The following is a 72089-nucleotide window of genomic DNA, read 5'->3' on the forward strand; positions in this document are numbered from 1 at the left end:
TGAATGTACAGACAATGTCAAGCAATGAAAGGTGGTCATGAATCAGTCACTTCAGGTGACTAAAACACCACATGCCACATCTCGGAGATAGTAAAATGAAGGAGTATATCTCTTGACCAGGCTTTCTGTTGCTGATATTTTCAGACAATCTGTCCGAAAATCAACCAAACTATCCCAGAGGTCCAATAGAACTTTAAATATAACTTATGATCCATGCAAACTGAATTTCGGTAACATTTTGTAATTACTGTTACAATAAACACCATGTTTGAAGTTGGCCCAAAACTGACTGTGCCACTGATTGAATTGACGATAATGCCAGGTGCTTGCTTACATGGTCATCCATAGCCTGAGGATGGGCTTAATGGTGAGCTTTGTTTTTCAAAGCAAAAATGTAAATTGATACATCAGGTACATTTTAAATAATAACTTCTGCCCACCAATTTATGAAGAAACAAACTGCATTCAAACAATGTAAATATTACAAAGCCTGCTCTGTCAAAACAAAAATCAGTTTCAGTGATCTATAGATAATGGGAACTGCAGATGCTGGAGATTCCAAGATAATAAAATGTGAGGCTGGATGAACACAGCAGGCCAAACAGCATCTCAGGAGCACAAAAGCTGACGTTTCGGGCCTAGACCCTTCATCGGAGAGGGGGATGGGGGGAGGGAACTGGAATAAATAGGGAGAGAGGGGGAGGCGGACCGAAGATGGAGAGTAAAGAAGATAGGTGGAGAGGGTGTAGGTGGGGAGGTAGGGAGGGGATAGGTCAGTCCAGGGAAGACGGACAGGTCAAGGAGGTGGGATGAGGTTAGTAGGTAGCTGGGGTTGCGGCTTGGGGTGGGAGGAAGGGATGGGTGAGAGGAAGAACCGGTTAGGGAGGCAGAGACAGGTTGGACTGGTTTTGGGATGCAGTGGGTGGGGGGGAAGAGCTGGGCTGGTTGTGTGGTGCAGTGGGGGGAGGGGATGCACTGGGCTGGTTTAGGGATGCAGTAGGGGAAGGGGAGATTTTGAAACTGGTGAAGTCCACATTGATACCATATGGCTGCAGGGTTCCCAGGCGGAATATGAGTTGCTGTTCCTGCAACCTTCGGGTGGCATCATTGTGGCAGTGCAGGAGGCCCATGATGGACATGTCATCAAGAGAATGGGAGGGGGAGTGGAAATGGTTTGCGACTGGGAGGTGCAGTTGTTTGTTGCGAACTGAGCGGAGGTGTTCTGCAAAGCGGTCCCCAAGCCTCCGCTTGGTTTCCCCAATGTAGAGGAAGCCGCACCGGGTACCCACACAACCAGCCCAGCTCTTCCCCCCCACCCACTGCATCCCAAAACCAGTCCAACCTGTCTCTGCCTCCCTAACCGGTTCTTCCTCTCACCCATCCCTTCCTCCCACCCCAAGCTGCACCCCCAGCTACCTACTAACCTCATCCCACCTCCTTGACCTGTCCGTCTTCCCTGGACTGACCTATCCCCTCCCTACCTCCCCACCTACACCCTCTCCACCTATCTTCTTTACTCTCCATCTTCGGTCCGCCTCCCCCTCTCTCCCTATTTATTCCAGTTCCCTCCCCCCATCCCCCTCTCTGATGAAGGGTCTAGGCCCGAAACGTCAGCTTTTGTGCTCCTGAGATGCTGCTTGGCCTGCTGTGTTCATCCAGCCTCACATTTTATTATTCAGTGATCTATAATCTGGTTCCTTCATCAACTCTGGTCCAGCAATGGCAAAGTGATTTTTTTTTAGTTGGAGATTATTTTTGGTTGCATTATTAAAAATATACTGTGGCTATTTCGAGATGAGGCAATGATGTTTTTAGGCAACCATTGAAAGATACTTTAAAATGCTGACCAATTGTGTAGGGTTATTGTTACCTTTATGTTAGTAATAGGATTATGTATTTGAAAAGAAATTGGAAGGAAAGGAAACATTTCTCAAAACTGGTACAATTTACATCTGGATTTGTAGGTGCACCCACAATAGGAGCTCTTGGACATGTTGCTGAAATTGGTCACTCATCAAGTTTTTTGCATTTTCCTGCAATCATTGGCTTAGTGGTAGTATACTCTGCACTATTATATACCAATAAAACACATTTTGATGCAACACGACAGAATTGATTCATTGAGCAACTGGCTTTATCCTCACAGGTCAGAATTCATAGTCAAAAATTTGAAACCAAGGAAAAGGAAGACAGTAAGTAAACTGGCAGCTCACTAGCATCAAACAGCAATTACAACTAGAGAAGATTTCACACACAACCCTTAACTGTTTTACCTGCACATTCCTACAATACCAGTTACGTACTCGCTATCCTCACTTAAGTATTGTTGCATAAAGAACAAGTCTAGAAAATTCTTGTTTGGATGAAGGGTGTAAGATGAGCAAGCAAACTGCAGGGATTTGATACCCAAAATTATTTCATATTCCTGAAAGAACACAAATAAATAATGAGCTGTTAAACCAAGTTTAAACTGCTATAATTGCTCCTGCTAAATCCAAGTCCGTGGTATTTTGAACAGCATCGATAACTTTATTCAAAGTGCACAGTACATCATGTCACAAAAATATTTCTGCTTTGGAAATAAATGACACAAATGTGACTTTTCAAGGATAAATTTCTGTACAGATTATCCAGGATGGTTTCAGGACACTAATTCCCAAAACAGTGCTTCAAAGATGGATTATTTTTAAAAAATGATTCACTTAAGAACCATAAGCTGATTTAGGGTGAAGACAAGAAATGTTATGAAAGAACATTCATCCAAGCAAAAGGAAGTCTGCCAAGTACAAAATAAGTGGCTGATCTATAATAACTGATACCAAGACAGACGGTGAAAATGTTGAGTTAATTTTTCAAAGTTGCACCACCATGAAATTGAATGGACCATGAGCAGCTCGAAGTTACTGGACTACTTTCTTTCAACCACAGTAGCTTCTTGGTTGAATCTTGTCACAATTTGACATGTAAAAAGGGGCAAACCTTTCTAAGTCAAACTCTGACAACATGTTACTGCCAAGTTGTAAAGTGCGTGCCAGTTGTCAACAGGTCAGTGAAAAGAAGCACTTCACTACATCCACATCAGCGACTACAAATGGTGGGCCATTTGACAGATTACATTCCGAGCTGGTTAACTGGAGTCACACAGTGTTGGATGCCTATTTTACCACCCAGCTGATTTTACATCACATGGCCCAGTTTGGCAAATTCAGCATCAGCTGCTTCTGATCGGAACCTATTCTATTCGTAGGGACCTCAAGTTACAGTTCTGTAAGCAAAAATTCATTGTTTGCCATAAGGTCAAATTCGTCTCAAATTAATATTCCCAGGTTGCCTGCTGAATGTTGAAGTACAAGATGAAAATACAATCTGTGTGTGTTTCCTCTGGGTGCTCTGGTTTCCTCCCAAGGTCCAAAGATGTGCAAGATAGGTGGGTTGCCCATGCTAAATTGCCCGTCATGCCCAGGGATATTTAGGTTCAGTGAGTTAGACATGGGGAATGGGTCTGGGTGGGACGCTCTTCAGAGTGGCCCTATGAACTTGTTGGGCCGCATGGCCTGTTTCCACACTATAGGGATTTGGTGATACCCTCAACAGTAGCCATGACAACAGGGATGTTTGAGAATTTGGTATTACCAAATTCAGAAATATGGAGTAAAAAATACTGCCCAGTCAGTGAGAATCCAAACAGTTGCACTCCCTCAATTTCTGACATCCCATGACGAAATGATGCCTCTCATATAAAGGAAAATACTAATATGGAGAGATTGTTTACCCAGTGTCTTCAATAATAGCTTCCATGACACTGAGATTAATTTAACAACATCCTCATTCACATAACGCCTGGTATATCCTGTACGTGGCTGTGACTGCTCAAAGGTAAATTGCAGCACATTAGCAGCGCAAAAGCAGGCCATTTGGCTGAACTGCTCCATGCTGATCTTTACACCTCTCCCACCTTGCTTCAAACTCTTAATATGCCATTGTGTCCTTTCTGACATCTAACTTTCTCTCAAATACATCTGTGCTCATCCTGTCAACGAGTCCTGGTAGCAGCAGCTTCTGCAATCTGGCTGCTCTGAGCCACAAAGCATCTCCTTAATTCTTTATTGGATTTATTAGTGACCGTATACATTTAGGATGCAGTTGTAGACTCCCCCTACACCCCCATCAAGCAAATAAAGCAGCACAAGATTGAAAAGTATGCTTTTCCCCTTTCATACAATTCCAAACATTTTGCACAGTGCAATTTTCAGTACTAACTTTTTGTCTCCTTTCAAAGTTGATCAAGCCATTCTGTAAGAGATAGACAAGGACAAAGAAAATTAATTCAAATGTACAAAGGTCAAATAGTACTACAAGATCATGAAATTTAAAAGATCAGAAGTGAAATACAAGCTCTGTAAACTTGGTTCCATTTTAGTATATCATCAAAGGCCAAGCACAAATGATCTATCATACCACCAGGTCATATTTTAAACACTACATAGAGCCCTTTGCTCCAGTCAAGTAGATCAGTACCAAGCTGAAGACATTCTCAGCTGTTCAACTGCTCAATAGGCAGTGACATCCAGGTAACCAATTTACCTGTACAGAATAAAAATGATGTGCAATTTATCCAACCTTTTGTAAAACTCAGCCCATATTCAATTAACTGCAAAGTGATTTGCATGTTCCTTTGTTTACAAATTGTTTGATTCACAGTACAAAGCATCAAATTATTCTGATCTGGATTATTAATCAAACTCATTCGTTTTTTTATTGCTTTGATTCTCATCTACAAGCAGCTTGCAATGAAACCATAATAATAGCGCTCAACAGCAAATAAGGAATCCAAATCTTGTAAAAGAGACTTACTGAATGGTAATTCGGGAAAGCCGAATCCAGCGCTGAAAATTCTATTAAGAAAGTTCCCAGGTACGGCACAATTCCCTGAACTATATCCTAGAAAAAGAGAGGTGAATTTGTTTAATCCATTGTGAACTCATTGTCCTATTTCTCAAAATTACTACTCCATGTCTTATTTATTCCCTTGATCATACAACTAAATCTATTTAGAATCAAAATTTAGGACTCAAAATTTTAGCCAGTTATACAGTGGAATGCAAAGTTAGATCTATAAAGGCCAGGCAAGTTCAGCGTTTGATCCCTGATCTGTGAACTGGAAACCAAACTCAATATTTGTGTAACCTCATCATTTGGAGATTGGAAATTTTCTACGTAATGTGCAATTTCGCTTCAAGATAAAAACAATTTACCACACCAGATCTCCAAAACTTTGCCTCAATAAGGTTAAATGTCATTTTTCTAAACCCAAGAATATAATTCTTCTCAATATCTTTTCATAGGACACCTATCTTACTCGAAGAAATAATTTAATAGCCTCAGATGGTGGGTTGGTCACAAAACACAATAAACAAAATGTGACAGAAGGACAGTGGAAATCCTGGAGCAAACATCTGGAGAGCAATGTAAAAAGTTAGTCAACTGCAACTAGAACATTGAGCAGTTTGAAAAATGGAGTTTCTGTAAAACTAGCAACATCCTAGCATGATCACTGTATTTTGCCCTCTTCAAATAGCAGCTTAAAAATGTTTCAATTCCACCTAAGAATGATTAAACAGAAAACTTTGACTATTTTCTCATCTGGACAACTAGTTTGGTAAAGTGGCACCAAAATATTTATGTCTAACCAATTATTTTGTTATTTTGTTAAATTCAGGAGCAAAATGAGTGGACAAAGAGCATGATAAAAGGAGTGAGGAGGAATGGCTAGAACTTGTCAGTTTTGGTCCAAGCTAGTTGAAAATGGATAGTTGATGTCTGAAACACTCAACAAACAAAGCAATATGAACATCTCACCATTCCTATGCAACAAATATTTCTTACTACAGAGAACAATAAAAGGAAGATATGATAATTGAACAAAAAGACTTATGAGAACCAGTTAAAACTCTTAATGTTTTGCCTCAGTTTCTATTACTTACAAGGACCTCAAAGTGTACAAAGCAAAAGAAAAAGAAATTGGCACATATCACACTATATACATTGCCTGAGTTCAAATTTCCAAGATAATGAACACTGAGAAAGATAATCTACGAAGGCTGCATCACTGCAGCATAACCACATTAGATGTTGATTAAAATATTAACTGCAATTTCCTCAGCAATTATAAGAATCATGACAAAACAATCTTGGAAGATTTGAGCCAAGCTAGACGTCCTGGACTGCAATACATATATTCCTGTTGCATTGTTGATTGACAGAATCTGTACGCATTCAGTCACTGATTTAGTTCATTATCGATATTTTACTAGAAAATATTGATCATGCCCTGAATACAGTCACACTGGGCCGAGTGCAACACCTTACCTCCATTAGCAGCTCTCTACTTGCCATAAAGTTATCTTCTTCGTTGTTTGAAAGGTCTTCAAATGTTATCTTACTGCTCCTAGTCAAGAGAATGAGACACAATACTCTTGACAGAATAGAGTCAAGACAACAAACAGCTGATATGGAATCTGACGAATAAGCAAGTAATACAGACAGTGAATGGCAGTGAAGCATTTTTACAATAAGTATAGTTATTTTAACCAAATTGTTTAGATATGTTTTGGCAATCTCTGGGGCAGGTAGAACTTGAACCCTGATTGTTGAAACCCAGGGATGGGGATACTGCCATTGTGCCACAAAAGCTCTTGAGTGCAGTCGTTTTGGTAAATCTCATTGCAGCAAGAGAGATTTCATTCCCAAGCCGCCTACAAAAAAACAAACATGATCAAATTGTCTGAGGCACAGGAACATAAAGTACAGGTGTGCACTTCAAAGAGGTATAGAATGCTTTCTTGGGAGATTAAAATAATTGTTGTCTTTGTATTTTAGTATCCCACACAAATCTCCAGCTTATATCACCCCATCACAGCGTATCCACAGGAAACTGTGTTACGTTCCATCCAACAGCAGATCAGTTTTGGAACACAACAGTTAAATATTTGAAGTTGCCAAACAGTTTTCTTTTTTCAATTAAGCAAATTAACTCTTCACTCCTTAGTGAAAGAATGACAGATTCTGCCAATTCGCCAATTGTTAGGATTGCACTGTCGTGCCTCTGGTAATCCTGTTAATGCATCGAGCATGTGAAGATCACTTGTGCAAGTAAACCTGGAGGTCAAATCTGCAATTTCCTACCTCATATTTATTAAATAAAAATTACATGGCTCTTCCTGAACAATGACTTACTTTGACATGGCTGCCCAAGTCTTCTTCAAAATGGAAACACTATTCGATTGCAATGCAGTGGTAATTGCATGCACCGAAGAGAAATTCTGCAAAATCCTACATTCCTGTTAGAAAAAAAAGCCATGAGTTCTGTGGAAAAAGCAGTGACTCCCCATTACCCAACACCTCAGATTTTTTAAAAATGTTCTATCAGAAAAATGTTAGCTGTGAAAATAACTGCATTGACAAACAGACTTTGTGAGGGAAAGAATTCCACAATTCTTGGCAACTCAAAACCTGGTATTAACTTTGTATCCCTCTGAGACAACCTTTTCAGTTCACTTGCTGCCAGCCTGTGACTGGTTAGATATGATTACTGACACCAAAGGAAAGCTTAAAATGAGTAGGATTGAGACATGGACATCTGAGTGGTAGAAGTGGCGAAGGTAGTGGGGTGGAGGCGGGGTAATCATCTTTGTAATACCCATCACATTTAGCTCATAAATGAATGATAGGTTGTATTATCTGACAGAATAGGACAGCAGGACCAGTCGCGTGAGATACTCATTTGAGGGAAAGCATACAAATCAGGAAATTGGGTCTACTTTTATGAATCACTAAGTTATTGATACTGAGTTAACTAATCTTACCCAGGTTAGCAGCTGAATGTCCCTCATCTGCTTGCGCTCTCCCCCCCACCACCACGCACCATCACCACCACCCCCACCCCGCCCCGGTGGAGGCAGGGAGAAAACTGGAACAAATCAAACCTCCCAAATGTGTACTTTGGGGTGTGGTGGAGACGAGGAGGAAGCCTGCGAGTGTTTGTTATCAGTCTCAAAGCCACTTCTGCTTGGGGAGGAAGGCTAGGGAGGGGCAGGGTGATTGGACCATTTGGGATTTATTTAGAGGTGCGTCAATTGACATAATCATAAGTGCCTTGTCTGATTAAGGCCAGCAGGTAGGTTCTCAAGCCCAGAGTCTTCTGGCTTCAGGGAAATAAGGCTGCTGCAGTAAAATGGAAGTAATGGAGGGCACTTCAACATGGAAGCCACTCCTTGTCAACTATTGTAAAAAAAAAAATCAGAACTAGAAAAGTCAGCCAAGTGATCACTGTAAGGTGGCGATTCCTCTTCAGAATGGCCTTTGATAGCGCCAGTGTATATGTTAGGAACTCTTTCATCCATGTCTACTACTGGGAGTCAGCCTACATTCGGCTGAACGGCTCCATATTGTGAAACTGGAGACTGACTTTCAAATCCCCATCAAGGTCCCATTAATGCCTCAAGACTCTTAATGAGTCAAAACTGATGCAGGCAGTATTGCCAAGACCCAAACCAGACTTCTCTAAAATAGCTGGCAACAGTATTATTGTGAACCTGCATTCCCAACTTTACTAATGTATGAATATTTTGTTGTCATGTGTATATGAGAAGCTACATTGAAAGTACAGTTTTGTTGCACAATCCAGTGCAATTTTGGATTATAAAATCAGTAAGAATAAATTACTTCCTTTACTTAATTAGTTAATTACTTGGTTCCTGTCCTGATCCTTTCCAAATGTACTAGTGGAAATGCCACATGTTGGCGACAAGTACAAGCCTGGCATCAGATCTGACAGCCCTTCCTCACTCTTTTCCAGATTGCTGACTAACATGCTGAGACAAATTCCTTTGGCAAACACATAAGAAACAGACAACCAGGCAAGTTCCTGAAGGGCTGTCATGTAGGCACACAGAATGCAGAATATTGGGAATAAAATGCACACTGTTTCATAAACTGACTGCAGCTTGGAAGGGAGGCCAGTAACACTATGTATTGTCCAATAACTAACTTCATTTTTGAAGGGCCATTAAAAATCTGAAATCAGTTTGCCTTTTATCTTTTTTTCCAAATACTTTTGATTAGAAATAAACATTAATACTTCAATGCAACTGTAAACTGAGGCATGAACTATCAGCAGCCAGCACTACGGAAATTACGAATGCTGGGATTTGTCATGAAGCATTCAACTCTTCTTCAGAAAAGTATTCTGCTCGCCAATTCAAGAGGCTTTCAAACCTTGGACATATCAACACATATCAACTGCTTGCTCTCTTCCACCATGGTTGTTTCATGCACTGTGAACTTGAACCTGTTACAAAGGCTAAAAATCAATAAAGAATAGTGTACCTGGGCAACATCAATCCATTTCTCTATGATTTTAGCTCTCTGCCTTGGTTTCTGCTGTTGAGGTTTTAATATGGTGCTGGTGACAAATTTTCTAACATTATTGAACTGTGTAATGGTGGCCTGGACAGTTGATAGCAGATGCTGTTTTTCTTTCTTCCCTTGTTGAGACCAGATGGACCCCAAACATTGGCTGGGCACAAGTTTTACAAAAAGATCCTGATCAAAAATAAAAAGGAAACAATGATTAAAGGCGTCAGTCGTGTCATGTTTTAAGCAATGAATGACAAACAAGATTTGTCCATCCATGGGTACATTTGTCCTGCTAGTTTGCAATTGTACATTAAAACTGCATGCTATATTGTCAACGACTGGGTACATAATGCTCACATTGACGCACAAGGGCACATAGGCTGTTTAGACAGATCAAAATCCTGAATTCTCAGTCATCTGCTTCCTATTGTAGGTTAGATTTAAAATCACTGGTTGTCTCCACCCAACTCCTACTGTTGGCTCCACGCACACCATCAATGCACGGCTCTGTTGGCAATAGTCACTGCTACTGATGCTCAGCCCTGGTGGCCCACAAGCTAGACAGGCTGGACACCAGTATAGCGGCCCTGCACCATGTCCACTTCTCGCACCAAGGCAGGTTGACAGAACACAATGGCAGCCTGGCCCTCTGTTGGTTCAACAGACCTCAATGTCAACACTTCCCCACTGTTGGTTTCATGCTGATTATGAGTATTGCCAAACGTCCAAGCTTGTCAACTGGCCATTCAGATTGCATTGTGTCCTTCTGTGTCCCTCTTCAAGATGAGCAACTCCCATCGACAATTATGCCCCGACAGTGAAAGTTAACACAACCGGCAAATAGCTTCATCAGATCCCCGTAAACTCATTCAGAATGGAGAAATTTGTCAGTCTCGTCACTTTCAAAGACAGAGTTGGCTGTGACAGGCTGCAGTAGAAGGGAGTGCTCAGAAACCACTGAGTGGGAAACTGTTGCATGTTTATGCAAGCATGGTGGGCTCTCACTTTTAACAGTCTGATCACGTCACAATGATGTCATCGATCATTTCCGGCAAGGAACAGCTTAGGCTAACCCTGCTGCCTCTACAGTAAATTACATAATAAAACTCCTGCTGTTTAACGCTTCAGCCCCCTGGACTTGCGCGGTAAAGGAAAAAAAAGAACTGGCAATGAGGATCAAAAAAACCGCTTTGAGATTCACCAGGTCAAACCACTGATTTGAAAAAGACTGACAGCCCTCACTGCAGATCTCTATGATTCAACAAAAAAGCAGCTACATTCCTCGACAGGCACCCAACGAGGTTGCTTCCCACCAAAAATGGCTGTTGTCATCATTATGTCACACGATTAGACTCTAAGTGCCAGTCGGTATATACATACACATATGCAACAGAGACTGCAGTGAAAACAGACAGTTACCTTTGGAACTCTGTGCAGAAAAGCAGCTATCCCTTAACAAACTGAGATAACAAAGTGTGGAGCTGGATGAACACAGCAGGCCAAGCAGCATCTTAGGAGCAACTGTGCTGCTTGGCCCGCTGTGTTCATCCAGCTCTGCACTTTGTTATCTCTGATTCTTTTGCATCTGCAGTTCCCATTACCTCTTATCCCATAACCAACACCTACTTTTGACAAAGTGGTCACTTCCAGATGAGATCGCTGCACCCCAGTTCTGAACATTAATATATGCTTGGGATTTTTGAGACCTAGAGGACTACTTACATTCTAGAGTCACACCCAATGCTGTCATACAGACCACTGAACTTCCACTTCAAGCCTAAGCCTATGACCAGACTTTGACATAACTCAAATTTTGATTCAGCAACTACGAGTCTCATTTTGTAGAGGTAGACATCAAGCCACCTTGGAGACTAGACTGGAGTACCCCGTGGCTGATTCCACTCGAGAAGATTCTGGGAAAACAACAAAACTGCCATACTGGATACTTCAAAAAAAATCAGTGGACTCATGAAGAAACAATGACTGTTATGGTGAAACAATTAAACTTTTACCATGAAATACTATTCATTTTGTAAAGTTTCAAAAATAAGTTACAAAGGATTTTCAGTGCGCTCTCGGGTCATTTATTTCACATGACGTTCAGTCAAAACAAATGACAAGTGCTGAAGTTTTAGTTGGCAGGTATTTCAAGCGAGATACTGAAGTTACACATCAAACAACACATTTTAACATCTTGGAAGACTGCATTTTGAAGGGAATTCAGTTATAACAACTGGTGGAACAGTAATAGCAGTAAACAATACAGAGAGATTCAGACGCATACTGCTGACTGAAATATCTTATTTCGAATGACTGGGCCCCAGATTCCTGTTTACTCACAGTATCCATAAAAGTCAGCTGCTCTGCAATGAAGCGTGATGGGTAGGACAGGAGCTTTTCGTCAACTTGTTCGATGGTTTGGTCGTGTTCTTCTCCCACATAGAATCTAACTCTTCTACGGTAGCCTTCTGTGCAAGTGAAGATAGACATTTATTTTGTGCCCAAAGTTCACATTGCTCTAAAATATCTCACAAACTTGTGACTAGAAATCATGCATTGGTTTACAATAATTATCTAATATTCTACTTCTAAATCTAGATTTGGTGAAATTAATATGATATTGCACTGAAATCCTCTTGTTGGGAGCATCTCAATTGCAAAAGAAATTGTATTTAATGACAGATTCCCATCCCAATTTCTGGCTTTAGGAAATCTTCCGAATCACAATCTATTGTTTCACAATAACTTGCAAAATTATTACATCAGATTATAAAATAAAATGTCATTGACGGCAACAGTTCAAAAGGAAATTGTCCAGAAAGTCACATTACATGCTGCTGGGTCTTATCGGACCATATTAGAGTATCAATTCTATGCAGAATTTGGTCTTGTACATCATGCAATTAGTACAGGGGTAATCACTCAGCAATAATTTTAATTAACTTCATTTACCCAAAAATTTGGAAGTAATTTTGAAGCTTGTCAAAGGCAACCAAAATGAACTAAATCCTGAGACAGAGGGGCAAGCCGCACACAAACTTGTAGGGAGGCACCCTGAATTAAAACCACATTTTTGCAACATAATTATAAATCTTACTGAACATCTCTTTCTCCGCTGTTTCCTCCACCAAAAACTGACTCAGGAGCTTCTGGGCCTGTTGTTCAGCATCTGACCCCGGCACTGTCTGGTTCAAATAGGAAAGTACCTTCCGGAGACAAGAGTAAGTGGGAACTTGACGAAAGTCTTCGGCAGACTCCTCCAGCCAGATTTCGAGAATTTCAGGTATAGCACTGGAAATAAAGTCAGTGTTAATAACTGTTCATCGGGGAAGCAAAATGTGTGGGAAAAAAAACTTCTAATTCTACAAATGTAAATGCAATAGATTAAAGTTGGAAGATGGGGTCATCGTGCTCACACAGGAGATGAGCTGCCATCTCTGCCATCTTGAACTGCTGCAGTGCACATGACAATGGTAATCCTGCGATGCCATCAGAGGGGGGCTGTGTGTCACTTTGACCCAATGATGAAGAAATGACTGTCCAAGTTAGAATTATGCTGGCCATGGATGGAAACTGCAAGTTGGCCATGTTTCCAAGTTTTCTTCTTTGTAGATTGCACAGGTAAGCCTAAGGCTCACGTATAAAGTGATTTCACATGTGTCTGAGGTTACTTATTACACCAGCAGGACCTCTTGGTGTTTAGAGTTTGCTAGTAAAGAGAAAGTGAGCTTTAACAAAAAATCTTCTTTAAAAAAGTCAAATGGGACAAATCAGATGAACAAAGAAAAACACAAGGATAATGATGATTTGTTTGTCTTTGTTCTGGGAGTTGCATTGCCAGTAGTTGGATACCTCGGTAACATGGATAAATTGGGTCTAGTTGTGGATGAATAATGAAATACTCCAACAGAGTCAGCTTTCAATTCACTTACTTTAACTGCCTGGCTAATACTGAGAGGCCACGTAGCATTATTTCACAGGTAAATCAATGGTTACTTTTTTGCAACAAGACATCAGCTGCACAGAGAAGTCATCACACCACTGAAATCGAACCCTTTGCACAGGAAAACTCCCCAGGGCACCTCACAGCAGATTAACCATACAAAAACCGACAAAGGAGGCGATATTCAAACAGGTGACCAAACATTTGGTCATAGTGACTTTTCATGAGTTTCATAAAGACGGGAAATGGTGATGTCCAGAGGAAGGAACTATACATCTGCAGGAAGTAGCACTAACGGTGGTGGGCTGATGAAAAAAAAAGAAGTACACAGCACACTGGACTTGGCAGAACAGAAAAGTACGAGGCAAAGTTCGGGACCTAAAATAATTCCAGGCAAAAGCAAAATAAGAACATGAAAGGATGTGAACACAAGAATTGAAAGTTTTTTCGAAAAAAAATTTAAAGTTCAGACATTGGTCGACCGAGAGACAACGTGGGCCAGCAAACATCAGAATGATGAGTTTTGTTGTGAATTAGGAGATGGACTGAGTTGCAGCTATGGTCTATGATGCAATAGGCAGGAGAAACCTTTGACTTTCCAAATGCTCGAAAAAGTAAACATTTGTTTGATTAGCATCCCCAATTTACATGGAATATTTTATGCTGAAAGTGCTGTTCTAGTTTTTAATTTGGAATTTCCTTATCTGCAGCCCTACACTGAAACAGATGATCACTTATTTGAGCCCGTTCATAATAGATCATTACAGCACAGAAATTATATGATGTGAAACATTACACACAGACATTGGGGCTTGACTCAGACTTTACCAGCTCCATTCCTGTCAAACAGTGGTTGGTGTAGGAAGTGCTAGGCAGCCACAGTGCCATATGCAGCAATAGCCTCTTGTTGTTTGAGAAAGTTATACGACTTAGAAATAGTTTACACTGGAGGGACTATTTTGACTTCATCTGCTTTCAGATCAGTTGGCATAGGTCGTACTCTTTCGCAATGACTCAAAAACACAGTTGTCCCACACTGGTAAGGTGCTGAATGATATTAACTAGTGAACATGGCAAATTATGAAATTACGTGACTCATTTTTGGAAATGTCAAGAGATTGTTTTTCAGTGAGGTCAGCAGGATTATGAAAAGCTTGATAAAAGGTGAAGTTTTTAATCAGCTTTTTAAAAAATGGAGAAAAGCATACTGTGCATTTCAGATTTTAGAGTCTAAACAGCTGAAGCCATGGCTGGTAACAACAGGACAAACATAATCTGGGAAAGTGAAACTGGACAGGAAAAAAGAGAAACGTCTAAAGTGGACACAAGGACATCGCAGAGATGGAGGGACAAGGCTGTGGAAATGTTATTTGTTATGTTACCTCTAGGAAACAGTGACTAACTGAAACACACTGGAAACATGACCTAAGGAAGTTGCCTGGGCTCATTTGGTCCTGAATCATTCAGAAATGCTTAGATCACATTACAAACACTCGAACAGTGACCCTCCAAAAATATATATAAAGAAAAATCAATTCAAAAGATCACAAAACCAAAAAATTCCATATCCTACTGAAAGCCTTCGTGGCTGGGAAATAAGTTGCTGAGCTAAAAAGCCTCTACCCTGCTGACAGTACGGTAGGACTTAATTAGTACCGTGCAGAGTCCAAAATTTGACCCAAAACACTTTTCTGTCGTCCCATTAGAATTAAAGTCTCTGTTTCCAATAGATTCATTAACAAGTTACTACATCCCTACCAAGTAATCTGAAACCTCTAATCAGCTGCAGTGTACAACATCATTTCATTTAATTACTCATTCTCATCCTTCCACCATCTAAAAGGATCATTTCCTAAAGCGAGCACAAAATAATCTTAGATTGCAATGGCACTGGAGAGAAGTGTATTCTTAAAGTATTAGAGCATTCCAGAATTGAAATAATTATGTACGGGTGCACTTTTGTCTTTCTTTTCAATTCTGGCCACTTGAGCATCTGAGATTAATTGTTTCATCGATGACAACTTCACTGGATATATTTCTGCCTCTTCTGCCCTCACTCAAGATGTTCCTTTAAACCCATGTTTTGACCATGCTTTTACTCAACCCCTAAATATCTGTGTTTTCTTCAATGTCAAACTGACAGGTTGTAAGCTACTATTCCGTAGAAAACAAAAATGATAATTTTCTACTTTACTCAAACCAAAAAACTTGAATTCAAAAGGAGATTAACATACCAAAAAACATACCAAGCCAGCACATTACTTTCATGAGGATTACACTGTCCTCCATCGAGGATCAGGATAATTTAGGTTCCTTTATAGACTTCATCCCTATATGTCTCTTGAGACATTAGTACAGGAATATTGTGAAATTAATCAGGACTAATTTGGTATCCACAATTAGCTGTGTTCATCCAAACATGAATAGCTAGGTATTGGAGAAAAATGTCCAGATAACAACTAATCCCTGTGGCTTAGATTTCTAAAACTTTGTTTCATTTACCCAAAAAGACAACTGGGTGGGTTAGAGTGAATAGCAATGCACAAGGCATCCCAACTGTGTTCTGAGTTAGTAGGTACTGCTGATGCTGGGGTCTGAGATAGCAAGGTGTGGAGCTGGATGAACACAGCAGGCTAGCAGACTAGGGGCTCAGGAAAGCTGGCATTTCAGGTCTGGACCGTTCTTCAGAAAATTTCTGGAGGAGGGCCCAGACCCGAAACATCAATTTTCCTAGATAATAAAATGTGAGGCTGGATGAACACAGCAGGCCAAGCAGCATCTCAGGAGCACAAAAGCTGACGTTTCGGGCCTAGACCCTTCATCAGAGAGGGGGATGGGGAGAGGGAACTGGAATAAATAGGGAGAGAGGGGGAGGCGGACCGAAGATGGGGAGTAAAGAAGATAGGTGGAGAGAGTATAGGTGGGGAGGTACGGAGGGGATAGGTCAGTCCAGGGAAGACGGACAGGTCAAGGAGGTGGGATGAGGTTAGTAGGTAGATGGGGGTGCGGCTTGGGGTGGGAGGAAGGGATGGGTGAGAGGAAGAACCGGTTAGGGAGGCAGAGACAGGTTGGACTGGTTTTGGGATGCAGTGGGTGGGGGGAAAGAGCTGGGCTGGTTGTGTGGTGCAGTGGGGGGAGGGAACGAACTGGACTGGGTTAGGGATGCAGTTGGGGAAGGGGAGATTTTGAAACTGGTGAAATCCACATTGATACCATTAGGCTGCAGGGTTCCCAGGCGGAATATGAGTTGCTGTTCCTGCAACCTTCGGGTGGCATCATTGTGGCACTGCAGGAGGCCCATGATGGACATGTCATCTAAAGAATGGGACGGGGAGTGGAAATGGTTTGCGACTGGGAGGTGCAGTTGTTTGTTGCGAACTGAGCGGAGGTGTTCTGCAAAGCGGCCTCCAAGCCTCCGCTTGGTATCCCCAATGTAGAGGGAGCCACACCGGGTACAGTGGATGCAGTATACCACATTGGCAGATGTGCAGGTGAACCTGTGCTTAATGTGGAATGTCATCTTGGGGCCTGGGATAGGGGTGAGGGAGGAGGTATGGGGGCAAGTGTGGCATTTCCTGCGGTTGCAGAGGAAGGGCCAGGTGTGGTGGGGTTGGAGGCAGTGTGGAGCGAACAAGGGAGTCACGGAGAGAGTGGTCTCTCCGGAAAGCAGACAGGGGTGGGGATGGAAAAATGTCTTGGGTGGTGGGGTCGGATTGTAAATGGTGGAAGTGTCGGAGGATGATGCGTTGTAACCGGAGGTTGGTAGGGTGGTGTGTGAGAATGAGGGGGGTCCTCTTTGGGCGGTTGTGGCGGGGACGGGATGTGAGGGATGTGTTGCGGGAAATACGGGAGACGCGGTCAAGGGCGTTCTCGATCACTGTGGGGGGAAAGTTGCGGTCCTTGAAGAACTTGGACATCTGGGATGTGCGGGAGTGGAATGTCTTATCGTGGGAGCAGATGCGGCGGAGGCGGAGGAATTGGGAATAGGGGATGGAATTTTTGCAGGAGGGTAGGTGGGAGGAGGTGTATTCTAGGTAGCTGTGGGAGTCGGTGGGCTTGAAATGGACATCAGTTACAAGCTGGTTGCCTGAGATGGAGACTGAGAGGTCCAGGAAGGTGAGGGATGTGCTGGAGATGGCCCAGGTGAACTGAAGGTTGGGGTGGAAGGTGTTGTTGAAGTAGATGAACTGTTCGAGCTCCTCTGGGGAGCAAGAGGCGGCGCCGATACAGTCATCAATGTACCGGAGGAAGATGTGGGGTTTGGGGCCTGTGTAGGTGCGGAAGAGGGACTGTTCCACGTAACCTACAAAGAGGCAGGCAGAGCTTGGGCCCATGCGGGTGCCCATGGCCACCCCCTTAGTCTGTAGGAAGTGGGAGGAGTCAAAAGAGAAGTTGTTGAGGGTGAGGACGAGTTCAGCTAGGCGGATGATGGTGTCGGTGCACCATCAAACCCGCAGACAAGGGTGGCGCAGTGGTAGTATGGCGCACTGACCTCTACATCGCCGAGGCCAGACGCCAACTCTCCGACACCACCTCCTACCGCCCCCTTGATCATGGCCCCACACCCGAGCACCAAACCATCATCTCCAACACCATCCATGACCTCATCACCTCAGGGGACCTCCCACCCACAGCCTCCAACCTCATTGTTCCCCAACCCCGCACGACCCGTTTCTATCTCCTTCCCAAAACCCACAAACCTGCCTGCCCTGGTCGACCCATCGTCTCAGCCTGCTTCTGCCCCTCCGAACTCATCTCCACCTATCTGGACTCCATTTTCTCCCCTTTGGTCCAGGAACTCCCCACCTACGTCCGTGACACCACCCACGCCCTCCACCTCCTCCAGGGCTTCCAATTCCCTGGCCCCCAACACCTCATATTCACCATGGACGTCCAGTCCCTATACACCTGCATTCCGCATGTAGATGGCCTCAAGGCCCTCCGCTTCTTCCTGTCCCGCAGGACCGAACAGTCCCCCTCCACCAACACCCTCATCCGCCGAGCTGAACTCGTCCTCACCCTCAACAACTTCTCTTTTGACTCCTCCCACTACCTACAGACTAAGGGGGTGGCCATGGGCACCCGCATGGGCCCCAGCTATGCCTGCCTCTTTGTAGGTTACGTGGAACAGTCCCTCTTCCGCACCTACACAGGCCCCAAACCCCACCTCTTCCTCCGGTACATTGATGACTGTATCGGCGCCGCCTCTTGCTCCCCAGAGGAGCTCGAACAGTTCATCCACTTCACCAACACCTTCCACCCCAACCTTCAGTTCACCTGGGCCATCTCCAGCACATCCCTCACCTTCCTGGACCTCTCAGTCTCCATCTCAGGCAACCAGCTTGTAACTGATGTCCATTTCAAGCCCACCGACTCCCACAGCTACCTAGAATACACCTCCTCCTACCCACCCTCCTGCAAAAATTCCATCCCCTATTCCCAATATCTCCGCCTCCGCCGCATCTGCTCCCACGATAAGACATTCCACTCACGCACATCCCAGATGTCCAAGTTCTTCAAGGACCGCAACTTTCCCCCCCACAGTGATCGAGAACGCCCTTGACCGCGTCTCCCATATTTCCCGCAACACATCCCTCACACCCCGCCCCCGCCACAACCGCCCTAAGAGGATCCCCCTCGTTCTCACACACCACCCTACCAACCTCCGGATACAACGCATCATCCTCCGACACTTCCGCCATTTACAATCCGGCCCCACCACCCAAGACATTTTTCCATCCCCACCCCTGTCCGCTTTCCGTAGAGACCACTCTCTCCATGACTCCCTTGTTCGCTTCACACTGCCCTCCAACCCCACCACACCCGGCACCTTCCCCTGCAACCGCAGGAAATGCCACACTTGCCCCCATACCTCCTCCCTCACCCCTATCCCAGGCCCCAAGATGACATTCCACATTAAGCAGAGGTTCACCTGCACATCTGCCAATGTGGTATACTGCATCCACTGTACCCGGTGCGGCTTCCTCTACATTGGGGAAACCAAGCGGAGGCTTGTAGACCGCTTTGCAGAACACCTCCGCTCAGTTCGCAACAAACAACTGCACCTCCCAGTCGCAAACCATTTCCACTCCCCCTCCCATTCTTTAGATGACATGTCCATCATGGGCCTCCTGCACTGTCACAATGATGCCACCCGAAGGTTGCAGGAACAGCAACTCATATTCTGCCTGGGAACCCTGCAGCCTAATGGTACCAATGTGGACTTCACCAGTTTCAAAATCTCCCCTTCCCCAACTGCATCCCTAAACCAGTCCAGTTCGTCCCCTCCCACCACTGCACCACACAACCAGCCCAGCTCTTCCCCCCCACCCACTGCATCCCAAAACCAGTCCAACCTGTCTCTGCCTCCCTAACCGGTTCTTCCTCTCACCCATCCCTTTCTCCCACCCCAAGCCGCACCCCCATCTACCTACTAACCTCATCCCACCTCCTTGACCTGTCCGTCTTCCCTGGACTGACCTATCCCCTCCCTACCTCCCCACCTATACTCTCTCCACCTATCTTCTTTACTCCCCATCTTCGGTCCGCCTCCCCCTCTCTCCCTATTTATTCCAGTTCCCTCTCCCCATCCCCCTCTCTGATGAAGGGTCTAGGCCCGAAACGTCAGCTTTTGTGCTCCTGAGATGCTGCTTGGCCTGCTGTGTTCATCCAGCCTCACATTTTATTATCTTGGAATTCTCCAGCATCTGCAGTTCCCATTATCTCTGATACTATTTTAACATCAGTTTTCCCGCTCCTCTGCTGCTGCCTGGCCAACTGTGTCCTATTTGTTTGATTAACGAGATGTATTTTTCTTTTGCTGCATTTTTCATAAATTGTTTGAGCTTTCTTTCAAACTTCAGTGCAGCCCAGTTGTGAACGCTTGCTATTGCATCTGAAGTAAAAATATTCCCTGAAAATCCTCACTCCCTCAAATTGACCATTTTTCTCAATGCAATACTGCAAAAATGTGCCTTTGTATTTGCTCACAAGTAATTTATCTGTGCTTGGCCCTTCAGGCATTGGCTTTCTTGATTATAAAAACGACAAACAATATCAACTCAAGAAAACAAAATAAATGAGTAAGCAAACCATGTACAAAAGAAAATAAATCACTGATATAAAGGTAAGAACCTCAAACTTTGAAGTCCCCAAGTCCAGTCCAGCACTCAAATCTATTGGATAAATGTTCTTTCGTCTTAATCAAAAAGCACAGAGTTTAATCGAACAGCCAGACAAACCAGAATAATCCCATCTTTAACCCCATGCTGCCAAAGTGTCATGCAGGGCAGCATGGTGGCTCAGTGGTTAGCACTGCCACCTCAGAGCTCCAGGGTCCTGGGTTTGATGCCAGCCTTGGGCGACTGTCTGTGGGGAGTTTGCACATTCTCCCCATGTCTGAGTGAGTCTCCTCCAGGTGATCCAGTTTCCTCCCACAGTCCAAAGATGTGCAGGCTGGGTGGATCAGCCATGTGCTAAATTGCCCTTCATGTTCGGGGAATAGGTCTGAGTGGGATGCTTCAAGGGACAGTGTGGACTTGTTGGGCCGAAGGGCCTGTTTACACACTGTAGGTAATCTAATCTTATTCAGAGCAGTGAAACAACCTCTGCAATCTGGTACAACTCAAAAATAACTAGAATTCCTGCGAGAGATGCATTTGTGCGATGCTTTCTACAGTCAAATATCTTTGAAAGCACTTAGTTAACAAACTTCAAACATGAAAAATCATTTCACAAGATCATTTGGATTTCATAGATTCAGGAAGTATTAATTCAAGATCGATTATGTGCAAAATGAACAACAGCAGAACGGGGTGGGAGGGCTACCAAAGTCAGGACACCACAACCAAACCACTTGCCAAGTATATGACTGCTCTAGATAGCGGTATCATTCAGTTTCAACTATTCACAGGAAGTTTGCAGAATAACTTCTAATAAAGTGGTGTGAAGAGGAAAACCATTCCTGCAATAATGCATCATTATCACAAACTAGACTAATGACAATCTGAGATAAACAACCCCAAAAGCGTGATAATGTCGGACAAACAATTCAAAAAACAAAGAATTTTGGATGATTTACACTGAAAAATATTAACAAACCAATCTCTAGGAATAATGCAATCATTGGACATGCAAGACAAGCAGCTTCTTTAATGCAAAAACAGAGTTAACATTTTGGGTCCAGCGACCCTCCCTCAGAACTGGAAGGGTCACCCAGACCTGAAACATTAACTCCGTTCTTACCTTCACAGATGTTGCCAGAAATGCTGAGCTTTTCCAAAAACTCTGTTTTTGTCCCTGAGTTGCAGTGTCCGCGATTCTTTCAGTTATTATTTAGCTTCTTGAATGTGATTGTTATGGGTTGGAGTGCTGTTTGCTATCCTGTTCTGGGTGCCTTATATCTTCATGACAAAGGCTCTACATTATTTTACAGGTCTTTCTGGCTCTCCAGCAATTCTTCTCACATTCTTAAATTTCACATTAAAAATACAATTTCACTACATGTCAAATCAAACTTACATTTTCATTAGTGTTTCCTTTTCAGCAGGACTGAAATTATATTCTTCTAGAAAGCTTGATCTGTTGAAGACTATGCTTGTGCAATTGATCATAAACCACAAAAGAAAAAGCAAATTAAAATGGTGTTTGGGTCCACAATTGTTTGCCAGCCGTAAAATAAAAAATGAAGTCTCAAAATTCAGCATCCCAAGCCGTGATCTGCTAACATTATCAAACAAGGCACACTCTAAATGTAAAACTGCATAAAATAGTGAATACGTTCTTTAAATTTCCTCAGGAAATTTACCAGAAATGACCATGAGGGCCAAAGCAGCTCGCCAGCAGTGGTGGCGGCTGCTGGTAACAGGGGAAAGGAGCAGGTGCAAGGAGTGAAGCCACTTCTTCAATAGCTTACATCTGCTATTAGTCCAGAAACTTCAGTCTGAGATAAACTCAACACCTTCACATGCAACTGCTGCTTGTGCTTTGTATTGCTTGTTCCTCAGAATTAGGGAGAGAATAGGCAAAGAACTCAGAAGCTGTTTCTTCATCAATGTGCCATGATCTGGAATGATATCCGTGTTTTTGTTTCTGTGGTATGTCTTACAGAGTCATACAGCATGGAAACATCTCTGCCTTCATGAAGAGATTTCTGATGATCCAACCTATGGCCACCAGCTCTCCAGACATTCCCTTTACACACTACTGTCTTGCAAATGAAGCATAACATGGTCACATTTTGGATCAAAACTTCTTGACTGTCGCTCCCTTTTCTGGTGAACTTAAATTCTGAATTTCATCAGCCCATGGGATTACAGTTCCTGTGATGCTCTCCCACCAATGAGATGAATCTAGTTGCTGGATTTATCCATCCACTTTTGAACATAAACGTAGTACATGTTGTAATCCTCCAGTCCTCTGATACCACCCCTGTATTCAAACAGCATTAGGCTGTTGTGCAAAGTGCCACTGCAGCCTCAAGCTATTTTTTTCTTTCTCAATATCCTCAGTTGTCGACAATTCACTTCCTTCTGAGTTACCAACACCAAGGACAACCAGCCATTCTGATCAAAGTAGAAATTGCTGTAAAAGCTCAGTGGTTCAAATTACTCAAAAACGTTAACTCTGCTTTCTGGCCACAGATGCTGCCAGGCCTGCTTAGCTTTTCCAGCAATTTCCATTTTCGTTTCAGTTTTCCAGCATCTGCAGTTGTTTTATTTTCACATTTCTAAAATGCTGTCTAACTTCAGCTCATCCTTGTCTCAACTATTTACGTTTCATCGTGAGTTGGACATCAACTTCTTCTGAATAGTTACTCAGCCAGGCCCTTACCTCTGTGAAGATTAAACAGTGGATATATGACCATTAGCCCCACCTTCACTACCCTTTCACTGCTCACAATGGAGGGTGACATTCGGATTCCCTTTTAACATTAGCTGTCAGTATCATTTAGTTCAACACTTCCCTTCTGAACTACTTATAATTAACTCGGTACACCTTGGGGTCATCAATAATCCTCATCATTGGTATCATTTGCCACTATTTCCTGCTTGTGGACACATTCTGACACTGTCGCTAAACAACCTCCTTCTGTAAGACAGACTGCTGTTTCATTGCAGTTTTGCCTGAACTTGTGTTCAAACTTACTTGCTGCAAACGCCTTCTTGCTCCTTTTGAAGTTGGACCTCCTCCAAATCAAAATTATTCTGGATTATTCCATCCTCTTTTCTGTAGCCAAACTAAATATCTTATGATATGGTGCTTCCTGAAATGATCCATGCCTGATATTTGATCGATAGTGTGTGTGTATGTGTGTGCACAATAATTATAGAAGTGGTAGTGCAGGTTGAAGATATCATCAGGATTCTGAACTTTAAAAATTGGAGCATTGTATGAAAAACAAATATGTTCTGACAAATCGTGATAAAAAAACTCCTGATTTGCCCTCAACTCTGGTATTTACCAACCACACATCAGGAAGGGATTTGAGAGGGTGCATAAAACATTCACAAAAATAGCATCAGAGATGACAAACTAGACAACTCCGTGGAGAGTCTGAAGAAGCTCGGGTTGATCTTGGAGAAGACTAAGAAGTGATTTTAAAAGTGTTCAAAATCATGAGGGATTTGGTTAGAAAGGATAAGAACAATCGGTTCCTTGTGACAGAGGGCTGAAGAAGAAAAGGACACTGATTTAAGATGATCAGCAAAAAGAAGCAATGGTGACAAGGAATTTTTTTTAAAATAGCATCATTAGAAACTGGAAAGCTCTGCCTAATAGTGTGGTGGATGCAGCTTCAATTCAGGTCTTCAAAAGGGAACTACAATTTTCTAATGGAGAGGTTTCGCAGTATTACACAGTAAAAGGACTTAGGAGTGAACGTAGCCATGTCCCTCTTTGAGAGCTGGTACAAACATCAAATTATTGTCTCTGGGCTATTACCATTTGATGGCTGTATAACATTGCACAAACTGCTAGCTCCCCAGCTATTTCCTACTGCTTTGTCATATTCTGAATAATGATTCACTTTGTCATGCATGCAATTAAACTTACTGAGCAATTATTTCGCTTGATTCTGAAGAACCACAACTTCCATTTTCCTCACCATTTGCACTGTCAACATTTCCAGAACTGCAATTGATCAAAGAGGACAAATTAAGTCATTTAGAACAGGCAAACTCGTCCAGAATTAAATCCAACCCAATTCAACAACAAAAAATCACAGTCTTGAGAGAGGGGTTCTTTTGACTTCACAGGATGCCCACAGGCCTTCATACTGAGGCAGTGCTGGGGTGTGGGTTGGAAGAGACAGAGCAGGGCAATAAGGAGGGAAAGCCATTTCTTCAGTATTTCACCCTTGTTGAAAGCCGTTTCTGCGCTGTGCAAGAACTTGATACTTAAAGACAAGCAAAATTCAGTTTACCATCGAAAAGCTTTGAATGCTTTCTGCCAATTCAACATTATCTCACCTCTCAAAATAAGCCAAACGTTGCAGAAGCAGTCAAGCAGTTGCTTCATGTGATTGCTATTGTCTGGACTGGTGCTCACTGCACTGCCATTGGGGTATCTTCCTGAGGCAACCCTGACATAATCTTAAAGCAAATCCCAACAGTTTCCTTTCACAGTATTAGATCCCAAATACTGTACAACAGGTTTAATCTGACGTCACATCAAATTTACTTGTCAATTACTCCTTCAGTTTCTGACAAACTTAGGTTTCCACCCACTACACAGTGTGACATGTCAACATTTTCACAGCTGCAACTGGTCACAAAACACCAAATAAATCATTTTACTTGTGCATATGATCACATTTTTAATTACTGGCACTCTTATCAACATTGGGATTTTTGTCTGTGAGGGGGAGCCAGTGGGTAGATGAGGAGTAAAGATGTCAAATAAAGAACCTCTGCACTGGGACAGACAATAAACATCCCAAAAGAAAGGATTTAAGTTTAACTTCCTCATCTCTGACAAAGAAACTCAAGCTCTTTACACACTATTCACAATTCAACCCTCACAAGTACAGCTTGTAACTCATAGTTTGATTCGGAGCACTGATGTAAGAACGTGTCATTGCTCAAATTCACTAAAGCTTAAGGTCAGATTAGTCACCATTGGCTGTTTTGCTTAAAAAAAAATCATTTTTCTTTCTTGCTCCTTTAACAGTTCTGAGTTTCATTAAAGATCTGGACAGAATAAACTCAGGATTAATTCCAGGTCTCTGCCTGACCCCATGGATACAAATGGCAGATGGTCAACTTAGATAATTCAAAATGCAAATTATTCAATGGCAATATTGTGTGGGAGAAATACCAAGGCTCGGACACGGGGAGCAGGTCACATTCTTAATTGAAGACATATTTCTTCAAATGTCACAGCAGTTTGGAGGACACTTCAATGAACTTGGAGGACGTTTGTGGGGAGGGTGCAGCTGAAGCAGGAAAGAGGAAAACAGAGAAGTGCTGAGGTGGGGTAGAGGAGATTAACCCATTTCTTTAGCATTTTTACCATAGCCACATTGTCCAGAAATATAACCTCAATATTGATCTGAAAACAATTTCCCATCTCAGTGTTTTGGATGCTTCAACGGTGATGCTATCATCTAAGGCAACTGTCTCTGTTATAAATTTTCCAGGGAGGCAGCCCAGCAGACACTATAATGTGAGTGCTATAGTCTGGAGTGGCACTCATCACATTGCACAAAAAATTTTGAAGAAATCAATGATTCTCCATCATTCCCTTTTCACACTGCTGCATTCCAAATGCAGCATAATTAAAACATATCAAAATTATTTCCGATCAACCTTGCTTCCTCATGGTTACACAAATGCCTGGCAAACTTTGATTCCCACCCACCCGACAATCTATACGGCCAAAATATCTGCAGCTGCAAGTGCTCATGAAGCACAAATTAAGAAAAGGATCTGCATCTACAACTGACTTGTAAACATTGAAAATAAATTTTGAATCCCAAAATGCTCAGTATTTCAAGTCCTCATTCGATCAAAGTGCAGATGAATGACTACACTAGAGGTTTGCTTTCCAAATTTTCAGAGAAAATATGTAGGTCACTCCAGTTACAGAGGCTGGTACATTTGAGGGGAGGTGGGAGGTTTCGCAGTTTAGCAGTGTTGCAAGTTAGACCACCAAGGTCTGGATGTTGAGGGCCAATCAAATTTTCACTGAACATTTTTGAATGTTTTCTATGGATCAAAGGCTGAAATGTGTCATTGACTTAATTACTGGCAATGACCTCAGAGGGAATAAAGCTGTTTCTTTCAAGTGATTTTTATCATCTTGAATAGCGACATAATCTTTCAAGAGCTACTATATTCACAGAAATTTCTTTTCATGTTATGTATTATGAATGAAGCACAGAAGGGTGAAACTTACTTTGAAATTTCTGCAGTCGCTTTTGGTGAACCTGGTTCTTCAACTTTATCAGAGTTTGGGCTGTCAAAGGTTTTGGACCTACAATTAGTTAAGACCATAAGACATTGGAGCAGAAATTAGGCCATTCGGCTCATTGAGTCTGCTCTGCCTTTCAGTCATGGGTGATAAGTTCCTCAACACCATTCTCCTGCTTTCTCCCCATAACCCTTAATCCCCTTGATAATCTGTCTCAGTTTTAAATGTACTCAATGACCTGGCCCCCACAGCCTTCTGTGGCAGTGAATTTCACAGATTCAACACTCTCTGGCTGAAGAAGTTTCTCCAAATCTCCAATTGAAAAGATCTCCTCTTTATTCTAAATGTGGGCCCTTGGGTCCTAGTCTCTCCTACCAATGAAAGCATCTTCCCAACATCCACTCTGTCCAGGCCATTCAGTATTCTGAAAGTTTCAATTAGATACCCCTTATCCATCTAATCTCCAATGAGTGTAATCTCAGAGTCCTCAAACGTTCCTCATATTTTAAGCTTTCCATTCCCTGGACCATTCTCATGAACCTCCTCTGAACCCGTTCCAGGGACAGTGCATACTTCCTGAGATATGGGGCCCAAGTCTGTACGCAGTACTCCAAGTATGGCCTGACCAGAGCCTTATAAAGCCTCAGAGGTACACCCCTGCTGTTACATTCAAGTCCTTTCAAAATAAATGCCAACATTGCATTTGCCTTCCTGACTATATAAGGCAAAAATTAAAGACATTGTAAACAAGCACTTGCACCCAGAAATGGCTTCCTTACAAAACGAGCATTGAAAAATTTCATGTGGAATTCATATGGCCATAAGATATGGGGGCAGAAATAGCTCATTCGGCCTACTCAGTCTGTTTTGCCGTTCGATTCTGGCTGAGATCTTTCTCAAGCCCAATTTCCAGCCTTCTTCTCGAAATCTTGATCCTCTAATTAATCAAGAACCCTTCTCTCTCTCTATCTTAAATAGACCTAATGACTTGGCCTCGACGGCTTTCTGCAATGTTTTCCTCAGATTAGCTACTCCTTGACTGAAGAAATTCTTTCTGACCTGAGTTCTAATGGTTGGTCTCTTCACTCCACAACTGTGCCCACATGTCCTAATCTCTCCTACTCGTGGAAACATCTTCTCCGTTCCACATGCAATCCTTCCAGGCCTCTCAGTATTCTGTAAGTTTCAATGAAATTCCCTCCCATCCTTCTAAACTCCATCCTGTACAGAACCAAACCCTCAACCACTCTTCAAATGACAAGCCCTGCCAAGTTTTCAAGTCCTTATCAACTGGGTTTGTTAAACAGGCAACATTTCTGATGTATACAACTACAATAGATCATGATTTGGTTTTCCCCCTCCAAGCTTTAACTGGTGGTATACAACTGATTGTGATTGAGTCTGGAAGAGTAGCTGGGGGGAAGCTGCAAGGAAGAAGGAATTCCACCTTTCACACAAGTTTTCAGAACATCAAGGTCTGTTTATTTTTGGGCAATGGGGCGAGGTGGGGCATGTAATAACACTGGAAAGCAGAGAGTTAGAGAGTCAACTTTTTCAATATGTTTACCTGCATTGCATAGTCCAATGTTTGGAAAAGAAACATTCCATTGAAGACTGTGTGTAATGCATGCCCAATTATTCACTGGCAATTAAATTGGAGGTGAGAGGATTAGGAAAATGGCAGGGAGGGAGTTTACCACCAACACATTGCAAAGCTATGTTGACTTGGGCCAGTTCTCTTTGACACCTGGACTCTCCTTGACTTCTAAGAACTGCCTCCCTCATTTCCCTGATGGCGCCCACCTACACAACCTCAGTGACAATCAGCATTAACAGTTGGGCTGAGAAAGATGCTGATCTGCCATCCCTTTCTCTGGACCAGCAGCTGTCAAAACTGAGCCAAACCGTCAACTGGTGAGTAACGCCAGCAGCAATCTCTGTAATGGTTACCACTGGAATCGGCCAAGGCCTCCACATTTCAGATCCAGCAGGAGGCCTGCAGCATGAACCACAAGCTTCCATCTAAAATTTCTTTTTACAACACTAAGAACAGAGCAAATATTAGAACAACGGCCAACTGTTTCTTTAATGTAAAAAAAAACAAACTAAGGACACCGACAATCGGAAAGAAAAGGTGTTTCTGGAGAAACTCTACAGGTTTTGCAGCATCTGCAGACAGAAAACAGTGTTCAAGTGAAGCCAGGTGACACTTCTTCAGAGGTGTGAAGTTCTGAACAGGGGAACCTTAACTCAAAGCGCCCACTCTGCTTTCTCTCCACAGATGCTGCTAAGTTTCGGGAGATAGCCTCTACGTAATGCACCTGAAAATGCCAGACCTCCAGCAGTTGCCCTTCACCTAGTTGCATTCTGATTAAAGCATCATTTCCTCATACATTGGATCAATACTTACTTTCTGATCTCAGCAATCGTCTCTGGAGGAATTGGATTTTCAAGCTCCTCACAGCTCGGAATGTTAGCATTGTTCCCGCTGCTGAAATTAGTTGTGAAGAATGTCATTTTAAACAAACACAAAGCACCCAGTAATTCTTAGCTCATCGGCAGTTTCCTTTGTATTCCTTGTACTCTGAATAAAGCAAAACCTTAACCACATATTGTATTCAAATGTACTCTTTCATGACAGATTTTAGAGTGCATGGTTTCCCATCTACCTTGTAGTTTGCACTTTCAGGTGATCGGCAAATGGTCCTAAAAGTGTTATCAAGTAAATTTGAGCAAACATCCACATCCACAACAAAGTTATCTTCATACACCTGAAAGACATTGAGTTGGCATTTTGTGCCATTGACAGCTAATTTTCTAACAACGGGTCAAGACGCAACTACAGAATATGATGATTAGTCTCCCCAAAACCCTCAACGCTCGCTTGCAAGATAAGACCGTGAGACTGGAATGTGCAAGTAAAGATCACCCTCCAGATGTAGTGGGAGTAGGTTTTTCTTCAAAACCTTCACAGGAGATTTGAAAGACACCCAGACAGACTGAGGGGAGGGGAGGAGGTAGGAACCTCAATTCTCCGACATGTTGTATCCTTAATTCAGAGTTCAGCTATCTAAATGTTTGGCGACAAATGGAGATCTGAATAGTGAATGGATGAGTATTTTTTCACTGAACACTTTTGGATCTTTTCTGTTGATACAACTTTTCTTTTCAAACAAACAAAATCTGTATAGATTTTGGATACAATCAAGCAACTTTGTTAATGTGACTGCTGCTGTCTAGTGTTTGCTGCATTGCTGTGGGAGGAAGGCCGTCCACAGAACTTACAGGAAGTGCCAGCAGGTTTTTTAATATTGTTGTATTTTGGATGAACCTTAATTAAGTCACACATTAGACTAAAGCTTACTTTGTGCTCACTGGATCGATTACTGGAATCTCTTCTGCCTCTGAGGTGTCAAAGCTTCCATATCTGCAATTGGTCAGACAGCACAAACTAAGTGATTTTAAACAAGCTTGAATCTACAATTTGCATTCAGCCGCTGAAAAAACATCTGAAGGGTCAGGATTTCGGCATGTGAAGCCTTGATTACCGAGTTTGTTAATACTTTGCACTGAAACTCCAATTTGGCATTTTACAGCAAACCTGCCACTTCCCATACAAACAGGGAAGAGTAAAGCATTCAATGTGGTTCTGTCTCATCTGATCGTTAACTTCAAATCTACATTCCTGCCTCTCCTAATGACCTTTCACCCCTTCTCTCTCAACAAGAATCTATTTATCATTGCATTTATAATATTCCAGAGTTCCGCTTTTACCATCTTTTCTGGAAGAAAACTCCAAAGAATACCTACATTTTGAGAGATTTAAAAACATCACTGTTTTAAATTGACAACCACTGCCCTTTAGACACTCACCCTTTATTCTAGTCTCTTCTATAAGAGGAAACATTGTCTCCAAGTCTACCCTGTCCAAACAGTCAGTTTATTTTGTTTCAATCACGTTGCCTCTTCCTTCCCTAAACATCAACTGATGCAAGCCTTGCCTGTGCAAATTTTCCTTGTAAGACAAGTCACTTAGTCTCGGTGTTATTTCGGTAAACCTGCTCTGAACTGCGTCTCATATATTTACTTCCATCCTTGAAATACACTGACAAATACAAAGAAAATCATTCAAGGCATGGGCTCACCGTTGATCCCTAATTTTGTGCTTAAATTCCCTCATGATAAAATGAAAACATTTAATTGCTTTCCAAATTACTTAATGTGTCTGTACGTGATCGTTTTGGGATTCATGCACAAGGATACCCAGAATCCACTATATCTCAGAGCAATGCAATCTCCTTCAATAAAAACAAAACTGCTACTCTTTCTGCCAAAATGGACTTCAAATTTACCCATATACAACTTTATTTGTCAGATCTTTGACAACTTGCTAAACCTATATTTCTCTGCAGTATTCCGAAGTCCTCTAAGGTTAATTTTTTTAGCGCATCTTTGTCACGTCACCAAATCTGTCAGTGATAAATTCATTCCTTCAGAAGTATTGGACTGGTCGTCAACACTTGGAAAACTTGGGCAGGAACAGATTTTTTAAATTATACTCATACTTTACAATCCTAACCATTTTGGACTCAAGTTAATTCTCAGTCTCAAATAAAAACCTCAGTAAATGAGAACACTCACGTAAAAAGGGATGAATTCCTTGGATCACATAACAGAACACTAAAATAAGTATAGTATCTAGTCAGACTGTTTCTCCCTTTCACCACGTATAAAGGAAAATCTTGAAATGTAGGGTGCCTGTAAGGTGAACGGATACTATAAACATCCGTTGAATTATGATGATCTTTTAGCCGAATTAAAATGGTTTACTCAAACACTAATCTTAAACACAACATCTGTCCAACTGGTAAAATGGATTTGAACTTTTGAATGGCATGGAAGCCATTTTGTTGTCAACTTTTTAAAAACTCCAAGAATCTCTCTGCAGATGAAGACTTTCACCAAAAGACAATGGACAAGTTAGAGATCTGAGCAGCCAAAGTAATAAACAGCTACATTGTGAAAGGAGGAGACAGTAAATATAACAGATGATTGCCTTAACCAGAGCGACCTTAGAGTTTAATGAGAACCAAACTCCTCAAATTTCAACAAACCACAGTTTGCTGTGATTCCTTGGTTTTACAAAATTTTCGCTTGACCTTTAAAAGAATACCATCATCTAAGATGACCACCGGCCTAACATAAAAGCAAATAAGAAAGTAATAACCTGCAAAGAATCGTTCTCCACTATCTCACCTCTGAGAGATAATGTGAGACACATGAGTGAGCTGTGATGTTTCAAATTCTACGGCAAGTATGGGTCATCTTTTTTAAAAAAACTCAGAAGCTTATTGCTGGAATTATTCTGCTGAAACATTTATTTACTTCGGCAAAGAAAGACAATATTTTGGCCACAGGCAAAAAGAAAAACCCTAATTCCCTTTTGAAAGGTCCAGCTGGATCGATTTCTGCAATCCAGTGCGTTCATGCAAGCCAGCTCATTAGCTTACTGCTTTGAAGAAAAATCTAATCACCTCTGGTTATTTGCTGATCTTCTCAAATTTTATAACCATGGCACATTTGGGAAACTTTTCCTCCCCAGGGATATCCCTCTAATGTCAGAGGTACATCAATTGAAGGTCAGCAGTGGTAAGAATCGCTTTGTCCCCGAACTGAGTTTTGATAAGTTACCCCAAAACACCATTTGTGAAGTACATAAACTGTTCAATCCTCACCCAACATTTAAAAAACTAATGTATAAAAACTGAGGTGACAAGAGAAACCATCACTGATGTCATTTGAAAAACATTTCACCCATTATTACAGAATTGCGGCATTCCTGCATATTTCAGTTGGAAACAGACATTCATTTGACCAACATTTCAGTTTTGCAAGAAAGGTTCCTCACCCTGAACTCAGCTTCCAAACTTCGATTGTTATGCCCAACACACGCTTACAGACAATTGATCAGAGATAATGGGAACTGCAGATGCTGGAGAATCCGAGATAACAAAGTGTGGAGCTGGATGAACACAGCAGGCCAAGCTGCATCTCAGGAACACAAAAGCTGGATCTAGGCCCGAAACGTCAGCTTTTGTGCTCCTAAGATGCTGCTGGGCCTGCTGTGTTCATCCAGCTCCACACTTTGTTATTACAGACAATTGATAGACTTTTTTCAATTAAAATAACATTTTCCATTCACTACATGCAGAAACTTAGACATCCCAAACATTGTTTCAGGAAACTCCAAACTACACAACAAGTATTGAAGGAAGTCAACATCACTGTTTATCTTTAATCCCAAGGTCTAGTCATTGTCCTAACACATTCACCGCATTTATTAAACTTTGTGTTGTACTGGGTCTCGATCGCTTCATTATTGCGAAAAATTAATCAAAAATACATTGCCACCTGTCTCAGCATTATGTTTTGTGAGTATGTTTTATTCACTTCTGTCCCAAACCACGAGCGGGGAGCTTAAACATGATTTGTGCCATCAGGGATATTGGAAGGGGATGGGGGCACAAAACAGGAGAACTGAAGGACTGCTTTGCTTTGTTGTAAACAAACAAGCTCATCACTTCCACTGCACAGTCTCTCTTTATGAAGGACTTCAAGTCTAACTACTTTTAATCAAGTTATTCAGACATATTGTGACACATGACATCAGCAGACAGAATTTGAATCTGGACCTTTTAGGCAGAAGGTAGGGACATTATCACTCCATCTGTGTGGAGGATAAAATCTTCCAGAATACTTTAAAAAAATGTCCTGATGAAATTGGATGAAAGTTAAAGCCCAAATTTGCAGAGCTTAATGTCCAAGGGATTGGGGTGCAGGTAAGTTCGTATCTCCAATGATAAAAAAAAATCTCCGTTACTGAGGGTTGGATGGAGGGTCTCAGTTTACTGAGAGTTGTTTCCAGATGGCTAGTTTCAGCGATTCATTGCCACAACAATTAATAACAAAAATTACTCGACTGAACAAACTTTTCTATCATTACCATTAAACAAAGGAGATGCTACTATTTATGCTCACTTGTCCAGGAGGAAGTACAACACACTTTCAGCAGTGGCATATATTTTGTATGTTGAAAAGAATGTGCGGATGTAGAAAAGCTCCTTGTTCATGAGAGCAATTACAAAATTTTCGACAAGTGTTTTTGAGGTCTCAGAGTTAAGAATTTGAATGTTGGAGGTATTGACAGCGAGACCTGAAGGAAGCTCATCCCCTGATGCCTAATGTGATGCAGGAACAACGTTTATTGGTATAGACCTCTGACATGGTGGAAACATTTCAAAATGTTTCACATTTACATAATCATTTAAAAATCACTCCAAGATTCATGAAGCTAAAACTAGGACAGGTCACCAAAAGCTTGGTCAGAAAGATTGGTTTTGAGGACAAAGAGGAGATGTTTTGGAAGAGTGTCCCAGAACTGGGTCGCTGAACACACCAATGACAGAATAAAGAAGTTCAGCATGCAGGGAAAATCAAAGTGGCCGGAATTAGAAGTGCAAAGATATGAGCATTGAAGGGCTGGAGGGGAATACCATTGATGAGGAGATACAATATGTTTAATCCAATGATAAAGCAGCTGGTCACTTCATGTATTACTTGAACCATTAAAAAAAAACACAAAGTTAAAGTCAAAACATCACAGAAACATGGCCAGCTAGATTCATATAAAACAGAAATTTGAGCCTTGGAGTTATTTTGTATTGATCTCAAGAATATTAAACCGCTATTTGAAGTAAATAAACATTTAATATTAAATCCCTTCAGCTGACCACCCACGATTTCTCAATTTCTACTTCAATCCAGTCATCAGACGGGCCAGAAAGTTTCCACAACTGAGTAAATGTGGAATTATGTGCAGCAACTTCTGCCTACAGATCGAGGCCACAGCAAGCTACAGGAAACAAGACAGTCCGGCTTCAATCACGTTTGAACTCTCTGCTAACATTATCACTGACCTCACATTTCTGAACAATATTGTTTTTAGGAATCTAATTACTCTTGAAAGCAAGCTTACATAACTGGAAGGAAAGCAGAGAGATGTAAAATGTTTGCTGACTTGGCGGAAAATAGGAGGGAGAAACTGAAGAAAAAGGAAACCTGTTTTTTTTTGTTCCACAGCTCATGCTATGCAAGATCTCTTCCTATGTGCTGCCTAAGGATTATCATACTTGATACTGTGGAGAGTGCAAAAGAAATTAAGAACTCTCACAAAGAACTTCATAGTTCAAATCGCATCAAGCACCCCTATATCAAATTCAGCTTCCTTCATGTCAGCAGATGAATATACCTTTGGGATTAGGCAGGGGTCGGGTGGAGCATGTCAGCAAAGGAGGGAATTGGAGCACTCTTTAAGGAGCCCGATTTGAAAATTGAAATCCAACTTTGCCAGAGTAGCTGGCCGGTTCTGTCAGAACAATGAATTGTCTGTAATCACAGGAAATGTATTTCCAAGACTTGTTCCAAGTAATAGAAAATTGTACGAAGTGTGTTTCAATCAACTGAAGTTGGCATCTTAAGGACTTTACCCCACACAAGTACAAAAAAGCATGACTGAAGAAAAGCTTAACCTTCAAACAAAGATAACAGGAGGCCAAGCAGCGTCTTTGGAGCACAAAAGCTGACATTTCGGGCCTAGACCCTTCATAAGAAAAGGGGGAGGGGGAGAGGGTTCTGAAATAAATGGGGAGGGGGGGAGGCAGATCGAAGATCGATGGAGGAGAAGTTAGGTGGAGAGGAGACAGACAAGTTAAAGAGGCGGGGATGGAGCCAGTAGAGGTGAGAGTAGGTGGGGAGATAGGGAGGGGATAGGTCAGGCTGGGGAGGTCGGATAGGTCAAGGGGGCGGGATGAGGTTAGACAGAAGGAAATGGGTGTGTGGCTTGGGGTGGGAGGAGGGGATAGGTGAGAGGAAGAACAGGTTAGGGAGGTGGGGATGAGGTGGGCTGCTATTGGGATGCAGTAGGGGAAGGGGAGATTTTGAAGCTCAAATTGTTTATGTGTCATCATATTTTGATCCAGTAAGACAAATAACATTAAAAATAAATTGATGTTTTATGACCAGGCTGACAATCTCAGTCAGAGAAATTATGTAACGTTCATGTTTAAATATTAAAAGAGCAAAACTATTGAATGGCTGCAATACATTACTAAAATAAAGGCTACCAGCTGTCAATACATTGCCTTCAGCATTTTTAATGGTGAAATCTCTGTTCCTTCCTCTCTCACACTACTACTCATTCCTTCCATCTGTTCTGCTGCTGTGGTAACAGGCTATCAGCTCTTCTCCTCAACTTTACTTCATAATCATTCTTTTAATTGCCTTCAAATCAATTTGTTTCAAATGAATGCTTCGCTTTCCTCCTCGGGGAACCTAGATTTTCAAAAGAGATGTTCAGAAGTCTGTGCTGCATCTAAGGGTCACTCAGTGCACATTCTGGGCTTCTTCCCTCCCTGGGCTTCATTGTACACTTCTCTCATTCCGCTAAACTTCTTCCTGCTCTTTTCCTTCCCATTCATCGCACGGTGTAACAGAAGAAAGGGCAGGATATCGATGGAAGGATGTGCCCTCCAGTGTTCTACGTTTTCACAATGCCAGCAAAAAGGAAAAAAAATTATAATCGAGCACAGTAAATCACGGTCCCTCAACGCACAGCTTTTGCGGTGATAAATCAAAACTGGTGTGTTTTCACAGCATATTGAACACATGCAATTAGTAAGCACTCAACAGGCATGGAGCAAATCTCTCAAGCGGATATTAATTTGTCAATAAAAGCAGGATGGAAGAGTTGAAGTTAATTATGCAGTGGAGAAAATCAAGTGAAGTGTGCACATTCAGGTTCAAATATGAAGTACAATTTCACATGAACATTATTTTATTTCCCTCTCATAGTCAAAATGCCACAACACATTAGCTTGCCTGACAGATGACATGTTCTTTTCTTGTTTCGAATTCAGGAATTGGTTTGCAAATCTGGTGCAAATTTGGACTTTGTTATCTGAAGGTTGCCAGGCACAACATGTGGCAGAGCAGTGGGAAGTGGCCAGTGATTGAAACACCATCTAATGTACACTCTTAACTCCTATTAAAACATTGCAGTTTGTGGCTGAAAGTTAGTTCTAGTCATGATGGTTTTTAAAAATTTACAAAAAACATGACAGTTATTTTCACCACACCCACTACACTACATCAAGGGACACAATTCCTCTTCATGATTATACCGTTGTTTTGTGGTCATCATGAATGCAAGTTAGGCGACTATTCTATCTCAGTCTTAAATTGAAAAGAAGAATTTGCACACATCACTTACTTAATTAATACCAATTAGAAAAGTTTGAACAAATCTCTATCCTAGTACACGGCATACTTTTGTTCCTCCATTTGTCTGACAGTTTGCTTGCTGAAAATCTCAGAACTTAAACAATATTTTTTGAATTCATAGGAGTAAGGTCTCTTGAGCTTGCTCCATTGTATCACATCATGAAGCATTTCTCTCTTAACGCCATTTATCCACCATTTATCCATTTACCGTTAATACACTAACATAACATAAATGGCAGTCTTGAAGTTCTGAATGAACCCAACAGAATCCATCTTCAGAAGCGCCAATCAACTACATTTTTGTGAAAAACGTTTGTCGCCAGATTTCACAGCCACCTGATGTAGCTCGGATTTGAAAAGTGCAGCAATAGTTATTTCCTGACATAAACAGTCAGTGATTATCACAAAAAAACCAGCTTGTTTATTGCAAAGTGACCCACCTTTCGAAAAAAAAGTCACCATTACCACACCACATCATAGGGCTGTGCTCACATGAGCGAGAGAGAGAGACAGCTGGTGTTTGTTTAACCTGCCTGTCAGGCACGGGGAGAAGTTGAGAAGGACAAACCCTCATGGTCAACACAAATGTTTGTTTACTCTTTCAATATCACCTTGCTCTTCCTTCGAACAATTGAAACTTTAAAAGGCCAAGTGAGCAGATGAGGGCATCAGCCTGCAAATATTTCAGCTCCCTCAAAATGAAATGGGACAAACCTATGACCAAATATATAAAACATCTTGCACATCGTGGAAGAACGTGCGAGTGAGTGAGTGCTGGATGGTATATAGGAATATGAAGAATAAGTAATCAGGGGATTGGAATTTGTCGTGTGTAAAAAACCAAGGATAGTTCATACCATTTTTATTCCGAGTAGTATGACGGAAATCTGACTGATTCGGGAAGCTGACCGATCGGAAATAACAGTCAAATCTATAAGATAAATGAAAACATCATGAGAGACAAAATCAAATTCAACATGTAAAGAGAAGGCTGCCATCCAAATTAAATATTGGACCAAAACGGATAAAATGCTGACTTCAGTGTAGTTACATCTGTCCATGTTCTGTTTGCTCTTCTGTTATCACTTTGCTCTTCCTCAGAAAATACAACTTTAAAATCCTAACTGAGCCAACACGGACGTCAGGATTCAGACTTGTCAGGCCACTCAAAATAAAAGTCAACAAAGCTTTCACATCAATACATGAATAAAAATCACTGTACACACCCTGGAAGCACTGTCTCAGAATCTAAAGGGAGTAACCCATAGTCGAGGCTAGGGAGGCTGCCTTCATGCAGGATAGGTTAGCCAAGAGCAGTCTCTGGCATTAATGCAGGGTAATGGGCACTGTCAGATGGTCACCCGAGGCAGTCAGCTTCTCAGAGTCCACACCTCTGCAGTCCAGTGAGTGGGCACAGTCAGCCCAGTGGGAGACTGAATCCAGTGTGGGGAGTGGGGAGAAAACAGCTGGGAGACTGTAGAGACATCAGTTAGATGTCGGGTCACCTATTGCTCAGCATGTCAAGGTCGCTCAAGGGGGCTGCCACATCAGTCCTCATTGTGCTCAGTGATATTACACTGAGAACTGTCTGACTCTAGGGTCAGGCTGCTGCCCTTGATGCAAGGCTGACAACTACTACTTTTCACAGGTGTCATGGGCCGCTGCTGTTTATATCGTGTCGGACACGGGCGGCACGGTGGCTCAGTCGTTAGCACTGCAGCCTCACAGCGCCAGGAACCCGGGTTCGATTCCAGGCTTGGGCGGCTGACTGTGTGGAGTTTGCATATACTCCCCGTGTCTGTGTGGGTTTCCTCCAGGTGCTCCGGTTTCCTCCCACAGTCCAAAGATGTGTAGGCTAGGTGGATTGGCCATGCTAAATTTCCCATAGTGTTCAGGGGTATGTGGGTGAAAGGAAGATGGGTCTGGGTGGGATGCTTCAAGCGGTGGTGTGGACTTGTTGGGCTGAAGGGCCACACTGTAGGGAATCTAATCTAATCTAATATGTCAGAGATGTGTATGAGCAAATGGAACAAAGGAGCAGGCAAATTTCCAAGATAACAAAGTGTGGAGCTGGATGAACACAGCAGGCCAAGCAGCATCTGCAGTTCCCATTATCTCTGAAGGCAAATTTCCATGTGAGGTCTGGAATAAGTGAGTCAATGCCTGACTGAACATGGGGAGACAAGGAACTGGATTGAAGCTTGTGCTTTGTGAAAAATTAACGATAACTCATACCTTCCAGATTCGAAGTGAGTTGGAGTCCGAGGAATGAGAAAGGTGAAGTATCGTCAAACCTAAAAGACAAATAAAAGTAAAAGTCAAATTCAACATGAAAAGAGAAAGAGTACGATCACACTTAAATACTAGACCAAAAAATATCAACTGCTGACTTCAGCCTCATTACATATGTCTAATATTCATTTGCCCCTTCACTGCCTACTTGGTCCTGCTTTGACAATTTAACACTTTAACTTGTCAACTGAGCAGCCAGGACATCACCCTTCAGATACTTCAGGTCAAAATGAAACTCAACAAAACTTTGCCCCAATCCACCACCTTGAACATCTGGAATGATTTCCCAAAGGGCCTTTTTCATCTAAATACTATTTTTTGGCTGCTGTAATGTAGGAAAGGTACTGGTTAATGTGCAGACAGCACGTTTTCATGAATAACAATTGGTAATGATTAGTTTCTCCATTGAAATAACATTCACTGAGGGATAAATAGTCAATGATTTATACGGGAGAATTCCATTCTTGTTTTTTTGCGAATTGTTGTGATAATGGGATCTTATGGCCATCCGAGATGAACATGTTCCCTGCTAATATCACCTTCAGCAAAGACCAGAAGAAACATTTTGCTCCATCAAAGAGTAGACACAAAAATGTGGCCAATATAATTTTGGTTTTGGCAAGTACTGGAACCATTGTGACCCACAACATACACGCATTAATTCAATCGGGTTACCCCATATTCACATCATTTTTCCAGTTTTCCCGTCTTTGAAATTCGTACTAAAATCCAATTTCTTTACAAACAGTGTCCAGTATATATTGAATTCAAATTACCTCAAAACTCTTCTCACAACCAAGAGTGATACCACGAAGGTATTGCTCCTTTCCCTCCGCTTCAATTAGTGTTAGTTCTAATTACACTGATGAGGGAGAGAAAAGAAATAAGCGATGCGCACTTGAAACTGCAGAGCTACAAGTCTGCAATGTTCACCTCACGTTGTCTCAACATGAAGTGAGGACACACAGCAGTTACTGTTTATTCTTGTTTGTGTTTATGACATCACAGGCAAACCATTGTGATGTCACTGGGCTTATTTTTTAAAAGAAAACCTTCCCGAGAAAGAACACAAAACCTGTTCGAGCAGTTACCTGCTGTTTTCCACTTCCTCTCCATGTACGCGGTTGTCATGTGGGGAGGGCTTGTTTGTAAATGTGGGCATCATGCCATGGATGCAGTTTCCCATCTCCGCCATCTTCCCTAACAGCTTTCCTGGTATATTGCCCATGGGGGTGAAGGCACCAGGAGGCCTGCCCACATGTGACCAATCCGTCTATTAATTTATTTGGCGGCCAGGCTGGCTGGTCAGCTGTCAAGAGGATGGATGGTCTCCTCTGTCCTGAAAGTCCCTTAAAAACATCCTGGAGGTTAATTCAACCTTTACATTGACCTTTGAATCCTTTGCACTCCTCTCGTCACAGTCACGACAACACTTAGTGTTATGTCCTGCATGTTCATCAACTCTCTATTCATGCTCATACATTATCTTCAGTTCCAGAGACCTTATCTTATCTATTAGCCATCATTGTGACACCTTACAAAGTGCCTCTTGGGATTCCAGGTGTTATGCAGCTGTTGGTTTCCTCTTTCCAACCTCACTTGTTTGACTCTGAAAAAGGAATAAAATTGTCAAACATGCCTGGCCCCAGGGTGACCGTGGACTTACCTGCAACTGTCCTGTCTCCATAATGGAATGTCTTCTTCTGGATTGACCGCGTTGATTTAATCAGATGACACGATTTTTGTTTTAAGTGCATTGCTGAAACATATTTAATGAAGGGACATTATGAAGCACTTTCCCAACTGATTAAAGTCATGTTAACTGGCTTTATTCCTTATTTTTGCTCTTCCTTCTTTCTTAAATAGCAGTGTTACAACTGCAAGTTTCTACTTCACTCAGACTTTTCCAGAATACAGGATGTTTTGGTAAATCAGAAACCAAAATACCTACAATGTCTGAAACTGGGCTCCAGGCGTATTCAGTTTCTTGGAAGGACGGACAAGGAGGAGGAGGTAGGTCAGCATTGCTGATTACAGAATAAAATTAATATGGTAATGACAATGGATATTAGTTCTGGTGAAATGGAGTCTGGGTACAGTTTAGAAACATCAAGGGACAGAAATTGACAGTGTTCGATGTATATACACCCCAGTCAACTCCAGTGGTAATTTTAGCAGAAGGCACAAAACAGGAAATTGAAGCTGCCAGCGGAAAGGGAGAGCTCTAATTATGATAAAAGGTCACTGACTTCAATAGTCAGGTGACTTTAGTTGGCATAAAGATTGGGCAAAGCAAATCAGTTATCATCCCATCAAGGAGGAATTCCTGACGTACTTTTTAAATTCATTCACAGGATGAGGGCATCACTGGCTAGGCTAACATTTATTACCCATTCCTAAATGTCCAGAGAGCAGTTAAGAGTCAACCACATTGCTGTGGATCTGGACTTACATGTAAGCAAGGAAGGCAGTTTACTTCCCTTAAAGGATAACGGATTCATGCTCATCATTAGACGCTTTATTCCAGGTTTGTATTGAATTCAAATTCCGCCATCTGCTGCAACGGGATTCAAACACAAGTCGCCAAAATACTATCTGGGTCTCTGGATTAACTGTCCAGTGATAACAACCTCAGGCCATTGTCTCCCCAATGAAGTGTGTGCTATGCGGGTTTCTGGGTCAACACTTTGAGGAACCAACAAGCAAAACTGAAGTTTGAGGTGGGAAGACTGTGTTCATGTCCCCTCGGGGAAGTGACCCTCATTTTCACCCACAGAAGGAAACTAACAAGGACACCTTCCACCGAGAGTGCCAGAGGCTTTCGGAGAGAGCAACCCCCAGAAAGCAGAACTTCACTCACTTGGCTCTATTGTCCCATTTCAGACTCCAAAACGAGAACCTATTTTCAGCAACAAATGGAAGTATTCGACGGAATCCCTGGGTTTGTGCTCCTCCCCCATTGCTCACCTGCAGTCTTCCTGCTTCACCTTGGTCTTCCAGCCCTGCCATTCCAAATGCACCTCCTCAAGTGGAAGGACAAACAGCAATGTGGAATTTCAGACACATTTCTGGCCTGTGGAGGAAATGATACTGTTATAATTTCGGATAATTTTTAAAGGACTCTTTTTGACCTTTGAAGCAGGGAGTGTACAAACACTATCACAGGCCCCAATGAGGCTCGAACTCACAACCACTGGTTTATGAGACCAGTGCTCTGACCACTGAGCTATGGAGCCAGGCACAGAGACATGGAAACAGGGTCTCATGAATTGGAAATGAAAAAGTAATAGATAACTGGAGACTATTATAAATCAACACATAACAAAACTGAAACAGAGCAGAGAGGCATCATGTGCAAAAGGATGGGAGAATGCAAGGCCGAATCAGGCAGTGTCCTGAGTGCCATAAACAGATCTTTCCTGCTAGTCCAGTGATTACGATTCAGTGCCTTCACTGTCATAGCCTGTTCATGGTTATCATTTAAAGTAATAATTATGAAATATTCTGATCTTGAGAAGCAGAATTATGTCATTGATCAGTCAAAATCGATTCACTCCATGTTACAGTCCCACATCAGCAATGCCAGCTGAAACTGCCTGGTGTGCAATCAGTTTAAAACAAGAATAGAGGGGAGGTCAGGGAAAGTGAAGGGAAATGGTAGTTTGTGAGAGGTGACTGGAGGCCAAGTGGAGCCAGGCTCACTGTAGGTGCTGAAGACCAGTGTTCACTGTTTGCCCTGGTATACAGATCATATTGGATCAATCACACAAGGATCCTCCTTCGTGTGTTGTCCTTTGCACATCACAACTCGGGTCAGTGCCTCGAGGGGTTCGGATACTTTTACTTTGGCAACTAACTCAGGTCAGTGGTGCACAAACTAAGCTGTGTCGGGACACTATTTAAACGGGCCACCACTCATTGCAATGACCCAGAACTATGCAGAAAGAGGAAGAACACCAGTACAAAATCTTCGCTTTGAATGGATATCCCTGCAATTTCATCCGCAGGTGCTGACTAAACAGCAACACGAAGAGGACACATTATGCCCTAACACACTGGACACACTGCCATACATCAAGAACATATCAGAACTGACAACTCCTATGACCACTAGGAATTACGGTAGCACACAAGCCCAAAGCCATGCTACAACAAACATTCTCAAGGATTAAAGACACCATACCCATGACATGCAGAACTGACATTGTTTACAAAATACCATGCAACGACTGCCACAAACATTATATCAGACAGACAGGAAGGAAACTAGCCATCAGTATGCATGAACATCAGCTGGCAGCAAAATGACATGACAAACTTTCCCTAATATCAGTACACCCGGATAATGAAGACCATCAGTTTAACTGGGACAACATAACCGTAGTAGTGCAATCCAAACATAGACACACATGGGAATTCCTAGAGGCATGGTTCTCAATCCATAATGCAGTCGGCAAACGTATAGAATTGGACCCCATATGCAACCAATTCAAACAGAATGCGAAATGACAGAAGTTGCTGGAACAGACCGGGCAGTATAAATTTCAAGTGGAGGAGAACAACATCGCTTCTTCGGAAGTCTCACTCATGACGTTACCTCGCATGATAATGAAAAGTCTGAACAAAAACAAGCCACCTGGGTGAGCAAGTTTACAACTTTACTTGTTAACTTTACCGTTTAATGTGTGGCTGAGTGTCAGTTGTTGTGATATTATACACTCACTGCTCTACCCGCTTCTCCCGCTGTAGACAAGGTTTCCCGACAAAAGGTAGCTTTATGTGGAACTCAAGCAGTTTCTCCTGACAATGTGTACCGTTGCCATGAGGTGGGATATGAAATATACAATGAGCTGAAGTAGCCCCACACTCATGTTACTCATTTACCTTTCAATTTCAATTTTCAATTTCCAAAACCCAGCAATCCATTCACTTCAGCTGCTGGGAACCTGACAAAAACAGCTTTGGGCAGACATTCCTCTTCGGGAGCGTCTGTCAATTTGCAAGGGTAGAAAAGCTGTCAACTTCACTCGAGTGAGAGAGGATACAATATTCCAATCTTCCAATTCAAATTCAGACGCTGTATCAATTACATCACTGGCTCCACACATCTTGCTGCAGCTTTCATCCTGTCGACTTGTGATGTAATCAGGGATACTGGCAGACAAACCATTTGCAAGGTGAATATCCTGCAAAATAATCACCATCACAGGTGCACTTCAATGTTCTCCACTTTGTGAAGCGGTGAATGTCACTGGCAAACGAAACACATTAGCCCTCACATGCCTGCTTCACTGTCACCTATTTCTTTGCCACCTGTTTCTCTGCTGAAACTTGCCATTGTTTTGTTCACAGTCATTGCAAAGTTCTGCCTCACATATCTTTTTTTATTAAATTATGTCCTCGCAACTTAAAAACATCCCCTAGTCTTGAAATCTCCCATCCTTGGGAAATGACGACCACAATTCATACCATCTACATGTCTCATTATTTTATGAACTTCTAATAGGCCACCTCTCAACCTCCGAAGCACCAGTGAGAAAAGTCAAAGTCTATCCGACCTTTCTTTATAAATCAAAGCTTCCATACCAGGCAATATCCTGGTAAACCTCTTCTTAACACTCACCAGCTTCATAATATGCCTCCTGTAATTATGTGACAGAAACCACACACTGAATTCCAGAAGAGGTCTCATTAACATCCTGTCCAACCTCAATATGACTTCCGAACTCCGAAACTGAAACAATTGAGCAATGAAGGCTGGCGTGCCAAAAGACTGTTTAACCACTGTCTAAATGGGATGTAAACTTCAAATAATCATGTACCTGGATCCCCTAGGTCCATGAGTAGGCACCTTAACAGTGAGACAAAGTCTGTGGGAGGATGAGGAATAGTTTTGAATTTCTTTGACCTCACATCTAAAGAAATTTATTGTACACATGCAGCCGAATAAGTTCAACAATTCATTCTCCATGAAGAACTATGAATGAACCTGAACATTTTTCAATTAAAAAGTAAAGTTAGACCCTCTAGAGTCAGAAGGAAGCCGTCACTGTTCTGTTTCTGAGCTTATATTACCCAAGTTCTGCACCATGTCCATATGAGGATGGATAAGGGAGAACCAGTGGATGTAGTGTACCTGGACTTTCCGAAAGACTTTGATAAAGTCCCGTATAGGAGATTGGTGAACAAAATTAGGGCACATGGTATTGGGGGCAAAATACTGAGTTGGACTGAAAATTGACTGGCTGACAGGAAGCAAAGAGTAGTGATAAACGGGTCCCTTTCAGAATGGCAGGCAGTGACCAGTGGGGTACCACAAGATTCGGTGCTGGGACCGTAGCTGTTTACGATATATATTAATGATATAGACGAAGGCATTAGAAGTAATATTAGCAAATTTGCTGATGACACAACGTTGGGTGGCAGTGTGGAATGTGAGGAGGATGTTATGAGAGTACAGGGTGAGTGGGACAAGCTAGGTGAGTGGACGGATGCATGGCAGATGCAGTTTAATGTGGATAAATGTGTGGTTATACACTTTGGTGGCAAGAATAGGAAGGCAGATTACTATCTCAATGGAGTCAAGTTCGGTAAAAGGGAAGTACAACACGATCTAGGTGTTCTTCAACATCAGTCAATGAAAGCAAGCATGCAGGTACAGCAGGCAGTGAAGAAAGCTAATAGCATGCTGGCGTTCATAACAAGAGGAATTGAGTACAGGAGCAAAGAGGTCCTTCTGCAGCTGTACAGGGCCCTGGTGAGACTGCCCCTGGAGTATTGTGTGCAGTTTTGGTCTCCAAATTTGAGGAAGGACATTCCAGCTATTGAGGGAGTGCAGCATAGGTTCACGAGGTCAATTCCTGGAATGGCGGGACTATCGTATGTTGAAAGATTGGAGCGACTGGGCTTGTATACACTTGAGTTTAGAAGGATGATTAGAGATCTGATTGAGGCGTATAAGATTATTAAGGGATTGGACACTCTGGAGGCAGGAAGCATGTTTCCGCTGATGGGTGAGTCCAGAACCAGAGGACACAGTTTAAAAATAAGAGGTAGGCCATTTAGAACAGAGTTGAGGAAAAACCTCTTCACCCAGAGAGTGGTGGATATATGGAATGCTCAGCCCCAGAAGGCAGTGGAGGCCAACTCTCTGGATACTTTCAAGAAAGAGGTAGACAGAGCTCTTAAAGATAGTGGAATCAAGGGTTATGGGGATAAGGCAGGAACAGGATACTGATTGTGGATGATCAGCCATGATTGTAATGAATGGTGGTGCTGGCTCGAAGGGCTAAATGGCCTACTCCAGCACCTATTGTCTATTCATTCACCATATCCTGATACATGAACTTTGGATCACTCTCCAAAGGTATCAGTAACTATTGCCAATCCTCAGTTACATCTGGAGAATTTGATGTTTGACCTTTCTGAACCAGTGCAGGTCGTGTGGTGAAGTCGCACTTGCAATGATATTAGGTAAGGAGTTACCAAATGATCGTGAAGGATTAGTGATGTTTTCCAAAAGAACAATTTAAATGTTTTCACATTTTTGATTCAATCCAATGATCAGACATATTACACAAAGTTGTTTGATACCAGGCCCTTATTAGGACAAGTGACCCAAAACTGGCCAAAGAAGTAGGTTTCAAGGAATATCCTGAACAAACAAGGGGACTTTGAAAAGCAGGGATGTTTAGGGAGTAAATTCAACAGCTTATGGCCTTGGAAACTGAAAACATGCAAAAGGTGGGAGAGTTAAAACCAAAAATCTACTGGAGGTTGGAAGTCAGGGAGAACAAACGTCTTGAAGGAAAAAGCAAAAGAACAGTAGATGCTTGAAAGTAGTAACACAAGCAGAAATTGATGAAAAACTCAGCTTATCTGGCAGTGCTTGTGGAGAAAGAGCAGCATTATTGTTTTGTGTCCAGTGACCCTTCTTCAGATATATCTCAGAGGGGTTTGCAGCTGAAGGGACTATCAAACGAAGGAGGTGTGAGGACAAAATTTCAAAATAAGGATATGAATTTCAATACCTTGGTGCTTTGCCACTCAGAAAATGTGTGTGTTAATGAGCACAGGATGACAAAACTCGAAGATGTTGAAATGGGTGAAAGTAAACACACGGGCAGCAGATTTTTCGATCATTTCAAGATTTTAGGGAAGTAGAATTAAGAAGCCGGCCGGGAGTGTGTTTGAGGAGTTAAGTCGAGAGGTAACAAAGGAATGGATGAGAGTTTCAGCAGCAAATGAACTGAGATGCTGTTGAGGTTGAAATTGTATGTGGTCTTTGTGATAATGGGTGTGGGGGTGAGTAATGTGGTTGGAAGCTCATCTTGGGGTGAAATATTGCACCATGACTGTGACCAGTGTGTTACCTGCCAGTTATCAGGGGCAGGGATGGAGTCAGTGGTGAGGGTGTAGAATTTTGCTACCAGCCTGGGTTGACATTTATCATTGTCTATTTAAATGTGATCTATACCCCTTTTCAAACAGGAACGGATTTGGCAGCAGAATTAATTTCTGAACCAACTGTCAGGTTTATTGAGACTGTGTGGAGTTTATCTGTTATGAAGTAAACTACAGTGGCAAACTTAGACAGCTATTGACAGTTCAACTTGGATTATACTGCTTATATCAATAACTAGCAGTGAAACAACTTATTGGAGATTTTGCAGCCTCGGTCTTCAAACTTTTTCTTGTTCTGGGCTTTTATCTTCTGATTCTCGTGGCATTCCATTGCACAGACCATTCTTGAGAATCTTTTTTATGCTTGTTCTTTTTTGATTAACCTCCCTTTCTGCCCAATCACAGTTCACATGAACACTCATCTCACTTAACCACGTGATGTTCTTCATGTTCATAACTATTCTCTTTCCATCTTACCTGAGGACTGCTAGACCTGGATTTATTACCCTTATTTCACCGCCATTTCTCTATTCGCTGACAGAGCGGTATCAAGAGTATCTTTAGCTTTGAGCTGCCGGAAGGCTTTTCAATCGCGACTCATTAAAAAAAACAAAAGAACTAGGATGTTGTAAATCAGGAACAAAAACAAAGTTGCTGGAAAAGCACAGCAGGTCTGGCAGCATCTATGAAGGTAAAAAGACAGAGTTAACGTTTCGGGTGCAGTGCCCCTTCCTCAGAGCGACTTAGTAAAACCCCAGGATCGCTAATGTAACAATCTTTCTCATCCAGTTCTCAGGCTCATTTGCCTCAAAATGCAACATTGCGACGACGATCGTTAGCTTCTCACAATGCCAACACGAAGCACTGCGCATGTTCCAGCTGACAATGGCGTCTGGGTGAGTGATGTCAGTGCGGGACCAATAGGAGCACAGGTGTGCCGTGCATGACCGGGCGGATGTCGCCCAATCGGAATGAAGAGAGGGCGGGAATCAGTGAAAACCACGTGATCATCCACGAGAGCGGTGCAGGGTCGCTGAGATAATAGGAACTGTAGATGCTGGAGAATTCGCGATAACAAGGTGTAGAGCTGGATAAATGCAGCAGGTCAAGCAGTATCAGAGGAGCAGGAAAGCCGAACTTTCGGGCCTAGGTCCTTCGCTGAGACCAAGATTTTTGCAATTCAGGTAAGAGCAGGACACGGTAAAGAAGGTAAAACGGCAGAAAGCGGGAGGGGAGTGATATTCGTATGGGTTTGGAAGTTTTACAAACGCTTAGTGCGCGTCGGAAAACACACACTTGAAACTCCCAGACTTACGTTGGCAGAAAACAAATCAATGCCTTAGATGGTGATAGGCTTGTATGACCGTCACCATCTTTATTGGGGGCAATGATCCGCGGGGCGCATGCGCGGCAGCTTTGAAAGGGTCGAGGTGAAGTTGGGCGCATGCGCAGCCGTCTCTGGTAGAAAGTGAGAGAACAACGTGTGGTGCTGGAGGAACACAGCCGGACAGGCAGCATCAGAGGAGTAGGGAAGCTGACCTTTTCGGGCCTAGACCCTTCAGAAATGGGGGAGGGGAAGGGGATTCTGAAATAGAGAAAGGGGGGGGGGGGGGAGACAGGTGTAGAGGAGACAGACAAGTTAGAGGTGGGGACTGAGCAGGTAAAGGTGAGTGTAGGTGGGGATGGAGACAGTGGATAGGTCAGTCTAGGGAGGACCAAGAAGTCAAAGGGGTGAGATGAGGTTAGCAGGTAGGAAATGGGGGTGTGGCTTGAGTTGAGAGGAGGGGATTGGTGAGAGGAAAAACAGATTAGCGAGGTGGGGATGAGCAGTTGTTTATTGCAAACTGTGTAGGTGCTCTGTAAAGTGATCCCCAAGCCTCTGCTTGGTTTCCCTGATGTAGAGGAGGCCACAATGGGTACAGTGGATGCAGTATACCACATTAGCACCTGCATTCCCCATACAGATGGCCTAAAAGCCCTATGCTATTTCCTGTCCAGCAGGTCTGACCAGTTCCCCTCCACTGACCCCCCTTATGCGCTTAGGTGAACTCGTCCTCTCCCTCAACAACTTCTCTATCAATTCTTCCCACTTCCTACAGACAAAGGGGGTGGCCATGGGTACCCACATGGTCCAAAGCTATGCCTGCCTCTTTGCTGGAACAGTCACTCTTTTGTACCTATACTGGCCCTGAGCCCCACCTCTTCCTCCGGTACACGGATGACTGTATCGGTGCTACCTCGTGCTCCCACGAGGAGCTTGAACAGTTCGTCCACTTCACCAACACCTACCACCCCAATCTCAAGATCACCTGGACCATCTCTAGCATCTCTCTCTCCTTCCTGGACCTCTGTTCCATCTTGGGCAACCATCTAGAAATCGATATCCATTTCAAGCCCACTGGCTCCCACAGCTACCTAGAATACATCTCCTCCCATCCACCGTCCTGCATCTCCTATTCCCAATTCCTTCACCTCCACCACATCTGCTCCCAGGGTTCCACTCGCATACATCTCAGATGTCCTTGATTTTCAAGGACCGTAACCCCACCTCCCCGCCCCCCACAGTGATCGAGAACGCCCTTGACCTTGTCTCCTGCCTTTTTCCACAACTCCTACCTCACACCCAATCCTTGCAATAACAACCGAAAAAGAATCCCCCTCATCCTCACATACCACTCCACCAATCTCCGGATCCAACACACATTCCTCTGACACTTCCGCCATCGACAATCCGACCCCACTGTCAAAGACATTTTTCCCTCCCCACCCTTGCCTGTTTGCCGGAGGGACCACTCTCTCTGTGATTCCCTTGTCCGTTCCACTCTCCCCTCCAGCCCTACCACACCTGGTACTCTTCCCTGCAACCGCAGGAAGTGCTACACCTGCCCCTACTCCACCTCCCTCACCCCCATCCCAGGCCCCAAGGAGACTTTCTACATAAAGCAGACGTTCACCTGCACATCTGCTAATGTGGTATACTGCATCCCCTGTACCCGTTGTGGCCTCCTCTACACTGGGGAAACCAAGCGGAGGCTTGGGGATCGCTTTGCAGAACACCTCCGCTCGGTTTGTAATAAACAACTGCACTTCCCAGTAGCGAACCATCTCAACTCCCCGTCCTATTCCTCAGACAACATGTCCATCCTGGGCCACCTGCAGGGCCGCAACGATGCTACCCAAAGGTTGCAGGAACAACAACTCACATTCTGCCCGGGAACCCTGCAGCCCAGTGGTGTCTGTGGATTTCACAAGCTTCAAAATCTCCCCTCTCCCAACTGCATCCCAAAACTAGCCCAGCTTGTCCCTGCCTCCCTAACCTGTTCTTCCCCTCTCCTATCCCCTCCTCCCACCTCAAGCTGCACCAGCATTTCCTGCCTACTAACCTCATCCCACCCCTTTTTTCCTGTCCGTCCTCGCTAGACTGACCTATCACCTCCCTTGCCTGTCTCCTCTCCACATATCATCTCTCTCCATCTTCAATCTGTCTTCCCCCCCCTCTCTCCCTATTTAGTTCAGAATCCTGTTCCCCCTCCCCCATTTCTGATGAAGGGTCTAGGCCCAAAACGTCAGCTTTCCAGCTCTGAAGATGTTGCTTGGCCTGCTGTGTTCATCCAGCTCCACACCTTGTTTAATCAGATTCTCCAGCATCTGCAGTTCCTACTATCTCTTATCCAAATGTTTGTTTCTTTTGGATTTCTTTCCCAGAGTGTGGGATATTAGCAGCTCGCACTGCTCTTACTCACTTCTGTACTCCCTGATCAACTTTCTCGGTGTCTAATCTCTTCAGTGTCTAATGATGGATATATTTGATCTCTGTAGTATTTTACTGTTATTTCCTTATACATTTTTGTAAATAAATTTTCCACTGCTGCCCACCCCCTCACCATGTGCTGCTCTCTTACCAGATTAATTTTTGAATGGTGTCTTTCAAAGTCTGGAAATATTTTCCCAGAAAGAGTGCATTTTTCTTCCACTTCAGACCACCAAATTCTACAGCATTTTTATTCTGTCATTCATTTTGCACTTCTGCAACATTTACTCTGTTTCTCCTTCCACAGATACCAGCGATCGTTGCCAAAGCCCTGTTGCCTGTGGAGAACGTGATGTTTAATTTTCATGTCCTGCTGCAGTTCGTACAATGAAGGTGCTCCCACAATGTGGTCATTTGAGAAGTTACAGATCATTCACCTAGTGATACTGAAGAGCTGATGGTGTATGTCCAAATCAACAAACAATTTGTATTTTTATCATGTTTTATAACTTCACAAAAATATTATCAAGAAACTTTTGACCTAATGCCATATTAGGTCAGGCAACCAAAAAGTTACCAAATTTGCAGGTTTTCATGACTATCTAAAGAAGGAAAGCAAACCTAAGAGGTTTATCATGGGAATTCCAGACCATGTTCCCTGGCAACTGTGGAAACAGCCTCCAGGAGTGAAGCAATGATTAAACACACTGTTGGAGTCTGGAACTAAATGAGTTGTTGAAGTTGTGTGGTGCAGGGAGATAGGGCTCATCACAGCCGGGAATTTTAAATTGTTGTTTATAAATAGGAGCCTTTGTGGGTCAGGGAGCACAGCAGTGATGGTGAACAGGTCTTGGTACAAATGAACTTGTGTGCAGCAGAATTTTAGGTATTCCTGAGGTTACAGGGATGTTGAATGTGGGAGGCCGTCACTCGGTGAATTTGGATAGTTACATCTAGAGGTAACACAGGAATAGATGAGAGGTTCAGCAGATGAGCTGAAACTGAGGTGTCGTTGTCGGGTCATTGTCACTGAAGTGGAAATAAGTGGTTTTGGTGCAGGGCTCTGCTGTTTACCCTCACCTCAGGAATTCAGCTGTTTGTGAATTTGTGGATCGAGTCTGTCATAAGATCAGGAACCGAGTGCCTGCCGTGACCCAAACTGGGTGTCACTGAGCAGGTTACTGCTGAGTAAGTGCTGCTTGATACTGCTGTTGACAACACCTTCCATCACTTTACTGATGATAGAGAGTAGACTGCTTGAGGGGAAATTGGTCGGGTTGGATTTGCTGTGTTTTTGTGCTGACCAGGCCTGGGTAATTTTCCAAATTGTCAGTAGATGCCAGTGCTGTAGCAGGACTGAAACAGTTTGGCTTGGCGGCAAGTAAGCTCTAGAGCACTAGTCATCTGTACTTTTACCAGAGTGTTGCCAGGGTCCTTAACCTTTCATCCATTTATTAATATTATTTGAAATGAATCAAATTGGATGAAAAATCACATCTCTGATGTTGGGGACCTCTGAAGATGGCTGAGATGGAGCATCCAGTTGGCACTTCTGGCTGAAGATTGCTGCAGTCTTATCTGTTGCATGGATAAGTTGGGCTCCTCTGTCAGTAAGGATGGGGATTTTTGACATGCTTCCTCCAGTGAGTTGTTTAATTGTTCATCACCATTCACGACTGTTTGGCAGAACTGCAGAGCTTACATCTGATCTATTGGTTATGGGGTGGCTTAGCTCTGACTCTTGCTGCTTATGTTATTTGGCATGCAGATAGTCCTGTTGGGTAGCTTTACCAGGTTGGCACCTTTATTATTAGGTATGCCTGGTGCTGTTCTTGGCATGCCGTCCTATACTATCCATTCAATTAGTGTGGTTCCCCTGGATCAATGGTAATGTTTGAGTGCACAATATGCTGGCCCATGAGGTTACAGATTGTGCCGGAGTAAGTTCTGCTGCTGTTGATGTCCCACAAAGCCTCATAGATGTCTGGTTTTGAGTTCCTATATCTGTTCCAAGTCTGTCCCTTTTTAGCCGAAGTTCATGACACTCAACACAATGGAGGGTATTATCAAGTTTAAGATGAGGCTTTGTCTCCGCAGGACTGTGCGCTGGTTGCTGTTATCAATTCTGTCACAGACAGAAGCATCGGCAGCTGGGAAATTTGTGACAATGAGATCTGCTATGTTTTTCCCTTCTGTTGGTTGCGTCAGCACCTGCTGCAGTCCCAGCCAGGTAGCTTTGACCAGCTTGATTGGTAATCCCGATGCTGAACTACTGATGGTAGACATTGAGTACATTTAGCATCATTCACACTCTCACTGTTTCTCCAAGTGCTATTCAACATGTAGTTTTCTTTTATTAAAATTCACTCTTCAGATGTGGAAATTGCTGGCTGGACCAGCATTTATTGCCCACCCCTAATTGCCCCAAAGGCAGTTAAGAGTCAACCACACTGCTGTGGGTTTGGAGTTGCATGTCGTGCAGACCAGGTAAGGATGGCAGATTTCCTTCCCAAAAGGACATAAGTGAACCCAGATAATCAGCAATGGTTTCATGGTCATCATTCGGCTATTAATTCCAGATCATTATTTAATTCAAATTCCACCATTTGCCATGGCAGGATTCGAACCCAGGTCCCCAGAATGTTATCTGGGTCGCTGGATTAATAATCTAGTGATAATACTGTTGCCAATTTATCAACTGAGGGAGGATGGTCCATGACATTCAGCAGGAGCCATGAGACTTCCAGGCTTCAGAGTCAATGTCAAGTACTCCCAGGTCAGCTATTCTGACCGCAGTAACACTGTGCTGCCACGTCTGTCCTGCTCCTGGGACAGGCCTTCACTAAGGACAGTGATGGTGGTGTGTGTCACTTGTCTATAAGGTAGATTCTAAGCATATGATGCTGTTTCTTGACTAGTCTTTGAGCCAACTCTCCAAAGTTTGCCACTCGCCCCGAGATATTAGTAAAGAGGAGTTTATGGAGTCGATAGGGCTGATTCTGCAGTTGTCTCTTCCTAGTGCCTTAGTAGATGCCAAGTGGGCCACCCAGCATCATTTCTTTGTTGAGACTTTACAGTCATTAGCAACTGAGTGGCTTGCTGAGGTTGACAAATTTCTTTCCCTGAAGGACACTAGATTTTTTTCTTTAACTGCCATTAGCAGTGGTTCCATGGCAACCAGTTGATTATTAATTCCAGTTTTTTTTATTGATTTCAAATTCCACCATCTGCTGAGATGGGATTCAAACCCAGACTTCTGTTGTACATTTTAATATTCTGGATAAAAGTTAATTCATCAGGTTTGTTCACTCATTTTTGAATATCTCTAACACAGGCAAACCATTGTCTGTCATCCTGTCTCCTCCATCCTCCCCTCCAACAACGAGTGAGGGAGAGACAGAAACTCCATCTCACAAAGATTGAGACAATCCAAATCGGATGCCTCTGCTGCCTCCCTTTCTTCCACGAGCCCACCAAACCAAATTGCCTTTGCACTTTGCTCGTTGTTTTAGTCCTAAACTTGCATCTTTCTCCAGTCTCGTGTAAGCCTTATCAGAGTTCGTCTTAATCCTTTGCCCTATTCTCACTAAACTACAAACATTCTAAGTCTCTCATTTCTCCTCCTCCTCCTTGCCTCTGCCCCCATGCCAGTTCAGATATTGTCACGTGTTCTGTCTGCTTCTCTTTTCTGGTTATGTCCTTCTCACCCATTCTGTTTAAAACCAATGTTTGACCTCACTGTCGTTGGAAAATCCCACTCCATCTCTCTCTTTCCTGTCTGAAATCCATGTAGTTGATGTCCCTCAAGTATCTATCCTTGGCCCATGCTGTTTCTCACCGACATACTGCCAGGAGGTGAGATCTTCCACAAGCACCATGTTGGGTTTTGCATGTATTCTACAATGTTCTCGCTCTCGCTCTGCCTCCTCCCCCCCCACCCCCCCCGCTCCACGGTTACTCAATTATACAACCGCTTGTCATGATTCCACTACTCGATTAGCTGAAATTTCTTCCAATGAAACTTTGTGATAATTAAACACATTGCCTTCAGTTGTTATTACAAATGGTTTTTTCTTACTATTGTACTGAATCCATCCTCTCGCTGGGAACTGTGATGCTGAACTGCACTCTTCTCAATATGCTCTCACATCTCCCCTCAACGTGAACATCTTACCATACATCTTCTCAATCGCATGCCAGAAATTTCAACCTCTAAAATGCTCCTTCTCTCCACCTCACTTGTAACTGAAACCCCTTACCCATGTCTGTGTTGCCTTACATTTGATGATTCCAAAAGAGAACCCTCTATTCTCTGCATTATCAAGAATCTGCTCCCACGATCTGAAATATCCCCTCGGCATTTATCCTGCCAACTCCCTTAAGAATCCTGTATTTTTCATTGGATCATCTCTCATTCTTCTAAAATCTAGTTAGTAGATTCCAAACCTGTTTAGTCTTAGCTTAAAAGATAATCCCTCCAAACCAGTGATCATCCTAGTTCATCTTCTCTGAAATACCTCCAATGAAGTGATATATTTGCTTAAGTGGACCAAAAAAGCTGCTCACATTCTTCCAGATGTGGTCTTAACAATTTGTACATTTGCCCTGAGACATGTATTCCAAACTCTTACACTGCAAACACCTTGACATAAGGGATAACATCCCTTTGCCCTTCCTGATTACCTGTTGTAACTGTGTGCATGCTTTGTATTTCCTGCACAATTATTCCTGAGTCCCTGTGTGATGCAGTTTTCCACAGTTTTTACCTTTTAAGTAACACTGTTCTTTGGTTGTCTTCTCAAGAATAAACTTCATAATTTCCTACGTTTATACTCCCTTTGCCAACTTGTCACCCATGTATCAATATCTCTCCATAAACTGTAACCTTCACGGAACTTGACTGTTATCCCTTCATGAGATACTCCCTCATTCTTCTAATCTTTTTGTTGGGAGCATTGGGCAAGACGACACATAAGTAATTGCTATCTTTTTAAGGGGCATTCTTTTGAATGACTGGGAGAAGCTTTCTGTCCATTGTTCAGAATTGAGACAACTTGTTTATCAAGCTGTGTTAGCTTTTTCCAGCCCAATGTCTCATTGATGCAGCAGCACAGAAGAAAAGGAAGTGAATCCTGCCATCTGCATCTCTCTAAATCATGGCCGTTCTTTTGCCATGTGTCAAAGACCTGCAGTTCTGGTCAGTGACTTGAAGTCCCCAAGTGGAAATGCCTAGAAACCCAAATAGATTTCTCCCTGAATCGACAACTGACCTCCAAAAAGAATGTGTAATAGAGACAATGCACAGTTATCCTTGGCCAGGATGAGGGGATGCTGTGAAATTCTACCTGGACTGACAGTGATGGATTTTATGAATTTGTGTTACAGGATATTACAAGTGGACTTTCAGGTGGGGAACTCGAGTATTGTAACACCAAACTCTGACAGAATTACTCAATTCATCAGCACCTGGATATTCGTATTGTGTTCCTGCTCATTTCCCACTTGCCGTGTAAAATTCGTCTCTTAAATCACCCCATTTTCTCAATAGATTGCCCCTAAAATTTTCAATGTGTCCTGTAACTTTTTTATGATCAGTCATGAGTCTACACTTTATCGTCCTAAAGTGTTTCTTTTGTAAACACCTCTATCAAAGGTCCCCTCAAAATCCTTTGTTACAAGCAGAGCAGTCAGTTTCCCCAAACACCTGATTTCCCCAATGACTGTTTGCTGTCTATAAGGCACTCATCTGGATTGTGTTGGAACATTTTCCACTTGCCTGCATGAGTACAGCCCCAACACTATTAGAAAAAGTGAACATCCTCCAGATGAAGCGCTCTGAGTGGTGTCCCATCCAACGCATTCAACATTCCCCTCTCCACCACCGAGGCAAAGTGGCATCTCTGTGCCAAAAGTAAAGTCACCGTAGTCCTACCTGACCATAGGGCTAGTTTAACCCGAAGATTACCACACCCCAGGCGAGGGGAGAGGTTGAGAAGGAGAGTCCATCTATAATAGATGGATATTCTCAATATGTACCAGCAACGCCCAAGTCACATGGAAGGACAATGTTTTTAAAAAAAAAACAGCCCTAACCATGCAACTAAAAACCCTCTTCCTACAAACCATTCTGTTAAAACTCCTCTGCCCCCTATCAGGGTCCCTCCCGTCCTTCAGTGTGTGGGAGATCTTTGGTTTGCACAGACTCAGCTCGTCTCTGTTCCTGTCTGTGATGTCATCATGCTGTGACAATGGCACTGAACCTCACTGTGTGTGAGGGTGGTAGGCACAGAGATCCTCATAACATTTAAGACATATTTAGATGGACACTTGTGATGCCAACGCAGACAAGTCTCTGGGCCAAGTGCTGGAAAATTAGATTAGAATAGTTAGGTTGTGGTTTTTAACTGGCACAGGCTGGATGGGCCACAGAGCCGCCTTCTGCACTGTACACCTCTGAGACTCTTCACATAGGAAGATGCCCAGCAATATTTCAAGCCATTTCAGAAAATGAGATATTAAAATGACCAATCATGAGTCATTCAATGTTTTCTGGAGAAAACATGAGGTGTAGAGATGAAGTGGTTTACCAGGAAATTCTGGAGCTTGAATCCCAGGAAATTGCAAGTGCCACCATCAAGTGGAGGAATAAAAATGGGGCATCATCATTAGGACTATATTAGAGGAAGGGACATATCATTGAGATTTGTGAGGCTGGAGAATATTAGAGACTGGAAGGGTTCTGAGACTGGAGAAGATTTCAAAAATAGGGAAAAGTGAGGTTGGAGGAGGTTACAGAAATGGTGAGGATTGTGAGGCTGGATTAGATGTCAAACAAAGGGAAGTTTGTGAGGGTAAAGACAATTAGAGCTGAGGAAGTTTATATGGGCTGGAGGAATTTAGAGACAGGAGGGTGTTGAACAAAGAAAAATTACAGCACAGGACAGGCTCTTCGGCCCTCTAAGCCTGTTCCGATCCAGATCCTCTATCCAAACCTGACCCCTATTTTCCAATGATCTGTATCCCTCTGTTCCCTGCCCATTCATCTATCCGTCTAGATACATCTTAAATGACGCTATCGTGCCCACCTCTACCACCTCCGCTGGCAATGCGTTCCAGGCACCCACCACTCACTGTGTAAAGAATTTTCCACACATCCCCCTTAAACTTTCCCCTCTCACCTTGAAATCTGGAGGAGATTAGAGGTGAGGTTTGTGAGACTGGAGGAATCTACAGAGATGGTGAGAATTCTGAGGCTGGAGGGGGATTCCAGTAACAGGCAGGTCATGAGGCTGGAGAGGGATTCCAGCGATGTGGAGGGTGGTGAGGCTGGAGGGTGATGGCTGCACTGGTGCAAGTAGTGAGGCTCGAGGGTCATTCTCAAGATAGGGAGGGTAGTGAGGTTTGAGGTATGATTCCTGTGATAGAGAGGGTGGTGAGGCTTCAGGGCAGATTATCGTCGAAACAGCACAGTGGTGTACTTGAAGCACAGAGAGTGCAGCAGTAGTAGAAAGTCGTTCACCACTTTCTCCAAATCAAATAAAAATGGGCAGCAAAGGCCACATCCCATAAGTAAATTAAAATTATGATGGGTTTCTGGTTTGGAGAGAGCTAGAAGAAGCTGAGGTAATTCTCCTTGGGGCTGATTAGTAATGATTTTTGTCGAGTAGTAGATTTATTTCCAGGATATTAGTTTGCGAGGGGTGGGGGGGGGGGGGCAGTGGAGATGGAAAATAACACTGGCAACATTTGGTAACCGCAGAATACAACATTCAGATAATTGGCAAATAATGCAGGGTGAAAATGTGAAGATAATGTGACTCATCAAGTTCCAAGGATCTGGAACAGTCTGAATGGCAGCTGGACGCAGATTTAGCAGTTATTCTCAGATTTGGGATTTAACTTTTCAAGGCATGATCAAGAGGGTGGTGAACAAATGGCAGGGGAATTGGATCAGATTTGCAGCACCTCCAGAGTGCGAGTGAAGCCTTTGACAGGGTTCCACATGGTAGACTGACGAGTAAAGTGATTCAGGAAGAGCTTGCTAATTGGAAGCAAAATTGGCTGAGTTGTAGGAGAGACCGTGGTGCTGGAGGATTTTTCAGTGACCAGCGGTGCTCCACAGCAATCTGTACATGGTCCACTTCTTTGTTTCTCATTAATATAAATGATTTGGATGAGAATTTAAGGGACAAAATTAATAAGTTTGCAGATGATACTAGAAATGGTGGTTACAGTGGTTAGTGAAGGTTATCTAAGATGACAGTGAGATCTTGATCAATTGGCTCAATGGGTTGAGGAGTGGAGGATGAAGTTCAGTTTGAATAAATGTGAGACATTGTATTTTGGTAAAATGAACAGGGGTAGGACTTGTACAATTGATGGTTGCACCCAGGGTAGTGTTGCGGAACAGAGAAATGCTGAGATTCAGGTACATCATTCTTCGAAGTTTATGTAGACAAGTAGACAGGGTGATTAATAAGTATCAGAGATAATGGGAACTGCAGATGCTGGAGATTCCAAGATAATATGTGAGGCTGGATGAACACAGCAGGCCAAGCAGCATCTCAGGAGCACAAAAGCTGACGTTTCGGGCCTAGACCCTTCATCAGAGAGGGGGATGGGGGGAGGGAACTGGAATAAATAGGGAGAGAGGGGGAGGCGGACCGAAGATGGAGAGTAAAGAAGATAGGTGGAGAGAGTGTAGGTGGGGAGGTAGGGAGGGGATAGGTCAGTCCAGGGAAGACGGACAGGCCAAGGAGGTGGGATGAGGTTAGTAGGTAGCTGGGGGTGCGGCTTGGGGTGGGAGGAAGGGATGGGTGAGAGGAAGAACCCGTTAGGGAGGCAGAGACAGGTTGGACTGGTTTTGGGATGCAGTGGGTGGGGGGGGAAGAGCTGGGCTGGTTGTGTGGTGCAGTGGGGGGAGGGGATGAACTGGGCTGGTTTAGGGATGTGGAGGGGGAAGGGGAGATTTTGAAACTGGTGAAGTCCACATTGATACCATATGGCTGCAGGGTTCCCAGGCGGAATATGAGTTGCTGTTCCTGCAACCTTCGGGTGGCATCATTGTGGCAGTGCAGGAGGCCCATGATGGACATGTCATCAAGAGAATGGGAGGGGGAGTGGAAATGGTTTGCGACTGGGAGGTGCAGTTGTTTGTTGCGAACTGAGCGGAGGTGTTCTGCAAAGCGGTCCCCAAGCCTCCGCTTGGTTTCCCCAATGTAGAGGAAGCCGCACCGGGTACAGTGGATGCAGTATACCACATTGGCAGATGTGCAGGTGAATACAACGCATTATCCTCCGACACTTCCGCCATTTACAATCCGACCCCACCACCCAAGACATTTTTCCATCCCCTCCCGTGTCTGCTTTCCGGAGAGACCACTCTCTCCGTGACTCCCTTGTTCGCTCCACACTGCCCTCCAACCCCACCACACCCGGCACCTTCCCCTGCAACCGCAGGAAATGCTACACTTGTCCCCACACCTCCTCCCTCACCCCCATCCCAGGCCCCAAGATGACATTCCACATTAAGCAGAGGTTCACCTGCACATCTGCCAGTTCATCCCCCTCCCCCCACTGCACCACACAACCAGCCCAGCTCTTCCCCCCCACCCACTACATCCCAAAACCAGTCCAACCTGTCTCTGCCTCCCTAACCGGTTCTTCCTCTCACCCATCCCTTCCTCCCACCCCAAGTCGCACCCCCAGCTACCTACTAACCTCATCCCACCTCCTTGACCTGTCCGTCTTCCCTAGACTGACCTATCCCCTCCCTACCTCCCCACCTACACTCTCTCCACCTATCTTCTTTACTCTCCATCTTCGGTCCGCCTCCCCCTCTCTCCCTATTTATTCCAGTTCCCTCCCCCCATCCCCCTCTCTGATGAAGGGTCTAGGCCCGAAACGTCAGCTTTTGTGCTCCTGAGATGCTGCTTGGCCTGCTGTGTTCATCCAGCCTCACATCTTATTATCTAGGGTGGTTAATAAGTTGTTTAGCACACTTGCCTTTATTTCATAACTTTTGAGTACAGGAGTTGGGATGTTATGTTGAGGTTGTACAGGACATTGGTTAGGCTTCATTTGTGGTATTGTGCGCAGTTCTGGCTGCCCTGTTACAGGAAGGATATTATTATTAAACTGCAGACAGTTCAGAAAAGACTCGCTGTGATGTTGCCAGGAATGGAGGGCTTGATGATCAAAATAGACTGCCAAAGCTAGGACTTTTTTTCTCACTGGAGTAAAGGAGGTTAAGGGGTCACCTTGCAGAGGCTTATAAAATCATGAGGGCTCAGATTATGTGAATAGCAAGGGCTTTCCCCTAGGCTGGGGGATTTCGAGACAAGGGGACATATGTGTAAGGTGAGAGGAGGAATACATATTAAAAAAAGACATGAAATACAATTTTTCTTTTAGAGTGGTTCATGTGTGGAACAAACTTTCAGAGGAGGTGGTGGATGCAGGTACAATCGCATTGTTGAAAAGAAAAACATTTGAATAAGTACACGTATCAGAAATGTTTAGAGCAAGGCTGGTAAGTATCCCCTACTGGATGACTGGAGAAATTGAGGCTCTGGTCAAGAAAAAGAAGGCAGCACATGCTGGGTATTGACAGCAGGAATTGGGTCAGTCCCTTGAAGTATAAGGGCAGTAGGAGTATACGCGAGGGAAATTGGGAGGGTGGAAAGCAGACATGAGCCATCTTTTGGCAAATAGAGTTGAGGGAGTCCCAAGAGATTCTGAAACTACATTTGGGACAAAAAAAGCAACGAGGGAGAAAATAGGGCCCCTTTAAATATCAAGGCTGTCTGTGTGGAACTGCAGGCTGAGATAGTGAATGAGTATTTCACGTTAGTATTTACTGCAGAGAAAGATATAGAAGCGAGAGAACTTGGAAACATAAATAAAGTGTCCCTATTACACTGGACTAGGAGGTGGGCATCTTAAAATGCATAAAGGTAGACAGGTAGTGAGTTTTGAGAAGATTTGTAGCTCAGGTTGAGGTTCTGGATGTGAGTTTGCTCGCTGAGCTGGAAGGTTAGTTTTCAGACGTTTCATCACCATTCTAGGTAACATCATCAGTGAGCCTCCGGTGAAGCGCTGGTGTTATGTCCCGCTTTCTATTTATCTGGTTAGGTTTCCTTGGGTTGGTGATGTCATTTCCTGTTCTTTTTCTCAGGGGATGGTAGACAGGTCCCTGGCATCTGATGAGTGGTTACCCACAAACTCTGGGAGAGGCTAGGGAAATAATTGCTGGGCCCCTTGCTGAGATATTTCTATCACTGATAGACACTGGTGAGGTGCCAGAAGACTGCCTGGCTAATGTGGCACCATTCTTTAAGAAAGGTGGTAAGGAAAAGCCAGGGAACTAATGACTGGTGAGCCTGAAGTCAGTGGTGGGTAAATTTAGAGGGGATTCTGAAGGACTGGATTTGTATGCGTTTGGAAAAGCAAGGACTGCTTAGGGATAGTCAACATGGCTGAGTGGGAAGTCTTGTCTCACTAACTTGACTGAGTTTTTTTGAAGAAGTGACAAAGAAGATTGTTGAAGGCAAAGCAGTGGACATTGTCTATATGGACTTCAGCAAGGCATTCACCAAAGCTCCACATGATAAACAGGTCAGCAAGCTTCGATCAAATGGAATCCAGGGAGAGTTAGCTATTTGAAACAAAATAGGCTTGAAGGCAGGAGACAAGATCATGGTGGTGGTTCTTGCTTTTTTCAGTCTGGAGGTCTATGAACAGCAGTGTGCTGCAAGGATTGGTGCTGGTTCCACTGCTTTTTGCCATTGATACAAATCATGTGGAATGAATATTGGAGGAATGGTTAGTAAGTTTTCAGATGACACTAAAATTGTTAGTGTAGTAGACAGCAAAGAAGTTTACTTCCAAGTACAATGGGAACTGAATGAATCAGAAATAATGGGAACTGCAGATGCTGGAGAATCCAAGACAACAAAATGTGAGGCTGGATGAACACAGCAGGCCAAGCAGCATCTCAGGAGCACAAAAGCTGACATTTCGGGCCTAGACCCTTCATCAGAGAGGGGGATGGGGTGAGGGTTCTGGAATAAATAGGGAGAGAGGGGGAGGCGGACCGAAGATGGAGAGAAAAGAAGATAGGTGGGGAGGTAGGGAGGGGGATAGGTCAGTCCAGGGAAGACGGACAGGTCAAGGAGGTGGGATGAGGTTAGTAGGTAGATGGGGGTGTGGCTTGGGGTGGGAGGAAGGGATGGGTGAGAGGAAATACAGGTTAGGGACGCGGAGACAGGTTGGACTGGTTTTGGGATGCAGTGGGTGGAGGGGAAGAGCTGGGCTGGTTGTGTGGTGCAGTCGGGGGAGGGGACGAACTGGGCTGGTTTAGGGATGCAGTAGGGGAAGGGGAGATTTTGAAACTGGTGAAGTCCACATTGATACCATTAGGCTGCAGGCTTCCCAGGCGGAATATGAGTTGCTGTTCCTGCAACCTTCGGGTGGCATCATTGTGGCACTGCAGGAGGCCCGTGATGGACATGTCATCTAAAGAATGGGAGGGGGAGTGGAAATGGTTTGCGACTGGGAGGTGCAGTAGTTTGTTGCGAACTGAGCGGAGGTGTTCTGCAAAGCGGTCTCCAAGCCTCCGCTTGGTTTACCCAATGTAGAAGAAGCCACACCGGGTACAGTGGATGCAGTATACCACATTGGCAGATGTGCAGGTGAACCTGTGCTTAATGTGGAATGTCATCTTGGGACCTGGGATAGCGGTGAGGGGGGGACGTGTGGGGGTAAGTGTAGCATTTCCTGCGGTTGTAGGGGAAGGTGCCAGGTGTGGTGGGGTTGGAGGGCAGTGTGGAGCGAACAAGGGAGTCACGGAGAGAGTGGTCTGTCCGGAAAGCGGACAGGGGTGGGGATGGAAAAATGTCTTGGGTGGTGGGGTCGGATTGTAGATGGCGGAAGTGTCGGAGGATGATGCGTTGTATCCGGACGTTGGTAGGGTGGTGTGTGAGAACGAGGGGGATCCTCTTAGGGCGGTTGTGGCGGGGGCGGGGTGTGAGGGATGTGTTGCGGGAAATACGGGAGACGCGGTCAAGGGCGTTCTCGATCACTGTGTGGGGAAAGTTGCGGTCCTTGAAGAACCTGGACATCTGGGATGTGCGGGAGTAGAATGTCTTGTCGTGGGAGCAGATGTGGCGGAGGCGGAGGAATTGGGAATAGGGGATGGAATTTTTGCAGGAGGGTGGGTGGGAGAAGGTGTATTCTAGGTAGCTGTGGGAGTTGGTGGGCTTGAAATGGACATCAGTTACAAGCTGGTTGCCTGAGATGGAGACTGAGAGGTCCAGGAAGGTGAGGGATGTGCTGGAGATGGCCCAGGTGAACTGAAGGTTGGGGTGGAAGGTTTTGGTGAAGTGGATGAAATGTTCGAGCTCCTCTGGGGAGCAAGAGGCGCCGCCGATACAGTCATCAATGTACTGGAGGAAGAGGTGGGGTTTGGGGCCTGTGTAGGTGCGGAAGAGGGACTGTTCCACGTAACCTACAAAGAGGCAGGCATAGCTGGGGCCCATGCGGGTGCCCATGGCCACCCCCTTAGTCTGTAGGAAGTAGGAACCTGTTCTTCCTCTCACCCATCCCTTCCTCCACCCCAAGCCGCACCCCCATCTACCTACTAACCTCATCCCACCTCCTTGACCTGTCCGTCTTCCCTGGACTGACCTATCCCCTCCCAACCTCCCCACCTATACTGTCTCCACTGAATGAATCAGATGGGTTCAGGAGTAACAGAAATCGGTTGAGTTTGGATAAATGCGAGCTATTGCATTATGGTAATGAAAATCGGGTCAGGACTTAAACAGTTACTGATGAGGCCCTGGGGACTGTTACGCAACAGAGACTCCTTGGGGTGCAGGTGTGCAGTTCCTTGAAGGTGGATTGCAGGTACAAAAGATAGTGAAGATGATATTTGCTCTGCTTGCATTTATTGGTCAGTGCATTGAGTGTTGGAGTTGGGAGGTCATATTATAGGCTGAACAAGGCATTGATTATGCTGCTTTTGGAATACTATGTTCAGTTCTGGTCTCCCTGCTACAGGAATGAAGCTGTTAAACTGGGCAGGGTGCAGAAAAGATGTAGAAGGATGTTGGAAGTTTAGAGCTGTAGGGAGAGGCTGAATATGCTGGGGCTATTTTCCCTGGAGCATTGAGGGCTGAGAGGTGACCTTCTAAAAGGTAATAAAATTATGGTGGGCATAGGGTGAATAGCGAAGGTTGTTTTCCCAGGGTAGGGGAGATGAGAACTAAACACTGGTTTCAGCTGAGAGGGAAAGTCTTTTTTAAAAGGGAAAGTGGGTGGTGCCTGTGTAGAATAAGCTGCCAGAGGAACTGGTGGAAGCTGGGACAGTTACAACATTTTAAAAGGTATCCCAATGGGTCTGTGAATAGGAGACGTTTAGGGGAATGAGGTTCAAATGCTTGCAAATGTGTTTTCATTTCAGATTTCCACAATTTTACTTCTGCACTGTTCTTAGTCTTTCAGAGGGATTGAAAGGTTGAGTTACAGATCCATACAATGCCCGTCCTTCCTCCCTGACTCTCCCGTCTCTCTCTCTGCGTTCTCTCGCGCGCTCTCTCAGTGCAAACACTGACTGGATCCCTTACCTGCAGGATATCCAGCATATTTCCCAAGTGTCGCTTCACAAATGTCCAGAGGATTTCTCAGTTTCACAATCTGTTTGCTTCTGGTTTCTCACTCACTGCACTTACTTTCTGTTTGAAAGCTTAGTCTACAGTTGGAGAATTCAAACTGTTCCACATCCAGGTCTGACAGTCACTTTGTTTATCACAACCCAATTATCTCAGGATTTTGAACATTGAAGGAAAAAAGCAGCACTCACTTTGGAGAAATGCAAATGGTTTGTGTATCAAACAGTCTGAAGATTCATCTGAAATGTCCTAATACCAGCGCAGTGACACTGGAATAAATAAAGGGCCATTGAGATCATCATCGAATTCCTACAGTGTGGAAATGTGCAGATTTCGGTAAGGAATTTCTTCATCCATCCCAGCTAGTAACTGACCACCAGAGTCACACTGGAGAGAGGCCATTCACCTGCTCTGATTGTGGAATGGGATTCACTCAGTCATCAAACCTGCTTAAACACCAGGGAGTTCACACTGGAGAGAAACCATTTACTTGCTTGGAATGTGGGAAAGCGTTCACTCGGACACCTCAACTGCTGATACACCAGCAAATTCACACTGGAGAGAGACCATTGACCTGTTCTGTGTGTGGGAAAGGCTTTGCTGACTCGAGTTCCCTGCTGATACACCAGTGAGTTCACTCTGGGGAGAGACCATTCATGAGCTCTGAGTCAGCGAGTTCAGAGAACTGCAGTTGAAGGATTTTGCTGTCGCTGTCGCTCTCACTATCACTATCAAATGAACCATGCCTTTGGGCTACCTTCCTGGACCTCTCAGTCTCCATCTCAGGCAACCAGCTTGTAACTGATGTCCATTTCAAGCCCACCGACTCCCACAGCTACTTAGAATACACCTCCTCCCACCCGCCCTCCTGCAAAAATTCCATTTTATTCCCAATTCCTCCGCCTCCGCCGCATCTGCTACCACGATAAGACATTCCACTCCCGCACATCCCAGATGTCCAAGTTCTTTAAGGACCGCGACTTTCCCCCCACAGTGATCGAGAACGCCCTTGACTGCGTCTCCCCTATTTCCCGCAACACATCCCTCACACCCCGCCCCCGCCACAACCGCCCTAAGAGGATCCCCCTCGTTCTCACACACCACCCTACCAACCTCCGGATACAACGCATCATCCTCCGACACTTGCGCCATTTGCAATCCGACCCCACCACCCAAGACATTTTTCCATCCCCTCCCCTGTCTGCTTTCCGGAGAGATCACTCTGTCCGTGACTCCCTTGTTCGCTCCACATTGCCCTCCAACCCCACCACACCCGGCACCTTCCCCTGCAACCGCAGGAAATGCTACACTTGTCCCCACACCACCTCCTTCACCCCTATCCCAGGCCCCAAGATGACATTCCACATTAAGCAGAGGTTCACCTGCACATCTGCCAACGTGGTATACTGCATCCATTGTACCCGGTGCGGCATCCTCTACATTGGGGAAACCAAGCGGAGGCTTGAGGACAGCTTTGCAGAACACCTCCGCTCAGTTCGCAACAAACAACTGCACCTCCCAGTCGCAAACCATTTCCACTCCCCCTCCCATTCTCGATGACATGTCCCTCATGGGCCTCCTGCACTGCCACAATGATGCCACCCGAAGGTTGCAGGAACAGCAACTCATATTCCGCCTGGGAACCCTGCAGCCATATGGTATCAATGTGGACTTCACCAGTTTCAAAATCTCCCCTTCCCCTACTGCATCCCTAAACCAGCCCAGTTCGTCCCCTCCCCCGACTGCACCACACAACCAGCCCAGCTCTTCCCCCCCCCCCTACCCACTGCATCCCAAAACCAGACCAACCTGTCTCTGCCTCCCTAACGGGTTCTTCCTCTCACCCATCCCTTCCTCCCACCCCAAGCCGCACCCCCAGCTACCTACTAACCTCATCCCACCTCCTTGACCTGTCCGTCTTCCCTGGACTGACCTATCCCCTCCCTACCTCCCCACCTATACTCTCTCCACCTATCTTCTTTACTCTCCATCTTCGGTCTGCCTCCCCCTCTCTCCCTATTTATTCCAGTTCCCTCTCCCCATCCCCCTCTCTGATGAAGGGTCTAGGCCCGAAACGTCAGCTTTTGTGCTCCTGAGATGCTGCTTGGCCGGCTGTGTTCATCCAGCCTCACATTTTGTTATCTTGGAATTCTCCAGCATCTGCAGTTCCCATTATCTCTCATGCCTTTGGGCTGTCTTGTACAGATGTACCTGATCCCTGTTCAATTAAAGGTGCTGGTATTGTGAATAAAATGTTAGTAACAGTTGTGTAAGGTAGAGCTTGGAAACAGTCATGTTGTCATGACACATCAGCACATTGGCAATGACTAAAGACCTGCTCGGTATATGAAAAGGGATTTCCTGGTTCATCAGGACTGGTTAACTACCAGCAAATTTTTGAGTAACAACAGTTGATTGGTTTGAATGTAGCTAACAGCAGGATCCAAAACCATGTGTTTTGGGCTTGTTTCTGGAGATCATAGAATCCCTCCAGTGTGGAAGCAGACCATTTAGCCCATCAAGTCCACACTGACCTGACGAAGAGTGTCTTACCCAGGCCCTGTCTGCGTGAGTTTGCTCCCAAAATCCAAAAATGTGCAAATTAGTTAGATTGACAATGCTAAATTGCCCATAGTGTCTTATGTGCAAAATGCAGGGATAGGGTAGGGTGTGAGACTGGGTGGGATGCTCTTTGGAGGGTTGGTATTGACTGAATGGCCATCTTCCACACTGCAGGAATTCAATGATGATCTCGATGGCCCTTTATTTATTTGTTAGTTATGTCTGCACACCTTTTACAATGACAGATTCTGTTGCTCTCCACAGACATGTTTCAACTTTTAATAGATATTTGTTTGTTGGAAACAAAGTGATCTTTCATTTTGTGGATAAAAATCAAAGGAAAAGTTTTTAAATCCAAACAAAGGATTGGGATGAGTCATGTATTATAATCCCCGACTTGCATTTTCCCAGTCGGCTATGAAATCTGGTGACCGTTGAGACTCTGGGTGGGGGTGTGTGTGGAAATGCAGTCTCTTCAGATCTTTACCTGGTGTCCATAAGCAGTGATGGATCTCATGATGAATACATAAACCAAGACATTGTATGATTTCTAGTGTATATTTTCTAGTTAGTCTTCTGTCCGTCACTCCCAAGAGACTGAGATACCATTCTGGGACCTAGGTTTGAATCCATCTGGAAATAAGAATCTAATGATGACTGTGAATCCATTGTCATTGTTGGAAAAACCTATGTCCTTTAGGGAAGGAAACTGCCATTCTTATCCAGTAATACCAAGATCACATGAATGATTTTTAAAAAAATTAATTTTAAAAAAACTCCTGGAAATACATTTATCTCTGTCTTAATTTACTAGTTGATGGTCACTTTCTCTTTTGATCAAGTTGTGGCCGTTTCATGGTTGAAACACAAAAAAAAATGCATGAATGGAACGGCAGTTGTCCTTGTAGGAACAATGCATGCTCTGACATGTTTGGAAAAAAAAACTCATCTCACTTATGAGCCAGATAGCAAAGCTGACCAGATCCTGATGCTGTTTGCCACGAAAGTGAAATTCTTCACCATCTTACCCACTTGTGTTGCTATTTCAGGGAGCTATGGACTTGAACCTCCCATCAAACCGACCCCAGTGGCAGGAATGGACAGGGTCAGCTTGGATTGATGATCATAATTCAGGCTCAACAAATCTACTGGAGCATTTTGAGAATGTAATTAGTAGAGAGTGTGGCCACCTCTCTGTACTGTAGTGATACAGATCTCCTGATCCTGCTTGCCCCAAATGGCTGATATTGAATGATTCCTTGGACATGCTGTGTCAGGATCTCCTGACTGAATCCTGTCTCCCTTGCCCTGACTGAGAATGGTTTCCCTGAGACTTTGAGATGTGACCATTTGGTCGAAACACATGTGTTTGTTGCCACAGCTGCTGACCAGCCTTGACTGACTGCTGGTAATAACAATGCTAAGCTGCCTGGCTTATGCCTGTGATAAACAACCAGGCAAGACAGGAGCACTGTGAGACATTAGGTTCTAGTTGAGACATCAAAGTGCAAAAATGTCAGGGGAAGGCAGTGATATTGTGGCAGAACACGTCTCAGGTGCTGAAAAGCTGCAGAGTGCTTACAGCAAGCATGTAGTTTGTGGACAGGCAATTCTGCATCTTGATGTAGCATTTTTATTTAACTTCTGGCTCATTTCGCTAGATTTGCAAATATCTCCTGGTCTGGCTAATGTGAGAATTGGCTTGGTCATTTGCAGTTGTGTCCCACGTCAGTGAGTCAGTAATCTGATTAAACTCACAGGCCTTGACTTGAGAAAAATAAAGCAGTCACATGCACACGTTTGATTGGTTGCTGTTGCACTTAAATGAAAAACATGCCTTGTTTATGTCATAACCTTTCCTGGCTCACAGTGTTTCCAAAATCTCTAGTTCAATACATCCCAAGTCGTCATCATCAAAGTCAAAACCAGTGAATACTTCGATAGCTTCATTTTTTTTTCCTGAAATGCTATTTGTAATGAGGTAGTGTTGGCAGGTGATTTTCTTTTACTTCTGATGCCTTGTGTGAATATTCAGGGATGGTGTTGGTGGGAAGATGCGGCATGTACCAGGGATGAGGCACTAACATTTAGAGCAAGTGGTGTGGTGAACATGCAGAAAAGGAGAGATTAACAGTTACTTTGGAACAAGCATATTTGGAGAAAGTTGGGTGAGAGTACTGAGAGAAAGCACTTTGGCGCCATGGTGGCTTAGTGTTTAGCACTGCTGACCCACAGCACCAGGACACATGTTTGATTCCAGCCTTGGGTGATTCACTGCCTGTGGGGAGTTTGCACATTCTCCCTGTGTCTGTGTGGGTTTCCTCAGGCTGCTTCCACAATCCACAGATGTGCAAGTTAGGTAGATTAGCCATGTTAAATTGCCTGTAGTGTTTAGGGAGAGGTAGATTAGGTGGGTTATAGGTCTGGCTGGGATGCTCTGAGGTTTGATGTGGACTTGTTGGGCTGAAGGGCCTGCTTTGGTTCCAGAGTGTTGACCTGCTCGAGAATATGAGATAACAAGGTGTAGAGGTGGATGAACACAGCAGGCCAAGCAGCATCAAAGGAGCAGGAAGTCTGACATCTCAGGCCGAGACACCCTTCTTCAAGTTTTGATCAGGCTGTTTTTAGAATTGGTTTAATGAGACTGTACCATTCCTAGAAACACTGCAATACCAGGATGATGCGTGGAAAGGATGGAGCAAGCCCCTATTCCAACTCTCAGCTACAAAAATCAGCTCAATATAGGGTCCTTAAGTAAAGCACACATCAGATATTAAAGCTGATAAGAACAAATTTTTTTATTTAAAAAAATATACTTTATTCATAGAATGTGCAAAAAAATTTACACACCTACCCAGTCATGCAAGCCGCTCTGGGTTACCCAGGGGGTACTTACACCAGCTAAAGGAAAAAAAACAAAAACAAAGAAAAAACACCCCAGCAGTTGTCTCCCTGCCCAGTCCTCGTCGGCCCCCTGACCAGTTGGGGAAGGCGCCAGCTGGGCCCAGTTACCAGATAGGGCCCTGTTTTCTATTCTGGACGAGGGGTTTCATACGGTGGTCTTCCCCACTGCGCCTTGGCAATGGCTGCTCCAAGCATTAGCGTGTCCCTCAGCACGTAGTCCTGGACCTTGGAGTGCGCCAGTCTGCAACACTCGGTCAGGGTCAGTTCTTTCAGCTGGCAGACCAGCAAGTTGCAGGCAGACCAAAGAGCATCTTTCACTGCATTGATGGTCCTCCAGGCGCAGTTGATGTTGGTTTCGGTGTGCGTCCCCAGAAACAGCCCGTAGAGCACGGAGTCC

The 72089-nt window shown here is 43.8% G+C and overlaps 1 protein-coding gene, 1 long non-coding RNA gene, 1 other non-coding gene and 1 pseudogene across 3 annotated transcripts; 1 reads left to right on the plus strand and 3 right to left on the minus strand.

The window, feature by feature from the left end:
- Positions 1-5381: 5381 nt before the first annotated feature.
- On the minus strand, positions 5382-12691 carry LOC132206622 (ral guanine nucleotide dissociation stimulator-like 1). The gene is made up of 4 exons (XM_059641005.1): positions 12515-12691; positions 11758-11885; positions 9388-9603; positions 5382-5456 (listed from the first exon to the last, which is right to left on the minus strand). Exons 1-4 carry the CDS (start codon positions 12519-12521, stop codon positions 5382-5384), a joined length of 426 nt encoding a protein of 141 aa, XP_059496988.1. The 5' UTR covers positions 12522-12691.
- A 29872-nt stretch (positions 12692-42563) lies between these two features.
- On the minus strand, positions 42564-42636 carry trnam-cau (transfer RNA methionine (anticodon CAU)). Its single transcript has one exon. It is a non-coding gene; the product is annotated as a tRNA-Met (tRNA).
- Positions 42637-48807: 6171 nt separating this feature from the next.
- LOC125447775 (uncharacterized) lies at positions 48808-57103 on the plus strand. Its single transcript, XR_007246604.2, has 3 exons — positions 48808-48987; positions 51862-52016; positions 56940-57103. It is a non-coding gene; the product is annotated as an uncharacterized LOC125447775 (long non-coding RNA).
- Positions 57104-71427: 14324 nt separating this feature from the next.
- On the minus strand, positions 71428-71602 carry LOC125447893 (U2 spliceosomal RNA; annotated as a pseudogene).
- Positions 71603-72089: the final 487 nt, after the last annotated feature.

This window comes from Stegostoma tigrinum, chromosome 39 (genome assembly GCF_030684315.1).
Source record: "Stegostoma tigrinum isolate sSteTig4 chromosome 39, sSteTig4.hap1, whole genome shotgun sequence".
NCBI classification, from domain to species: Eukaryota; Metazoa; Chordata; class Chondrichthyes; order Orectolobiformes; family Stegostomatidae; genus Stegostoma; species Stegostoma tigrinum.

Coding starts and splice junctions, on each gene's coding strand:
- LOC132206622 (XM_059641005.1), bottom strand. Junction 9,604..11,757: donor AGCTGACTTTTATGGATACT/GTGAGTAAACAG, acceptor ATTTTTGATCAG/GATCTTTTTGTAAAACTTGT. Junction 5,457..9,387: donor AATGGATTGATGTTGCCCAG/GTACACTATTCT, acceptor ATTGCTCTCCAG/ATGTTTGCTCCAGGATTTCC.